Source organism: Gossypium raimondii, chromosome 12 (assembly GCF_025698545.1).
Source record: "Gossypium raimondii isolate GPD5lz chromosome 12, ASM2569854v1, whole genome shotgun sequence".
NCBI classification, from domain to species: domain Eukaryota; kingdom Viridiplantae; phylum Streptophyta; class Magnoliopsida; order Malvales; family Malvaceae; genus Gossypium; species Gossypium raimondii.
In genome coordinates, this window is record NC_068576.1 from 6,333,775 (window position 1) to 6,405,863 (window position 72,089).

At 33.6% G+C, this 72,089-nt stretch overlaps 4 protein-coding genes and 1 pseudogene across 8 annotated transcripts in view; 2 read left to right on the forward strand and 3 right to left on the reverse strand.

The window, feature by feature from the left end:
- Positions 1-12,265: 12,265 nt before the first annotated feature.
- Positions 12,266-14,464, forward strand: LOC105763041 (ras-related protein RABA2a). The gene is made up of 2 exons (XM_012581077.2): positions 12,266-12,536; positions 13,832-14,464. The coding sequence occupies exons 1-2, from the start codon at positions 12,372-12,374 to the stop codon at positions 14,312-14,314; spliced, it is 648 nt and encodes a 215-aa protein (XP_012436531.1). The 5' UTR covers positions 12,266-12,371; the 3' UTR covers positions 14,315-14,464.
- Positions 14,465-14,674: 210 nt separating this feature from the next.
- On the reverse strand, positions 14,675-18,316 carry LOC105763042 (ras-related protein RABD1). The gene is made up of 8 exons (XM_012581078.2): positions 18,151-18,316; positions 17,969-18,041; positions 17,709-17,756; positions 17,556-17,603; positions 16,436-16,507; positions 15,690-15,845; positions 15,328-15,431; positions 14,675-14,976 (listed from the first exon to the last, which is right to left on the reverse strand). Exons 1-8 carry the CDS (start codon positions 18,162-18,164, stop codon positions 14,886-14,888), a joined length of 606 nt encoding a protein of 201 aa, XP_012436532.1. The 5' UTR covers positions 18,165-18,316; the 3' UTR covers positions 14,675-14,885.
- A 9,366-nt stretch (positions 18,317-27,682) lies between these two features.
- Positions 27,683-32,989, reverse strand: LOC105763043 (probable serine/threonine-protein kinase At1g09600; annotated as a pseudogene).
- Positions 32,990-51,088: 18,099 nt separating this feature from the next.
- Positions 51,089-59,935, forward strand: LOC105763044 (uncharacterized). Of its 4 annotated transcripts, none has more exons than XM_052625440.1 (20): positions 51,089-51,319; positions 52,071-52,150; positions 52,738-52,842; positions 54,009-54,065; positions 54,157-54,230; positions 54,603-54,702; positions 55,115-55,185; positions 55,326-55,426; positions 55,532-55,635; positions 55,722-55,775; positions 55,867-55,922; positions 56,149-56,187; positions 56,307-56,451; positions 56,596-56,777; positions 56,856-56,923; positions 57,103-57,175; positions 57,247-57,308; positions 57,393-58,197; positions 58,683-58,973; positions 59,579-59,935. In XM_052625440.1, exons 2-20 carry the CDS (start codon positions 52,076-52,078, stop codon positions 59,853-59,855), a joined length of 2,739 nt encoding a protein of 912 aa, XP_052481400.1. In that variant the 5' UTR covers positions 51,089-51,319; positions 52,071-52,075; the 3' UTR covers positions 59,856-59,935. The 4 variants fall into 4 exon arrangements, with proteins under 4 accessions (XP_052481400.1, XP_012436533.1, XP_052481402.1 ...); XM_012581079.2 differs by having other exon boundaries at positions 51,109-51,319; positions 57,393-58,320; XM_052625442.1 differs by lacking the exons at positions 51,089-51,319; positions 52,071-52,150 and adding an exon at positions 52,264-52,282 and having other exon boundaries at positions 57,393-58,320.
- Positions 59,936-67,233: 7,298 nt separating this feature from the next.
- LOC105763045 (30-kDa cleavage and polyadenylation specificity factor 30) overlaps positions 67,234-72,089 on the reverse strand; it is a 5,749-nt gene continuing 893 nt past the window's right edge. The window contains exons 2-7 of one of the 2 annotated variants that reach the window (XM_012581080.2): positions 71,660-72,058; positions 70,286-70,448; positions 69,915-70,025; positions 69,588-69,656; positions 69,259-69,345; positions 67,234-68,545 (exon numbers count right to left, since the gene is read on the reverse strand). In XM_012581080.2, coding sequence (XP_012436534.1) covers positions 67,661-68,545; positions 69,259-69,345; positions 69,588-69,656; positions 69,915-70,025; positions 70,286-70,448; positions 71,660-72,058 — 1,714 coding nt within the window. In that variant the 3' untranslated portion in view covers positions 67,234-67,660. Of the gene's footprint in view, positions 68,546-68,638; positions 68,723-69,258; positions 69,346-69,587; positions 69,657-69,914; positions 70,026-70,285; positions 70,449-71,659; positions 72,059-72,089 lie in introns of those variants that run through there. The other variant, XM_052625368.1, reaches the window with a different exon arrangement.

Consider the following 72,089-nt stretch of genomic DNA (forward strand, 5'->3'; position numbering starts at 1 on the left):
CAAATTAATTCTACACGGTCGTGTCGTAGGCCATGTGCTAGCCCATGTACCATTCGAAATACCCTCACACGACTGTGTCGTAGACCATGTGTTAGACCATGTACTTTGATGTTAGGTCACATGGCCGTGTCTCAAACCGTGTGAATACTGCACTTAAACACATTTAAGGCACACGCCCGTGTGTGACACACGGCCGTGTGATAGCTCGTGTCCCAGGCCGTGTGTGCCCAAAATTGACCCAAATCATACTCTTTTCTTTACCCATATGCATAGGTTCCTAGACATATTAAAACATACCATTTACAATCCCATCAAACACCTTCAATAACATTTAAAACATGTATATACAATCAACCTAGGTGCCTAACTCATGTGCCATCATTGACACTACAATGTAATTCACTTCCATAGTTACTTATGCAAGATACAATTTACACATTAAAATTCTACATCCATTTCATTTCATATCATAATTCAACATAGTGTCATTGTAGTTCATTCTTGATCAACCAATTCAACTTAAGTAAAAACATGCATACTTCCATAAGTTATTTAAACACAATAAGACAAGTTAAAGGTATAACTTGCACAAACCAAGTACTTATACATCCTATCCAAAATGAGTCCTATTACATGCTATATATGCTAAACCAAAATCAAAGTCCACCAAAGATTCCTGGATAGTGTGATTTCTCTTGTTGACTCGATCTTCCGAGCCCACAAAAACATAATCTACAAAAAAATGAACCAAATACAAGTAAAATTACATAAAGCTCAGTAAGTTCGTTTGAATAATCAATAAAATTTACTAACTTAAACATGATAAATCAAACTTTGCATTTAGGCAATGAAATTCCTAGCAATCACAACTTCCATCAAATGAATAATATTCAGAGCATTATTTCAGGGTTCGTTTCTCAACCATCGATAGAGAAAGATATTATTCAGTATAATCAGTGGATATCGCTCGTTTTGAGCAAACATTCAGTATAATCAATGGATATATGTAACACCCCTAACCCATATCCATCGCAGGAACCGGGTTATGGAGCATTACCAAAGTTTATAGATCAAACAGATAGAAATTTCAAACATTTCATATCATCAAAATATATCATCAAAGCATCATTCAAATCCAAATTATAAACATACCAAATTCAATTCATTTTTCCATGTACATAAGCACTTAAACATCAACTTAATTTCACATGCACATATCTAGATTTGGTTTAATTTACCATGCCATAATATGGCTTCAAATACAAATACATGTTTATATATATACCAAACCAATATTAAAATTATAATCTTATTTACAATCAATCTACAAAATAACTATTATTTAGACACCCTAGGTACATTCTAACACAAAAGACAGATATCGCCACATTTGAGTTCGGGATCGTTGTTGAATTCTGAATCGGCGATCAAAAAGTTAAGTACCTAACCTGCGCATGGAAAACAAAATCGTACGCTAAGTAAAACTCAGTGGTATTTCTATAATTCGAATATTTAAAGACAAGAGATTACAAATGTATAATTGAAATATAGACACATATTAATATTTAAAAAAAAAATCACAACTACCATATGTCAACTCTTTGAATTCATACATAATAGCATATCATATTTCATTTGTTTCACAAATATCTCAATTCTCATACTTGCTACATAAATAGCTTCTCACATTTGATTCACATTTCATTCAAACAATGGCATTATCAATTCCATATTCAATTCATCAGTATATAACTCATATATTCCATGTATTTAAAACATATTTCACATTTTATTTTCAATTCACTATATCACTTCCATTTCTCATACCATGTCATTTCAATATCAATTATAGAACTTTATTATTTATTTACCCCTATTAACACGACTCGGACTCGGACGAATACACGGATCCAACCAACATACCAGTTTGGCACCCAGTGCCTCATCGGATAAATCTGAAGTAATAACTGCGCCCGACACTATATAAATTTGACACCCAATGTCTCATTAGTTAAACTAAAGTAAATTGGCACCTAGTGCCTCATCGACTCGAAGTCGAAGAAATCCCTGAACTCTTCCTATCCTATGGCATGCCATTTATATCCGACTCAGCCCGATACAGTTAATAGGGTTCCAATTCACTTTCCAAATACAACCAATAAACAATTATCATATTTGCACATTATCACATTTACATATATATATTCATAATATATATATCAATTCAATCCAATTCAATTCAATCCAATTCAATTCAATTCAATTCAATTCAATAATCAATACATTCAATATGTATCTACCATTTCAATCAATTATCAAATGTCAATTACTCACCTCAATACTTACCATATGCATTAAATTGAATTATAACAATTAACAACTAGGTTTATAGAAATACAAATCAGGAATTCCGAGCTATTCGTCTTCGACTTTATATTTCCCATTTTTAGTCGAGGATTCCGATACGACGTTAGCTACGGATTTAAAACAATTAAAATTCATCAATATAACACAATTCAATTTCATATTGAATATTTCAAATTTTTACTCAATATTTGTTTATTTTTCAAATTAGTCCCTAAAGCGAGACTAATTTTTATTCTTCACATTTAATTCTATATTTTCATACAAATTCCATTTTAAACTAAATTTAACTCCTTATTTTACTTAAATCCATAAATTTTGAATTTTCACAATTTAATCCCTATTACTCAAAATTTACAATTTATTCTTTGAACTTTGAACAATTTAAAACCCTAGCATTCGTCTTTCTCCTTTCTTCTTTCTTTTTTTTCTTTTTCTTTCGGTTTGTATGGCTTTCTTTCTTTTTATTCAATTCTTTTAATACTTTTGTTTTATTATACATTAAATTATTATATAATACAATATATATACTTAACAATAAGATTTCAGATTATAATATAATATATAAATTAAATTTACATATCATATATATCACTAACCGTCCCACTCAAAAAACAATGGTAAAATTTCTTCTTTTGTCCCTTTAATTATTCTTTAATCTAAGATTTAACTTTCACCCTATATGCAATTTAGTCCTTACACCTAATTATTCTTAATTCAAGTAAATTCACTTAATCGAAACCTAATTAACTACACAAATAGCTTCGTAAGTATTTATTAAAAATTTTTATGAGTCTGATTTACGGGAACGGAATCCCGAGAATGCTCTTTTTTTTCAAATTGGCCCTTTTTAATTAATTAACTATCAAAACATTAAAATTTCTTAACGAAACTTTAATACCACCTTAATGACACTCCGTAAATATTATAAATATTTACTGCTCGGTTTATAAAAAAAAGGTCCCGATACCTCATTTTCTAAAACCACTTGAACTTAATAAATCACTTATATAACATAAATTATCAAATCAAAAACCTTTTTAAAAATCACACTTGTCTCGTAAATATTAAATAATAATATTTATGAACTTACTCGTTGGATTTGGTGGCCCCGAAACCGTTGTTTCTGACACCACTAAAAAATGGGCTGTTACAATATCGTTCGTTTGAACAACTTTCAGTATATTTAGTAGACATTGCTCTTTTGAGCATGTTCAGTATAATTAGTAGATATTGCTTGTTTGAGCAACTTTCAATATAATCAGTAGACATTGCTCTTTTAAGCACGTTTAGTATAATCAGTAGATATTGCTTATTTGAGCAACTTTCAGTATAATCAATAGACATTATTCTTTTGAGCACGTTCAATATAATCAGTAGATATTGCTCGTTTGAGCAACTTTCAGTATAATCAGTAGACATTGCTCTTTTGAGCACGTCCAGTATAATTAGAAGATATTGCTCGTTTGAGCACATTCAGTATAATAAGTAGATACTGCTCATTTGAGCATATTCAGTATTTAATCGATTCACGATGCTGCTCATACAAGCTTCAAAGTGTCGGCAACACATGCAGGACCTCAAGCCATCGTTACAGTCCATATCACCGACTCAAAGCCTGATTGTAAATCACCTACCCAAGGCCTGATAGATAATTCGTATTCCATTTTCGTTTTCAACATCATACCATTGTACAATATAACATTTTATAAAATTATATTAACATAGAATATATAAGAATCAACAAAAATATAATAAACGTACGAACTTACAAAATTGATTTGTAGTAAGGGTTCACCGTATCTCAATCAATGATTGACGTAATATCAATTCATTATTTCCATTTTCAATTACACACATCAATATAATCTAACATTATGAAATTAGATTAATATATTACATTTAAAAATTGTACTAAAATTAAACCGAACGAACTTACCAGACTAACTGCAGCAATAATGGAAGTTTAGAGACTATTTAGTAATTTTCTCTTTTCCTCGATTATTAGCTTGTCCTTGATCAAAATAATAATTTCATTCAATTATAAATTTCCAGCAACATAATTAACTATTTTATGCAACTAAATCCTTTTTGACATTTTTACAAAATTACCCCTAACATTTTACTTTTATGCAATTTAGTCCCTAAGCTCAAAACTTGCAATTTAACTAATTTTAATCTAATTTAAATTCAGCTGAATTTTATAGGGCCCCATGCAACCCATAATTTATGTTATTTCACAAAAATTCCTGTAATTTTATCACTTTCACAATTTAGTCCTTAAACATTAAAAATATCAAAAATTACTTTACAAAATAGTCCTATTTAACATTCAAGCTTTATAATCTACAATAAAACTTCAAGAATATCCAGAACTCATCAATAGCATAATCCATAATTTTTAAGCATTTTGAAAACGGAGAAACAGTTTAGCTGGACCTAGTTGCAACGATCTTAAAAACATAAAAATTACAAGAAACCAATTAAAATTGGCTTACCAAATTGAAGGACAAGCTTGGTCGAAGCTTCCTTCACCTCCAACAATTGTGTTTTGGCATTTTTGGGAGGAGAATCAAAGAAATTACATTGTAATTTAGCTTTTATTTTAATTATAATTCATTTATTTACAAAATTATTATTATAACCTTTTAATTATAACGTATATAATTTATAAAACATATCCATAAATGTTCGATATACAAGTATATGGTATAAATACCATCCAAGAAAGGTTTAATTGCACAATTAGTCCTTTAATTGTTTCAAATTATTGATTAATTAAGTTTTATTTCAATTTAACCCTAAACTAATTAAAACTAAATGAGAAATAGCCCAAAATTAGTGGATTTAATAATGTCACCACCGCTTGGACTTTTTGACCATGGTTTAATCACCATTTTGGTCTATTTAGTAGTTTAAATCTATAGCAATTAACTTTTACCTCTTTTACAATTTAATTCTTTTACCTTAATTAAGCAATTAATCATAAAAATTACCGGACCAAACTTCAATTCACCTATAATAAGACTCTATAAATATTTAATAAAATTATTTTTGCTCTTAAATTATAGAAACGAGGTCCTAATACCTCGTTTTCAATAACCACTTGACTTTTGAATCGAACCACCTATACTAACTTTTAATTCTGTTAGTTAAAATTCCTCAAATTAAAATTCAATATAAAAATTATTGTTGACTCATATAATTTAAATACTAATTATACGAACTCACTCATCAAATTTGTGGTTTCGAAACTATTGTTTTCAATTCCATTGAAAAACGGGTTGTTACAATTGCAATCACTAAAACATAATTGTATATGTCCGATTGGTCCCTCCGATATCACAACAAAAGCTCGACTAGAATGCATTTGAATCAGAAGAAAATTTTAGGACTTTAGGAATACTTTAATTGAGTTGATTTATTCGATGTGTAATTAAATTAGGTGGTCGTCAGAATTGTTCAACTAGAGATGATGAGTCATGAAACTAACTAAAAATACGACAAAGGCAAGTGCACCTATTGATAAATAGTATAGCAACGGTGAGTAGAGATATCGTATCCACGAAGACTAAAAGTACTAGTAATTACTGTTTTCCTATTATTTAACTGACAAATTGGAGTGATTGGTTTAAGCTAAAATCTACTAAATTAATTAATTAAAGAACTCAACAAAGAATAAAACAGGAAAATAATTAAATAATAACTAAGAAGCTAAACAATACGCAGGAAAAAATCTACCTAAACTTCATCTATCATTATAAATCTGAATTAAACGATTTATTCACTTGGTATCTTGATATGTAGAAATCCCTAAACTATGCTAATATCTCTTTCGAGAGTAAAAGCAATTGGCTCCAGGTTGATTAATTGAAATTTTTTTCTAATTAAAACCCTTATTGTCACATTAACTTTATTTATGAATCCTCCTATTAGATTTGACTCTAATCCGGTAGATTTATATCGTCCTATTTCTAGGATTGCATGCAACTCCACTCAATTATGCTAGATCTACTCTTAAACAGGGACTTTTCCTCCTCTGATTTAAGCACATTAAACATGTATTAATATTTAGGAAATATTAAAAATAAGAGATAAGCACACATAACTGAGAACAAAAATCAAGTATTTATTGTGTAAAATAGAAATCAATAATAGAATTCATCATAGGATTCATCTTCCCTAGGTATCTAGAGATTTAGTTCATAATTGTAAATAAAAATATTTCAAAGTCAATATAACCACTAGAAATAAAGAAACTCATAAAAACTTCAAAGAAATTAAAAGGAGGTTTTCAATCTTTGATGGAAATCTACTTTAGAGTTGGCTTTAATGGTGTTTTGCGAGTTGTTTTCTTCAATACACTCTAATGGCTCCTTATTTCTTTTCTTCTATTTGGTATTTATAGACTTTAGAATGCCCGAAAAGCCTAAAAATTATGTTTTTCCGAGTGTTTGGGATGCGAATCGCGAAATCGACACAGTCTGGCACATGGCTGTGTGTCCAGCCCGTGTGGCTCCTTAAATATGCTCTATTTGTCCGATTTTAGCTCATTTTTTGCTCTTTTTGCTCTCAAATTTTCTCATAAGTATAGAAACATGAATTTAAAGGATTAGGAGCATAAAATTAACTAATTTGCATAAATAATCATCCAAAAAAGCTTTAAGAATAGGATTAAAATATGTTACTTTTATCACTTGTCAAGAGAATTTGATTAAAGAATTTTTCTTGAAAATTTAATTTGGAAAATCTAAGTGATTTTTGGAAAAATTAAATTTGATAAAGTAAAATTAAATTAATCAAATCAATTAAAATTAATATGATATTTTTGGAAATTAATTTTCAAGTCAAACAATTGGCCCAATGGGTAATTGAACTTGAAAATTGGATCTGAGATCGTAAATTTAGTCCGGGAGCTCAAAATCGAAACCAATATCCAAAAACTGGTCGAACCAGACCTGATATGTGAAACTGGACCAACGGTCTAACCGGTGGTTAGACCAAACTGGTCAAATCGTCATTGACTCGAACCGAACCAACAGCAGCCGAATCGGCTCAGGGTGCCGTAAGAGTGCTGCACCTGCATCACCAGACACAACGGTGTTAGTGGCTGCGATGGCAACGTCCTGGTGGTTGGCAACGGTTGGTCGTCAGTGGTTGAGCAGTGAAAGAGTTACACTCCTATTGGGACTCTACTAGAGCATTTGATTTCAAAATAATTATTTCAAAAATAATATTATTTTAATAGTTTAATATTAAATTTAATTTAATACTTATCTAAATAGTATTCTATTAATTTAATATTAAAGTGATTATCTTAATATTTAATTTAATTTAATGTTTATCTTGTAGATAAATATTCTATTATTTTAATAAGATTTAATATTAAATTTAATCTAATATTTATCTTAATAAACATTATATTAATTTAATATTAAAGTCATTAAGTTTAATCATAGTTGAACTCTCTAAACTCTCCCTATATAAAGAGAGCCTTGAGTCATTACTTACACACAGTTGAATTCAAGAGAAAGTTGTAGAGAGAAAATTCTTTGAAGAGATTATTCTAGAAAATTTATAGAGATATTTTTCTAATTTACAACTTGACCCAAAAGTTTAGAGAAATTGCAAAATTACCTCACTGGTAAGTTTTGTGAAAATTTTTCTAATTTGAAGCGAGCCTACACTCGGCTGACGTGAGCTTGAGGATAGCGTAAAAGACTACTTGGTCAAAGCGCTCATCCTAGACGAACCGAAAAGGTACAATTTTGATTAAGTGTTTATTATTTTCGATATCACAACCAAGATCTTGTTTTGGAAAAAAAATTAAAACTTTGGTTTTTCCCTAAATTTATTTTCCGCTGCATTTTTCAAACTCGTTTTTTCCAACATGAGCATGTAATCTTTTGTTCTCTGAAGATATCTCATAACCCGATTGGTCATTATCTAATGGTTCATACCAAGATTGCTTAAATATCTGCCTAACAATGTACACAATGTCCGAATGCGTACATACTTAAGCATACATTAGACTCCCCACTCTTGAGACATAATGAACCTTGCGCATTTCTTTAATCTCAAAATAATTATTAGGGTATTGGTCGAGACTTAACTTATTATTGACAAGCAATATGTTATTAACATATAAAACCAAATATAGAATCTTACTCCTGCTAAACTTTTGGTATATAAAATTATCGACCAAATTCATCTCTAAACTAGATGAGATAATCATTTGGTAAAATTTGTAGTACTATTGACGGGAAATCTGCTTAAACCTATAGATGAAGTTCTTTAATTTGCAAATCATTAACTTTGCATCATCAGACACAAAATTTTTTAGTTGCTCCATATAAATGTATGACCAATGTTACCATTGAAAAACCATTAACTTAACATTCATCTGATGCAGTTTAAGGTCAAAATATTTCACTAAAGCCATTATAACATTTTCTTTAGTGGACCTTCTTAATGACATTTGTTTTTGAGGCTGTTGAGTTTGTTCTTCTAGAACAATTACCTCATCTTGAATAGGGAGTTATTCAATATTGTCTTATTGAGGTTCTAGATTCACTTCTTGATCAATGATAGGTATGAGAACCTGAACATTGTCAAAAGTGATAACAGTAACTAAGTTAAAATCCAATTCATCCTCAAAAGCAACATCTCTAACCTTATTTCTCCTTCCAAACTCAACATCCCCAAAAATGGTGCAGTTATCATATAAAAAATATTCCTAATTATGGTTGTCTTTAGAGGCACTGTCCAAATGAACACTTTCAGCCTTATCATATTTCAACCTTTCTTCCTCTTGCACACAATGAGAAATTGGCTCATTTAGAGTCCATTGCTCCTTTTGACAGTTGTAACTAATTTTAAAATGGTTAAACTATGCAAGAAGCAATACCAAAACCATAAGAACAAACAATTCCTCAGAAAGCTTAATTTTAAGTACCTTCAGTCTTAAAGCAACATGGAACATCTCCATAATGTACTCCCTTATGTTTCATTGACTCATATACTTCATAAACATCAAAGAAGTCAGAATTGGTGTCATCTCAACCTTATCGTTTTTAACAATTTCTCAATTTCATCAAGGAAACCCTTGGCTAAGTAATCTCTTCAGATTTTGTGCCCCTAAAGGCTTCTGGAATGTTGTGCTTCATGATCATTAGACTCATGCGATTTGAATGATCCTACATCTCAAAATACCTTTTAGTATCAGGGGTGCTTTCCGTATTGAGAGGTACGGGTTGTTCTTCCCTTAGTGCAATACCTATGTCCATATAACCAAGCACTATAAGTTCCTTTTCAATTCCTTGAAATTAGTCCCATTAAGCATGGGTATAGAATTTATATTAGCAGATATTATGGCAGCATAAGATGAACTAGTTAAATATGGAACAAAATAGATAAAAACAAGCTCACATGAATATTCATATTCATAAGTAAACAATAAATTCAAAATAGTGGCTTCAATCCCAAGATGCTGAACACTACATTAATATCAAGTCTTTGGACAATAATATTAAAAGCAAGCGATACTCTTTTGTAGCAATCAAACATTAACAATAAATTATGTCAAACAATGAATCAATTTTTGACTAACTTATTGCTCACATAAAATACCTAATAATTGTCACACATTTATCACCACAGATGTGTTGAAATTCTACCAAATATTAACTTACCTTTGGTTCAATTAATAAACTCATGAATCACAAAAACATATAATCATCTTGATATTTTAAATAAACTAATCTACGTAAAAGATGTCACTTTGGTGGCATTTTGTTTCAACTAATCTATTTAAAATATTAGACATCATCAATTAAATCCTAAAGCCAAAATCTAAATTTATTTGTTTCAAAATATTTCAAATTTAAACCAAAATAATTTGAATAAAGATAAATCTCATCTCAAGATATCGACACTTCATTAATATTTCATCTTTGGATAAAATATTAACTTGTAAGTGATATCTCGAGTATAGTAGTCAAACACCGACAATTAGAAATTATTTTTATTTTAATTACTTGTATTTTTAGCTTGTAAATAGGCTTAGCTACCCACTTATATCATCATGGGGTGAAATATATTTTTCATGTGAAATTGTGTTAATTTTTTGTGAGATGTAAAGAGTATTTTGAGATTAACGTGATTTGACTCATAGGTTTTTTAAGTTTATTACTTTCTAAGTGTTTCGAAACTTCTAGGTTTTCAACATGAAAGAACTGAGTAATATTTGCTAGAAAGTTGAGCAATGCCAAAAATAGTGATACAAGCAATACCAATTGCTTTAGGCGCTGATGAAGAACAAAGATGAACACAATAATATGTTTACGCAGTTTGATTTTCCTCGTACAAGTGATTACAAGTTCTGACCCTTATCATATTAGCAATCTCATTATTGCACTTAAGATTTGTATCACTCTCCTCTAAGTTTTTAGGAACTTAGACTGAAAATAAAGTAATTAACTTATTTTTAAACTCAATGCACTTACGATTACAAGTTCTTTATTTAACAAATAAGTGCTAAAATTCTTTGTACAAAACCTATACAAATCTCAAGTGTATAAACTACTTTCGATTTGCTAACATATTAGATCAATTACAATCAATCTCCCCCATTAAACTAGCAGGATAATAAGCTCAGCGAATATCTTCAATAAGTCTAAGATAAGTTTTCAATATTCAAAATCTAATCAAATCTCTACAAAATAGGGAAGTCAATTTGCTTGATCTAATCCAAACCAATCTTTAAGATGTGTTCGTATAACAGGTTTGGATATCGTAAATGAGCTTACACACGTCCAACCTATAACAGATCTGGATATCATAAATGGGCTTGCACATGTCCAACCTATAACAGATCACTCTTATTTCTTTGCATTTAATGCTCACACTTGACAACACACACCTATTAGAAGTTCACCAATTATTTGTTATTTCTCCTTGCATTTTAAAGAGTGTAGTTAAGGTTTTTTAGATATAAAACCATAAGGAATTAGATAAGTTCCAATTGAGCCTTTACAAAAGCTAAAGGGTTTTTGCTAAGATATAAAAATTAGCGGAAAAGTTCTATATTAGCCTTATTAAAAAATATAGGGATTGTAAACAATAATACATTTTTCTTAGAGTACCAAGGTAGTGGAGGTAGACAATTAAGGATGAACCACTATAAATTGATTGTCCAATATTTTCTTTCTTTTTAACTCTTTTATTTTAGAAAACTTTATTGAAATTTTAAAATAATAATTCATCTTTCTTAGTATTTTTAGGCCTATCAAAATATATGAAGAAACTAATTAATTTTTAATAATTTTGCAAGGGTTTAATTAATTTTTATATATTTTCCAATGAGTTTTTTAACATTTAAGCCTAAAATTTTTAAAATGATTAAACATTATGAAAATGATTTTAAAATTTAAAATTTATTGCAAATTTTTAAGAATTACAAAAGTTATAAAATTAAAATTATAAAATTTATCAAAAATAAAAATGTTTATAAAAATTAATATTTAAAAATAAAATAAATATAAATAAGTATAGATACTTGTTTTATTTTACAAGAGTTTTTGGTTTCAATAATAAAAAAATGAAAAGAATGAAATGGGATATCGATCAGTCTTACGTGGAGAATTGAGTGAGAGGTTTGAATGATGGTGTGCTTAGTGCTTGGAACAATTGTTATGGTTGAGGAATTGTGATTCAATTGAGGTCTATGAATCATGATTTGTATCAAATTAAGTACAATTTTTGAAGGATGGACTTAATTGATTTTTTAATTATTTTCAGAAAGGCTTACTTGAATTTTAACCAATAATAATAATAATAATAATAATTAAAGTTGAAACATTTTATTGACAAATTATAAAAATCTGTCCATTGTTTTTTATTTTCTCTCACAGATCCATCCTTCCGTCCCTTGGAAATACAAAGGACTTCTCTGCTATTCTCAATTTTTATCCTAAAACGCTTAAAAAAAAAAAAAACCAACTAAAAAGATGGCGAGGAGACCGGACGAGGAATACGATTACTTGTTTAAGGTAGTACTAATCGGCGATTCTGGCGTTGGAAAATCTAATTTGCTTTCTCGATTTACTCGGAACGAGTTTTGCTTAGAATCTAAATCTACCATCGGCGTCGAATTCGCCACCCGCACTCTCCAAGTAATAAATCTCCCCTTTTTCTGCTCTTTTTTTTCGTTAATTTATTTGTATATCTGTAATGAAGTGTAATTTTGGTTTACTTTGGATGCTTGGATTTAGATCAATTATTTCCCGTTCTTAACGTGCGGTAGATCTGATTCGTTCGTTGTTTAATCGTTCTTTTTAATTTGAATTTCAACTGCTTTACTTTCAAAAAAAAAAATTCTCCAGTTTTTTCTTGAACGTATGATATTTTAGATTGAGCCAATCAGTGATATAGTATTTGAAAGAAAATGGAGTTCACTCCTGATTTTGATAATCTTTAGTATTGAATTGTGTTGAAGCTATGTGAGACATGAATAAATATGTAAAATTTTTCTTTGATTGTGAAGGATTTGATAGACGCCTATTTGGCGGTGGATTTGAAATAACTATATATCATTAAATATTTGTTAGTTAACTGAAATGAAATTAGGTGGTTATCTATTAAAATATATGTAGTTCATTTTCACGATCTCATCAGTTCGGACATTTGAATCAAGTTTGAATTTTAGAGTCTATTTGAATCCGCTCCCCGGCCCGAACAGAACTAATCCTAGACTACAAAACGAATGATGATACTTGTGGTTATACCTAAAAAAAAAAAAGTGTGGCTGCTATCGGATTATGTGGCCGCTGGTGAGTTTAGTCATGAGTTATCAGCCCTTATAGGGGATGATTAAAGGGCAACAGGTTCCTGGCTATGCTAATCCATATTTCTTGATGGAAAATGTGCGAGTTTTCTTGGTTAACTGATATTTATGACTAAAGGGTATCTTTTTAATACCAAAAATGTTGAATGGTGGAATAAGATATTAGCTAAATTTAATTATTATAAATAGACATTTTAGTTCTCGTATGAAAATAACTGTAAATGCTGAAAAATAATACATTGTTATTTGTACTAACTTGGCTGTTATGATCAAACAAGGTTGGAAATGTTCATCTAAATCCAAAGTCGCAACCTTTTAAGAGCTGAGTTGCACACATGTCATGTTATTTCGCTCAGTCTACTTGATGGCCTACCTTGTTACAACTAATCTAACATAAAGAAGTTTAGATTTTAGTCTTTTTGCTTCTCTCTTGTCGGAAATGACTGAAAATGTGGAGTTGGTCTTTTTTACAGAGAGAATATAGCTAATGTCCATTTCTTGGAGAAAGCCTCGAATGCGTTTCTGGTCTCTCTGTTTGCCTTTTCCCCTGCGTGTCAGGCATGAGAAATACGGTTACGGGTCTGGTTGTTATAAGTTAAATGTTCTTAATACAGCTTCTTTCAGGTTGAAGGGAGGACTGTGAAAGCTCAGATATGGGACACTGCTGGTCAGGAACGGTACAGAGCAATAACCAGTGCTTACTATAGAGGTGCTCTTGGAGCTCTTCTGGTGTACGATGTTACCAAGCCAACGACTTTTGAAAATGTGAGCCGATGGCTGAAAGAACTCAGGGACCATGCAGATTCTAACATTGTAATTATGATGATTGGGAACAAGACTGATCTGAAGCATCTCCGGGCAGTTGCCACAGAGGATGGTCAAAGCTATGCCGAGAAAGAAGGCCTTTCATTTATTGAGACATCTGCACTAGAAGCAATAAATGTTGAGAAGGCTTTCCAGACCATTCTGTCTGAAATATACCGCAAAATTAGTAAGAAGTCACTTTCTTCAGATGAGCCAGCACCAGCAAGTGTTAGAGAAGGGAAGACCATTGATGTTGGAGCACCCGAAGCCAACACCAAAAAGGCTTGCTGCTCATCATCTTGAACATGTTACAATTTTCATTCCTTTCTTTTGTGTAATCAATGTGTTGTATTGTCAAGACATTCTTGTTGTTGCTATTACGTTATTTTGTATCATTACAAACATTTGAACTATTCATGTTCTTGTGTTGTTGCAAGTTTTTGATTATTTTGACATGGCTGTAATTACCATCTCCTCTGTTAATGATCTTAAGGGGGGTAATAATTTTCGACTGTTTCAGATACCGGGATTTTATCATCATTTTTGTGAAGGCTTACAGGTTAAACATTGAAGGTTTTGCACCCACTAATCCTCAGTTTTGTCACTCATGCATTTCCTGTGGTTTGAATCTTTTTGTCCTCGTGAATACCAGAATATTAGGAATTACTAATAATGGTTCCTGCACTCAAGTTCAGTACTTCCAACATTTTGTTTTTCAGCAAATACGGTATATAATCTAACGAAAATATAAGATACAGAGGAACATGCATTGGTACTTCAACTTACACAGAAAAAGTTCAAGTAGGCAGCATTTTAGTTTCTGAAACATTCATATGATATGCAACATGTTTACGATCTAAAAGAGTTCCGGCTACTAGCCACAGCAATTGTTCTTCTGTTCGATCGGTTGTCCCTTCATTTGAACAGTTCCGGCTGACTTGTTCCCAGTTGGCTGGTTACCCATTCTACATAAAATTGGATAGAAAACCAGATAGGTAAACTTCGTAATTAAAGATATGACATATAAAAGAACTAGAAATAAATAGAAAGTGGAGATTTTAGACAATAAATAATGTAAACATCTTATGAACGTCTGGTGAACTCCAGACTAAGCTAGCAATGTGAAATCAATTATTAGAAGCATGATCATTACATTAAATACTCTGTGGTGCATTACGAACCTATTGGTGGGTGACCATGACAATTGTGACATCTTACCATAAACAACATTCATTTAATAGCAAATAGGTAAAAAGATTATGGATTTTGAAAGGAAAAAAAAAAGGAAAAGTACGACAGAGTGGAACTCATTGTACTTTTTCTTAATCTCGCCAGCCATGGTTAAGAAAGCCTGCTCCACATTGATTGAATCTTTAGCACTTGTCTCCAGGAAAGGAATCCCAATTTCATCTGCAAATGCCTGTAGTTCAATGAAGAACAGAATTGCAAATTAATCAAATTATGATTTCCTGCAGTAAATTATATCTAATCACCAGCTGTAGATGACAGTAGTGTAACCAAACTGTTATCTTATCCATTCATAACCATCGAGAAATTTCAAGAGGACCAAAAGCATCTAGAAATCTCAAAGAGATTAAAAACCTTCAAGGAACACCCCGGGTAAACAAGACAATTAACTGATGATAACTGTCCCAACATAAAAAATAACAAAACAAACCTTCGCTGTCTGCGTGTCGACAACCTTGTTCTCAACTAAATCACATTTGTTCCCAACCAGAAGCTTACATACACTGTCATTAGCATATCTGTCAATCTCGTTCAACCACTGCTTGACATTGTTGAAGCTCTCCATCTCGGTAACATCATAGACGACCTGTTGTAATACCAACAAAAGGATTCTGAGACACTTAACAGGGTCAGATATGAAATAAGAAAGTAAAATGTTTAACAATAAAAATATATGTTCTATGTTCTTTAACATGCTAGGATTTGATTTTGACAATTTTTTTTTTATAAATTTCAGGGTGTTCAAACAGCAGTATGGACTTATATTCACCTAGCTGACCAATGGAATCAGTAAATGGGAGGCAATTAGCAAGAGCTACAGTGAACATTTCTGTCACACATTCCTGATTGGAAATAAATTTACACACCCAAAATAGAAAATTCAAAACAGCAGTAAAAAGCCAATAATATGTATGTTTAGTAAAGCAGGCTCCTCCTCTTTCACCAAGTTGAGAATTTATAAATAAGGTAGTTTTGGGCTCACATTACAATTAGCATGACGCAAGAACATCCAGAATATTGACTGCAAGTTAATTATATTTGCAAGAAAGAAAATGGATATCAATTAGCAGATAACCTGATCGTCATATTTTCTTGAAACACATCCCAATACCCACCCTGAAGGTCTAGTTGGGATAAAATTTTATGATCTGAGATCAATCAGGTTCAGTTTCTTACTATTATCCCATGAGCTCCTCGGTAGTAGCTGCTAGTAATAGTCCGAAAACGCTCCTGTCCAGCAGTATCCCACTAAAAGAAACAAGAGCAAAATGTTACACATTAATTGAGAGCCAGTGAGAAAGGGGGAAAAACTTTTAGAGGAAAGTGATGCATGGCTCTTCCGTCACTAATTTCTCCCAACATTAGACAGCCATGGTCAAACGTAAGAAAAGTAATTAAATTGGATTAACTAAACAAACTTGTCCTACAAACACCTTCCTAATGGCCACAACTAACAACTCCTGCATCAGTTATACAACTAAAGTCTCCATTTCTGGGGTGAAAGTACTTGTGAAATCCCTCTATTATAGGGACTAGACCAAATTAATCCCTATACTATTAAATGGATCAATTTAATCCATGTACTGTTAAAAAGAATCAAATAAGGCCAATTGCAATAAAGTTAACATTTACTGTTAAAAACATAACATGAAAATTATTTTTTATCATTTGCAATTCAACTCCGGACAAAATATTTCATTTGCAGAACCATAAAAAGCTTTCATAATAGTAACTTTGTTAACAGTAAATAACAATTTCTAACAATAAATGTTAACTCTATTGAAATTTGGACTTATTTGATTTTTTTTAATAGTACAAGGACTATATTGATCAATTTAACAATAGAGAGACTAATTTGATCCAATCCCTATAATAGAGGAACCCGCTAGGTACATTCACCCCAATTCCGGTGTATCAAAATTAAGTCATTAGATTATGCAAGCCCTTCTTGGTAGGAAATTGATATATGGCACTATCTTCTCTCAATCATTTACAACTAAACCATCTATATATAAAGCCAAACACTAGTAGCAGCCTTTATTGACAGTTGGGTCATATACTCGTATTCTTCTACCAAGACAATAATTTGACACGGGACTCTCGCAAGCCCATATGGCTTTCCTACATGACAACAAAATTATATAGGGTTGTAAATTTAGCGACATTCAAAATTTTTTTGACCATAAATAACTTTGAAAGAATGAAAATATCAGCTTAAATTAAAGAAGATTGGAAATGCAATGTAATTGGCTTTGAAAAGTAAATTACATTTAGTAAAGAAACATATTATACTCACAATTTGCAGCTTGATTGTCTTGCCGTCCAACTCCACTGTTCTGATTTTCTGAATATAAACAATTATGTAAATTAATTTTCACATTTTTAGCAGATGAAAGTATGAAACAACTTCCATTAAAAATATTTTTCCAGCAACGAAAAAAAAACTCACGAAATCAACACCGATGGTACTGATGTAGCTATCCACGTAAGAATCATCCTGGGAAAAAAACAAAGTAAAAAACACTTAATATTCATAACCCTAATTACTCTAACATTAACCTTAAAATCAAGTTCATTACTCATTCTTCTTCTTAATTTACAACAAGAAAGAGGGGAAAACCCAAAAGGCCAAAACCAAACCGACAATGTAAAAAATCGAAAATAACAACTGAAAAGCAATCTAAAGAATAGAAAGAAATTAAAATTTACAGCAAATCTGAGAAGCAAGCAGGATTTTCCGACGGAGGAATCGCCGATAAGTAGAAGCTTGAACAGATAATCACTGAAAACCAACAAGAAAGAAAAGTTTTGAAATGAAATGTGAGTAGTAATATATGGAAAAATTACTGATAAATGGAAAGAGAAAAGGGAAGAGGAAATGGTGGACTCACTATTCGTTACTCATGATTGAATCGAAAAGGGGAAATTTTTTGAAACAATTTCAGAGAAAGAGGAAGGGAAAGCTTTGGCCGTCACTCTATCCCCTTCTTATTGTAGACAAATTAAATATTAAATATTCTTATTTTTATTATATAAGGGTAATAAAACGTTCCAAAGGCTTTGAAAGCCTTCCAACAAATTATTATATACGGACACCCATAATCTGTATGGTAAAAATTACCTATACTAGTATCTATAATTTTTCCTAAATTGGCATCATCCTCCCATGCAATTCATACTCGAATCAGGTAAGTCATTCATTCGTGAATTTTATCAGTTTCACGGGTCTAACTCATTTATAAGATTCGATTTAATAAATTATTACAAAATTTATAAAAATAAAATAATATTTCAAAAATAAAAAAAAAGTTTTCAGTTTATGAGTTAATCGATCTAATACCTCTCTTAAACTGGTTTCTCAACTAGTTTAACCAGTATGATAGACCGATTCGATCTTGTTCAAACAACCATACCTTCAATTGAATTCTAACCCAGCAGAGAATTTATAAAAAATCTCTCATTTTTACAAAGTAATAAATAATATTTTGAGAGCAATTTTATTTTTCATATAAACAAAAAAAATTATTTACGCATAATGAAATTTAAACCTAAAACATTAAAATTTTTAACAACTCAATTTTGGCTAATTTACCAAAAAAAGCCAATTTTTTTAAAAATTTGCCGAAATGGGCCGGTTTTTTAATTATTTACCGGATTGGGCCATTTTTCCCGAAATCGCGTTCACGTCGGTAGCGATGTTAGGTACGTGATGAGACATCAGCGTCACGTCGGTAGCGACTGGCGGCGTGGAGGAAATCGCGTCCTTGAGGAAGCGATTTCCTCCATGTCGGCAGTCGCTACCGACGTGACGCTGATGTGATCGCCACAATGAAACAGTGCTCAACGGTCAAAAATTGACTGCTGCCCCCCAACGGTAAATTTTTTACTATATAAACCCCACCCTTTTATTTTCACAAACAAATTCAATATCAATTTCATTAAAAATTCTCTCAATTCCTTAAAAATTCTCTCAATTTCCTTCCAAAATTCTCTCAAACTCTCAAATTCCTTCCAAAATCCTTTCAAATTCCTTCAAAAATCTCCAAATCCATATTAAATTTTTTTCCCATTAAATTTCATTTTTAAGAAAATTTTAAAATTTTTATTTTTTAAATGATTTTAAAATTTTAATATTTTCAACAATGGCGGATCATTGATTCGTCTTGATAGGAATCACATATCGGTGGAGCAAATGAACATGGTAAGTATTAAATTTAAATTTTAAATTTTATTTAAGATATTTTTATTTATGTATTTTTAGATATTTATTAATTTATTTTTTGTTATAAAAGGTGAAGATCGTATTGGCATGCAATATTCGAATATGCATGCTCCTCCATCACCGTTAGTAGAGAACTACTATGGAAGCGGATTTTGGCACGCGTGGCGATGGTAGGCCGGGATGCAAGTTGGAGCCAAACCGATCGGTCGTTGATCGAGAGGTGGAGACGAGACGCACAAATTTCATCTTCCATGTGGAGAGTGCACTATCACTCTAGAAGATGTCCATCTGCATTTGGGATTGCCGGTGGGCGGGCACCTAATGTAGGCCTGCCCAATCTAGCAATTGGGAGGCGGTGTGCTACTGAGCTTTTGGCGCCGTTAGGATAAAATGAATGGAGGTAAGGTGGAGATGGGTTTGTTACGTGCCACCTTCCCGGTCGAATGAAAATTCAACCGAAATTGAAAGAATCCGATATGCTCGAGCATACATTCTTCAAATAATTGGAGGCTATCTCATGGCGACACGTCACTTGAGCCGTGTACATCTAAGGTGGTGCTAAAACTCGTTGATTTTAGAGCAAAGGTGAATTTAGTTGGGGTCTGCCGTCTTGGCAACATTATATCGGAAGATGTGCGGGGCGACCAAACCGAGGAGAGCAAAAATCGGAGGTTGCCTGTCACTACTGCAATCATGGGCACGGTTTCGCTTTCCATTTCTACGTCCTCGAGTGAACCACCCATATACATTCCCACTCGTAACGAGGTAAATTTTATATTACATTTTTAAATTGTTATGTAGATTTTGTAAGAATAAAAGTATGCTAAAAATTTATTTAATTAGGTGGAACCATCCGGGAAGTTATCGTGGATTACCGATGAACTTGAAGATATACGGCTTCTATTGGAGCAACGGTCGGAAGCGTAGTAAGTATTATTACAAATAGATATTTCCATCCATTCGCTAGTGGATTGATATTTAGTATTTAGTATTATGTATATATGTAATATTTCTATCATGTTCATGTAGTTTCAATGGACACCATACGAGGATCCGTGATCCGGCAAGTAATCCCGGAAGAGTTTTTACAAAATCTGAACGCTTGGCACGTGAAAGTGGTGTTGATCAACTATGCAACCGTGGAGCCCACCGCATGCATGAGTCCTCTGACGGTTTGGATGTAGATAACCGATCCCTGCGGACCCTGAGGAGTTTGACGAGCACCACAAAATCGACATTTGGTTGTTAGGTACGGATTGGCCTAGATACTGGCCAGTGTACATGGAAATGTGGGAAAATCGTAATGAATATCTACCTACTCGGGAACCAATCATCGTTCCCGAGTTAGCGTCGTGCTCCGAATACATGTCATGGTTTAGGGCCCATGGAAGCCGATTTACTTTACCGAGGAGAGCGGCGGCAATTACGTGTCGGAAGGGAAAGGCGCGGGCCTCTAAATCCAAGGGGACAAGACTACGAGGCCAGCCCCCCAACGAGGCCCAGACATTCACTCGGTTCATCATCAGCGGCCATGCAATCACTGTCCCCAACAAGAGCACCGACGCAGTCACCTGACGCAGCAATTCAACAGATGATACCCACGCATTCACCTTTCCCTATGATGCCAGGTATGTTTCCTAGCCCTTATATGTACCCTAACCCGTACATGTATCCTTTTCCGAATCCTATGGTAGGTTGGAGCCACATGCCCGAATCAGCTCCATTTCCTGTAATGCCGAGCGGACCACCGATAATTAGGCCATCGGCGCAGGAGGGGTCCCAATGGGGGCCGTCGGGGAACTCTCCTTTTTACCAATCGCCAGCAACACATGGCTTTCAAACTCCGTCGCCGTTCATGATGCAAACACCTCCACATACACTATTCTTTGAAGGTGGATCATCGTCCTAAGTCCGACAAGCAGATGCCGAATCGGAAGAACAACAATCACCACCCGAGGAAGAACAACCGCCGCCGGAAGCTAGAGGAAGGAGGAATTCAGCGCGTAACCGTCGACGGCCGCCATGTAGAACCGAATCCCCCAGTCATAGACATTGATTACCGTATTAAAATTTATCCTTTGATGTAATGAAATAGAAGTTTATGACGATGTAATACACATAGAAATTTTTCCGAGTTATTTTGACATTATTTGATTAAAAACCCTAACTCTAACCTAATTTAATTAAAAACCCTAACCTAATTTAATTTAATTAAAAACCCTAACCTAACTTAATTTAATTAAAAACCCTAACCTAATTTAATTAAAAACCCTAACCTAACTTAATTAAAAACCCTAACCTAATTTAATTTAATTAAAAACCCTAACCCTAACCTAATTGACTGGCTGTTTCTCGGATATCCATATTGTTCCGTATTCTAGTGGAGAAAGGTCGACCCTTCGGCTTGCGACACAATTCTCTATCCGGTAACAACTTAAAAGGAGCAACAGATATGGGTAGCCACTTACGTTCATCTGGGACCGGTGGGAAAACGTGTCTCCATACGTTGTACATGTTTTCTAATTTGTACACTTCGTCCACATAACTCAACGGATCCAGACGGAGTTTCTGACAGGCTGCAATAACATGAGCGCATGGATAACGAAGTGCATCGAACTTCCCACAGTCACAAGTCCTGTTTCGCAAGTGTACACGATATTGCCAGCCAACAACGCCTTGGTGCGGTATGTCGAACTCCGTCATGCGAAACCATAAATTGTCTCGATCGTGACACACAGCGTGCATGATATTTGCCCTCGCCTTCGCCTTGTTAATTTCTTGAACTATCTTACTGCACCATATATGCCCACCCTGCATCGCTCGCATAAGTTGTCGCCGCTTTGGAAATAAGCGCTAAACGGAAATATGTCTCTCGCACAATCGTTGTTATCGGTAGATGGCGCGTTCCTTTAAGAACAAAATTTATACATTCTGCCAGGTTCGACGTCATATGGCCATATCGTAGGCCTCCGTCGTATGCTTGTGCCCACTGTTCGAAACGTATATTGCAGAGGTAGTCCGCCCCTTCTCCGTTTTGGGATCGCAAGATTGCCAACATCTCGTGAAAACGATCTTTATTCATTTCATACCCTACCAATATAAGAACATAGCGAATATTTTATACCCCTTTTACCAATAAAACTAATTCAATTTGACAAACGAAATAATACAGTTATACAGTAAATACCCATGTTGGTCACTTGTCGTCGTTCCGTCTTAGATGGATATTGCCTGTAGTAGTTCAAGCAACGTGTCTCGTGCAATATCTATGGTGTGTACGCCGCCACAAGCTTCCTCTCGATCAAATGCAGCTAGTATACTGCGCCCGATCCGAAATAACACAGATATCAGGTTGGAGGCACACATTTCTCCTTAACCTAGAGAGAAAGAAATCCACCATCGACGACTCCCGGTGTTATTGCATATGCAATTGGAAGAATTCTCCCACCGCCGTCCGTACATCGCAACCAATAGCCGATGAGTATACCTACCGAACATGAAGGTACCGTCAATTTGTACCAACGGCTTGCAGTACGGAAATGCGTCTCGACATTACTTAAAGGTCCAAAATAGGCGTTTGAACACTTGGCATTCACGTAGCAATCGGCCGTTGTAGTACGCATGTTCCGTTTCAAGGTCTGTAATGGCACCTGGGACGTATCTCTCTAGCACCTGACACCATTGCCATATTTTATTATATGAGGCGTCCCACCCACTATGCATATTCTCCAATGCCTTTTGCTTAGCTATCCAAGCCTTGCGGTAAGAGGGCGTGTACCCCATTTGGCTACGGATATTGGCAATTATCACCCAAGATCAAGTCCGAGGATCCGCTTATCGTAGGCGATATCAAGCTAGCCAACATAGTGAATCCATTTTTGGATGATCTTCAAACACCTACAGAGGAGGAGTACATTAAGTAATGCAACATTGGAAAATAAAATATTATTCGACACATTCAATCATGCACTGCAGCACATGTATGTGGACCTTTGTACTTTTTGATCTCCCACAACCCTGTCCTCTTCCTTAACGAGGCGACGATTTTCCATGAACATGTGCCGTCTTGCACCGCACACTTCGCCTCAAACTTATCAGATTTTGATTTAACGACGTGGTAATTAACGCCGTTTTTGATGCTATGCTGTTTCAAAGCACCAATAAAACTATCCTTATTGGTAAACTAATTACCAACTTCAACTTCACTGAGATCTACCCCCGAACTTGTACGATTACGCACCCGGTGTGGTAGATCTGAAAACTCTAACGCATCATCTGCTGACAGATCGACATTGTGCATGTGGGCTGGAGGTGAGTATGCTCTGAATCGTGGATTTTCTTCATCATCTGCACTCATATCACCATCTTCACCTTCTGTTGGAATAGGCTCTGGTTCAGAAAATAATCCCACCTCAGCACCATCCGGCCTGGGCTCTCGAGGTGGATCCACATCGGAGTCACCTTCTAACCTACAATCATCTGCAGCGTACGACATCCCCTCACCGGTTGATGTCGTAGGTAGTACGTCATCCCTTCTTCTGGGCATTTGATAACGTCCCAAATTGGATGTAGATTGCCATCCAGTAGAACTTGATGCAGTTCCCCAGCTCGTATTTCCAGCGTCAAACGTCGAGCCACCGACGTAAATGTCCCATCCATCAACAGAGTGTCTTGGGGGGATGTGCATTCGACACTGCTACCGAACATGGGATGTTTCGTATTTTGTAACACGCTAACCGAGTGTCAGCCAGGGGTCGTGTATACATCTCGAACACCAGACGGAAGTACATCAGTTGGCGACGTAAATTGTACATATAACTCAATATAAGTTGCTCCGCTAGCAAGATGAGTCTGCACCATTGCCTCCAAGCTACGAGCACCTTTTATGTCGAACGAGTCATATGTCACCGGATCAACAGAAGAACAAAATCGATACGTCATTGACAGAACTTTCATTGGCGTGGTTCCGAAGATTTTACGCCTAATTCTTTTACGGAGTTCTGTCAAATCTATGTTTTGGCTAAATGACAGTCGCACCGTATTCTCCGACAAAAAAGCAACACCATTCTCGGTGTGGCAAACCTCACTATCGTAGTAAATAACAGCACTAATACGTTCACTCATTTTGAAACTCTAACTTTCTTAGCCTCTCTAAAATGTTTCTGCTGTGAGTTATGCATTCTAAGAACATTTTCATCTAATTTATAGCCTCATTAAACTTGTTATGTAGCAAAATCGCGTCCTCGAGGGCACGATTTGACACTATTTGCTCAGAAACGTCAAAAAAAATTATTTCCTACATGACCAACTGTAGCGATATCGCGTCCACGAGGGCGCGATTTCACAATTTCTTCTCATATAGCATCCTGGTATCAGCGATTTTATACTATTTGCTCAGTAAAAGTAAAAAAAAAATTATTTCTTACATGACCACTGTAGCGAAATCGCGTCCACGAGGCCACTATTTCACAATTTTTTCTCAAATAGCATCCTGGTAGAAGCGGTTTCCCACTATTTGACCAGATACGTCAACTCGAAAAAAAAATTTCCGACACCCCTAACCCCTAAAAAGTCTGCACCCTAAACCCTAAAAGCCATAAAACCCAAACGTAAAATCAGCGTCAAAATCGCGTCCCCGGTATGCAGCGCCAAGTGGCGGACATCGCGTCCACGTCGGTAGCGACCTGGCGGCGAGGGAAATCGCCTCAAGGACGCGATTCCCTCTACGTCGGCAGGTCGCTACCGACGTGGACGCGATGTCCTCATCACGCACTCGACATCGCTACCGACGTGGACGCGATTTTGGGAAAATGGCCCATTCCGTAAATAATTAAAAACCGCCCATTTCGATAATTTTTAAAAAATTGGCTTTTTTGGTAAATTAGCCCTCAATTTTACCATTTAAATAAAACCATATTTTGTTATTACATAAAAATTTTTAAATTTGTTACATAAATTCTATAATCTAGTACTTAAAAAGATTATATAAGAATTAAGTTTTGCTTAAAAGATAAAATTAACATTTTAAAAATCATAATTTTTTTTCAAATACGATGGTTCTTTTATTGATTTTAAATTTTATTTTTACTCAAACAATCATCATTTCCTAAAATACTTTTTTTAAACATACTGTTGTCGATTTTAGTGAGAATGTTTACACAATCAAAATTTTCATGCTCCGTTGAAATCAGAATAATTATTATGAAATGATTACAGCATATTAACACTTGTTGGTGTCAAGCTCCTTTTAAAATATTTAATATTTAAATGGTAACAATATAATTTAATTTTTAACGAATGAATATAAAATTTAACCTTAAATTAAACATATATTTGTGTCGAGTTTTAAATAATGATTTGTTAAAGTAATTTAACTAATCTGAATAAATTTTAATAAAAATTTAAATGGACCTGAACACTCATTTAAAATCCTAATAAAATTCTAATTTTTTGGATAAAATAATCATACATTAAATATTAATAGCATCCAGCATCATAAATTCATGGATAAAGATTATCAAAATATAAAAAGCAAAATATCCATACTAAGTGCGAAACTGAATTACCAATACAATTAACATATGGAAGGAAATAGAGGTAAGACAACTAATGATGTTATAAGCCTCTAAAATGTGCACACCATGGATTCACCCTCCATCACAACCTCATAACAAAATACATTAGTTAAAAATAATAATTAAAAATATCATCAAAATATTAATTAAAAATAAAAAATTAAAACAATATGAAATAAAAATACATTAATATGCTTATAAAAATAATGGATCCTCATACTCAATGATGTAATTGCAATTATCTAACTATCTAACCAAAGAATTAATTTGTTAAAAAAATTAATTAAAATTTTTAAAAAGCTTAAAGCACCTTGAAATAAAAAAAAATACAAATGTGTATAAGAGAAAAATCAAAGCCAAGACTTAAGGATAATAGCATTAACATCTAACCATTTAGCCAAAGCCAAAAGCACATTCAATTAGAAGCGTTTTTTGCCATATCCATTGAATCGACTAATCTGGGAATTATGATTAAAAATCAACATTTTAAGGTAATTCACCCCAATTCCATTATTCTCATTTAATATTAAATGCACATGATTGGGTACTGAAAATTACACTTTCACCTTTTTCTCGACATAATTAATTTATTTACAATATAATCCTTATGCTATCAAATTTTTTCAATTTGGTCTCAAAAGTGATTTTATTACGCTAATATATAATCTAATTTATTCTCATACCAATTAGTGACTAATAATTCACATTTTCCCATTTTGATCAAATTTACACTTTATTCCTCAAACTTTTAAAATGTACAATTTAATCCTTTTTACCACATGCTCCCTTTTAAAATTCTTTTTATTATTTCCCATTCTCCCCTCCTTAAAAATTTTCATTCTCAAAATTTCATCCAGAAAGTCACCGAGTAACTCTCTTGATGCACTGATTCTTTTTCCATAATTTCTTATTACTTGCTTAAGGCATCAATTCTAATTTCTTCTTATTTCCTTGTCAATACATACGATCTTAATCCCAATAGTTATTGGATTGTGCTAATAGTTAATCCATTAAAACAAATAAAGACTTGCAGTGAATCCAAAACATACAGGAATGAGTTTTAGATTTCGTATCACAAGTTCCGAGTTCGTATCCATACATAAAGCTTATCAAGTTTCAGACTCAATTTCTTTCTTACATATCTTTAGACTCATGACACATCATCTCTTCGGAGGATTCCTACTATCCGAGGTGTTCATCTGTTCAGATTGCACTTAATACTCTCCAGGTCTCCCGAACGGATTAAATCCACATGACTATCTTATGTCGGAAGAAATCACAACACCCATTTAGTACTATATAACCTTGTAGGGTCTTTACTAACACTTATGGCATGAGCCGTATAGCACCAAAACCACTCACTCTCCCTAGTCATGCTCAGCTTTTCTTAACGTCTATTTTTATCAACCACCTCATTTTTGGAACAAGCCTTTCATGACTCATTGTCACAACAGGGTAGTCACGGTGGATTTATGTTTGGTGACGACTTTCTCTAGAATTTTTGCCCTAACTGAGAATTCTTTTAGTTTGCTAATGTCTCTAAAATACAACATAATAATAACAATGATTTAACTAAGTAAGCCCTTTCATATAAATAAATAATGAATGAATGAATGAGTTCATCTTTACATGTAAGAATTCTATCGACAACTAACCATGAACAAATAGAATTTGAAAGAATGACACAACAATACTTTTTCGGAATTTTATACATTTCTTAGAACATTTTGGACTGCTAACATATACCACACACCATTCTCTATTCTCCCATCTTTTTATTTTGTTACAGCTTCAGATTGAAATGGGATGGAATAGTTATTATCCAGCAGTCAACTTGAAATCCATGGCAATTTCATGATTACTGAATATCTTGTGGCAGCAAGACTAGTCAGACCTCCAAATGTAGTTATTCTTTTCCCTAATACTTCAATTGGCACTCTGCTCACCACCTTCTGTATCAAAATAAAGCCCGTAAAAGCTTCTTTTCCACCTTTCGCCAACCAATTCAGTTTGTCCAATATCATCCAAATTGCCTTTTACCTGTCTTGTCTAAACGAGCTTTGCGGACAGCATCTTGGATCTGTCTCTCGTGCTCTTTGAGCATTTCGTCAAGGTTTTCTCCAGGAGGCATCAATGGTCCAGAATAATGGATTCGGTTGTTCGGGGGAACATAAGCCTGGATTAACACACAAAAGTAAGTATTAGTGACTCACTCCAGACAGATGAGATATTAGGAAACGTTATAAACTATGTTCTTTGCCAAGTAAAAGCTTCTAGCTTCAAATTTTTGCCAATTTTTTAAGATATGGCAATCAGATAAAAGTTTTGCATCCAACGATCAGTTGTCAGAAGAATGGATATAGAATCTGCCACTAAAGGAAAGATATATGATGTCTAGGACAAAACACGTGATTGATAAAACTGTCCATAATTCTCTTACCACAGATGATTCCTTGGAAGACAATAGTTCATCCATTACAAGTGAAACTTTTGGCCTACCACGTAATTGATGTGACCATTCCCACTCTTTGGAGGAGCCAGAATTATCCAGATGGTTACATCTGTTGCCAAGACACTCCTCTGGCCAATGTGGATTTATGGTATTTTCTTTGGTCATATCAAACCGTGAACTGCCACTAGCTGCAACCGAGTTAGAAAATCTAGACAATTCCGCTGCTCCACGATGAGCATTTGCCGTCTGAGCTCTCGGCTCTTCAGTATTCCTTGAAGAGCCAAATGCTTGAGCAGAAGCCTTCACAGACTCAATCTCATTTGCCTTCATACTCGGTGAAGACCCAAAGTTGGCAGGGGGCAATGATCGGCCAGAACGAGAGTATACAGCTCTTGCCGTTCCTTTTGGAGGTTCAATAAGGAAGCCGGCACTCCCATCCTTTTGAGGATAGCTTACTCCACTCACACTTTTAGCATTGAAATGTCCTTGCCGCTTCTGTCTCAAGCAATACAATAAATATAAGTCCCGATCAAGGGGCTGACTTCCATTGAGAAAAGTTCAAACACCATAGTTACATACTATCATAATATATGTATTATGCATAAGCAAATAAATCTCACAAGTTAGAAAGTACCTTTATGGATGCTCGTAATTCAGCATTTAGCTCTGGGACTGGAACAGCTCTAGAAACCTTTCTAACTGAACCATGCCTACGCAGTTTCCCACCAACTGCTTGCCTGGTTTTCCAATTACCAAACAGGCAGGACAATTGTTTTTGTACTTTATCAGAAAATTTTAAAGAACGCCCAAATGACAAATTCACAAAACTTCGATGAAGAATAACAAATTTTCAATACAAATAGCAGAAAAATACCTTCTGGATTCATCATCTCGAAGCTTGACATCAAACTCCTTACTAGGTGGGTACTTAGGCAAATTAGATGGACCGCAGGGAAGAGGATTTGTTGTAAAGAACTGGATGAAAAATTCCAGAGTTAAAACAAACTTACCAAAATGAAATACTGTAAACAAAAAGAATGTTAAGATACAATGATGAACTACCCAGCAGGGCACAAACACATGTTGTGCAATACTATTCCCTAGATAACTTTAGCAAAAATGTCATTTCTCAAGTAAAATGAAAACCTGATGTGTACCAATATACCAACAAGCTGGATATCTGAAACACCCAACCATATGTGGAAGATTACACTATTAAAGATCATAAATAATGGCATCCCAATTGAAGGTAAAATGCTAAGGAATACCAAAAAAGAGTTAAAATGCTAAGAAAGGCTTCTTGCTTATTATACAGATATTTCAAATTCCCAACTAAAACATGAAGAGTTCTCTTATGAAGATTGTGAATGGTAGATGTCAGAATGCAGTCAAGCCAATAAGCTAGGAGCCTTTTCTCATCTTGCTTGTATAAGAAGGAGGTGCCACCTTTACTTGTTCTCAAGGAAAAGTACACAAAGAAGCAGTTGGACTAACAAAAAGATTGATCCCAAAAAGAAGTACATGTAAATAATAAGGTGATAACTAAAAGAGCTGTCATAACCTAGATAAAAATGTATGACTTGGAGGGAATATAGCTTTACCTCACTCTCAAGTGCTGAAGAAGCAGTTCCACGACACTCAGGTTCTATTGAAGAAGAACCTCTAAAAGGGCCAACACATTGGTAGGGAAGTCCTTGAATGTCTCAGAAACACAACGTTTATAAGGATGCTGAGGTTTGAAAGTAGTTGCATGAGGCAATTTTGATCTCTTCCAATACTCTTCGGAAGGTGATCCACAAAGTTTGAAGATTTTATGCATCTGCTCAACCTACAAAAGATAAATGTTGAGATCACCACACTCCAGAAATGTTCAACTGTAGGACTAAGTGTACTGCACTTGGATAGTTCTATCGGTAAATTCTGAACATTTAGACAATTCTAGTGTAGACAATACATTCATTGTATGTTCATAATTATGTCATGCCAGTGAAAAGTACGACAGAAATAACAGTTCATCAGATAATGCATGCTCCAGTAAATTTTCAACTAAAAGTAAACCACATCAGCTCTGTGGGTACGCACTACACCAACAGCAATGCCTCCCTCTCCCCTGCAGACTACATTAAAAGCAAACACTGACACAAAACAAACACAAACTCATACCTCTCTCCTGAAAGAGCAAATAATTTGACACCTACAAGAGAAATGAGGTGACAAGTAAATTCACAAAGCCTAATCCCTAAATAAGATCATAGTTTTGGTCTAAGCAATTCTATACCTTGATCATAGAACAGTGCCACTATGCCTGCAGAATTTGAAGCAAAATAGTCAATTTGCTGTATGGTATGACTTGAAAGTCTAGCTTTTAGCATCCTGGTCTGCCAGTTTCATAATGTGAAAAGAAATGCAGAAGTCTCTTTGCATGTATATTTTTCCATTCTTCATGCATGTTCACCAACATCCACACCCACAAACACATACAACTATATATATAGCCATGGATGCATACAAACAGTAATAATTCTACTAGAGGATTTATTTCTTCTAACATAAGAGACACTAAACTTCATCAGAAACTTGATGTACAAAAGAATTTCCAAAATACGGGTCAATACCCCCAAAACTTAAATAAGTACCTCAGTTCTTCCAGGCATGATAGGCTTTCCAGCAAATAATTCAGCAAGAATGCAACCAGAACTCCACAGGTCAACAGCAACTCCATAGTCTGTAGAACCGAGCAAAAGCTCAGGAGGGCAGTACCATAAAGTTACTACACGACTTGTTAAAGTCTGCTTCTGGTTGGGACGGAATAGTGTTGCCAGTCCAAAATCACCAATCTTGAGGTTGCCATTATAATCTATCAAGAGATTTGCACCCTTGATGTCACGGTGCAAAACACCTCGACTATGGCAATGGTCAAGACCACGAAGCAGCTGTTGCATATAACACTTGATCTGCAGAGATAACACATAAAATTTATCATTTGAGCACAAACAACTAAGTTTAATGCTTTCATTTGAGTTAAAAAAATGAAAAGGGGTATATAATTCTTCAGAAATCAAATAATGGCACACTATAATGGAAGTTAGACAAACAGCTACCAAGTGTAAGTAGCTAATATCTGAAGATTGGTGTTTACACCAACTGTTTTGTATTTAAGCAGTGAATGCTAACAAGTTTATGCATCATGCCCAATATGTACAATCAAAAACCAAAGAAAAGCCACAGTTCAAGATGTAGTAGAGTTCTTTTAAAATAGTGTTCTTTACCATCCATATATTGTTTAGAAGCCCAGAAGATCTTTATGGTTATTTGAACAACATTAATGAAATAGTCAAATAAACATCGAAGATGAATATACCTGAGCCTCAGTGAACTTGATCCCAGGTGTTGCCACAAGCCCTGCAAGATCATGCTCCATGTATTCAAATATAAGATATAAACTTCCAGACACCCTAGAACTAATTAGACCTTCAAGCTTCATGACATTAGGGTGATCAAGCCTACGTAAAACAATAATTTCTCTCGACATGAAGCAAACACTTTCAGGGTCCATATTAGCAAATCGCACTTTCTTCAAGGCAACTATCTTGTTTGATTCAAGGTCGCGAGCTTTGTACACACTGCTGTAAGTACCTTGACCGATCTACATTATTAGCAGGAAGTCAAGTTGTGGAAAAGGAAAAAAGAGTCAGTAGGCATAAAAGATTGCGACAATAATTCTAAGAGCTACATTAACAAAACATACGCTCAGTTTAACCACATACACTAGCTAGTATATAGAATATAAATTTCAAAGCAAGCATATATAAGAAAAACACTAATTTCTGAACCATTTAATACAATTAGCACTAGAATCAAAACTATAAATGAATTAAGAAAAGGTAAAACCAATTTGTAGACCTTTTCCAACTTTTCAAACGACTCAGCCGTTCGAGGTATCCACCCATTGATGGCTTCTCCAGCTACAGCTGCAAGCCAAGAAGGCCAGCCAGCAACCACCTGTGCACCTTTCTCACCACCAGTGACATCAATGATCCTGGAAATCCTCATCTGGTTATGTCCACTCCTGTCCCCGGCCTCCATTGACAGGCTTTGCGAGTGGGATGGGGTCTTTTTAGGCCTCTCAACAACAGACAATACAGTCTTCTTTTCGTCATCATCAGAAGAGGATGCAGCCTGAGAAACTGCATTGTCCTTCTTAGAGAAAACAGGAAACCTTTTTGCGGTTTTTGTTGAGTCTTTGTGGGCCTTGCCTTTTTTGTGACGGTTATTTTCGAAATATTTAGTTGATCGATTTCCTTTCCAGCAAATGCAACCCATGATTTGAATGCTTCATACAACAGGGTTTTCTTCTTGTGTTGTAGGATTCAATTCAATGGCCCCAGAAATAATAAGGTCCCCGGTATTAGAACCCAAGTTTGTCCACAAATGCAGGTTTCGAATTGAATAAGGAAGATCCCAAAAGGCTTATAGTACAATCAACAAGAACTCAGATCCCGAAATCAATGAAAACAGCTAGGGAAAATTGTGCTGTCGAAATTTGTAAAAAGAAAAATAGAATATGAAGTTAAAGTTTCATTAAATTACAACTCTCACCTAGGGAAAATTTACTAAAAATATTTTTGGGGAGGTATTTGAGAATTTGAAACACTTGGTTTTTACTTGGAACAGTCTTTTTTTAGAACATTCAAAATTTCAGTTCTTACCAAAAAGAGAGATTGAAATACGGGTCAAAGCATCAAAAATAGCCCTTAATATGATAATTTTGGTTATTCAGGCAGAGCAGCCATAATTTGATCCTCTCTTTTTTAAAGCAAAACCAGGTTGTTTATTTTTATTATTTTCTACAATACCCAAATAAAGAAACTATTATGATAAACCAGAGGAAGAGCAAATAAGGAAAGTTGCGCTCTGTTTTGAGCCAAGAAAAAGGAAAGCATTGTTGTGTTTTCTGTTTCGGACATGGGAAAACAGAACCAACAGATCTCTGCTTCACGACAGTGGAGGTTTGACTTTGACTTTGACTTTGACTTTGGTCTCCGCGGAGAAATATCCTGAGTGATAGAGACGTGACGGAAAGGAATGAGCTGCGCTAACCTAAGTTGGTATATACTTTTGGCCCAATCCAAACCAGGGTAATAATACAATGTCAGTTATCTTCTCTGGTATCACGCCATTGAATTCTCCTCGTTAGATTAAAATGGGGTGTGATTTTTGAAAATATTAATTAAAATCTTGAGGGTTCACTATTTTATTAAGAATTATAATAAATTTCCAAAATTCTCTCATAAAATAAAATAAAATATAAATTTAACATTTTTCAATGATTGCTTTATTATTAATTTTAAAAGTATATATTTTATTATTAATAAACAAGCAATTTAATATTTCATTTTAAATAAAAATAAATTAATATATTTATCTCATTAATATATGATTAAATTGAATATAAATTTTAAACATTTCAAATTTATTAAATTAGAGTATAATTTAAAATTTAATTCATTAGTATCTAAAAATTGTGAATAGGGAAAAGTAAGGCATAAAAAGAATGGAAATAATAAATAAGAGAAAGAAAACATAAATTTTAACTTTTCAAGTATACGTATTTTCCCGCCAATATTCAAAAGAATCACATTCTCATATTTAACAAAAGATAATGGATTTAGCATCCTAAACGCAAGTGCCACTCTTATATCAATTGAATTTTTAAAATAATTATTTTCATCATGCTAAGTGTATTTTTAAGGACAATCGTAGGTGATGTGATGATATAACTATTAAAGACATAAAAATTAATATATAATATGTAAGTTTTAAATTATTTGATACATATAAATTAATAAAAATTAAAATTATATTTAAAACAATAAACTTATTAATGAAATGATGAAAATATCTCATTATTTATATAAACGTTTATGGTTTATTTAATTATTATTTACATTAGTTTCGTAGAGCAGTAATTATTTTAATGGCATTCGACATTTAAATTTCTCTAATGCTATTTTATAAGTTTATTTAAATAATTGATTGTTTTTACTTATTTATTATATTGAATTATAAATATAATTTAAATGAATTAAGTAATTAACTTATTTTTAGTAATGAGATGTGAACGAAAAGAAACATGCAAGGGCTAGGACCGAAAATATATATACACATTTTATCATGGTAAATTATATAAGTAGTTACTCAATTATGAATTTTTTGTCACCTCACTATGAAAAGTTACAAAATGATCACTTAAATATTTTTTTCCTTTTTGGTCACCCAATTAGGGATGAATAAAACTCAATTCGACTAAAAAAATTAAAATTTTTTGAATTTTGAGTTCGAATCAAGTTGAGTTTTCGATTTTTAATAATTCGAATAAACCGAATACTAAACTATAATATTTTATATTTTTAACCCAAACCCCTAAATCTTTTTATTTTTCCCCTAAACTGAATACTTGGATCTTTTTAATTTTTCCCAAAACTTTTACCTCAAACCCCTAAATCGAGTTGAGTTTTTGAATCGAGAAAATTTCAAATCGAGTTAGGATGATAAAATATGATTCGTTAACTCGATTAACTTAAAAAATTTTCATTCGATTGAACGCTTACCTCTACACCCAACTATGAAAAGTTACAAATTGGTTATCTAACTATTTAATTTTGTTTTTTTATTGTCACAAATTGACTAATGTAAAAATGAAAATACCCAAAAATTAAAGATAATTAGGTGACCAAAAAAGATAAAATTAAATAATTAAGTGACCATTCTATAACTTTTCGACAAAAAAGAAAAGAATTATAGTTAGATGATTACTAATATAGTTTAGAGAGAGATAGTGGGCATAAATGTGAAAAGGAGGCATTAGTGGGTTGACTGAAACTTTTACCCGCGCTCCAACCAAATTCCGGAATTTGGCGTCAGTACTCAGTTGCCAAATATCACTGTAATGATGTTACCCAAAAGGTTTGAAAGCTGAAAAGCTTCTAAGTTTAAAGCAATGTACCCATAAATAGATAACTTTTTGGAGTGTTGTTGAGATATGTTTGTATTAAGAAATTGATTTCTAGTTATTAAAAATGAAATATTACTGTTTGAATACTAAAACTCATGTTTTCCTGTTAGTCTATACATCGAGGATCCATCCTTGCATAAAGGATAATATAAATGGTATTTTGGCTAGCGGGCTAATATAAATTTCGATTTATAAAAGATTAAAATTGATAGAATTTGTTACATTTGAGATTAAATCGATAAAATGTGTAAATATTAAAGATTAAAAATATGTTAATATATTAATTAAAAAAGTCACTTTATCATTTCTGTTGATGATTTAAAAAGAGGATTAAAATAAAACCGATAAAAATGTTAGTGAAAAATTGAAATTTTTATAATTTGGTGACCAAAACAAAAATATGCTAATAGTTTAGTGATTAATGGTATAATTTATTTTTTATATAAGGAAAACAAAACTATTTTGAAGAAAAGGTTTACCTTAGTGTTAATAAGTCCTTGTATTCTTTGTAAATTTAAAATTTAGTTCTTCTATTTTTATTTCATGGGATTTAGTCCGTATATTTTTAAATTTTAAAATTTAGGTCCATTGTTAATGTCTCCTTAAAATTCATCTGTCAAATTCAATGGTGTGACATTTATAAATTAAAAAATACTCACTTTGTAGCCATGTAATAAAAAAGAACATTTTAATAACTTTAATATAACTGAAAAACTTTAACAATATTAACAACTGGCTTGCATTTTAAATTTGAAAATTAGAGGACTAAATTCCTTAGAATAAAAGTATGAAAAAATAAAAAATATAGATATTTAGAACACATTTTGATCAATTTAGAAACATGGTGACTATTTTAATAAGAAATTAAAATTTTAATAAATTTAAATGATAAAAAATCATAAAGAAATCATCATGATAAAAATTATGATTCTTAATATTAAGGAAAACCTAAGTTATAGGCTCAACTTATTAAATTAATTCACATCAGAATTTTTTCCCATGTCATACTTACACATAAGCCCTCCAAATCTCCTATTTTTTCTCCCTTAAAAAAAAAGTGAACAAATGACCGGCAGCCAATAAATGTAGTGTTGTTGATTTTCCGACAAATCTAAATGCAGCACTGCCTACACATTCATTGCTGCAAAACCTGATGAAGACATGGCTGCCGCTATTAGGCTGTTTTGGTACATTGAATCAAGCAGTAATATATGGCAGCCACATCCAAGAATGAAGGGATGCGTTGATGACCAACTCCTTTAGCATTTGTAACACTTACTGTAACCCTAGTGCTGATATGTTGCTCCAAGAAAACCAACTTGATTACCTCTACAACTACACTAAAAACACAGTGAGAAGATATAAGCGGTTGGTGAGTGAGGATGAAAATTAACTTATGAGAAATTAATAAAGGTTTTAAGGTGTGTATTAATGCCACTTTTTTTAAAGTTCTATTCGCCTCACCTATATTATGGCGTGTAAAGGAGTTACTGGCAAATGAACTTCGGGGATACAATGAAAGTTCAATGACTATTTACGTTTTGCATTAACAGAAATAATTCACTAAGCACTTAGCGGAGCATAGCAATGATACCAATTTCTATAAAGATGGTTGGAGATTAATCTAGTAACATAAAAGATGGTTGGAGATCAGAAAGAAAATTTTTTCTATATTGTTTGGTATATCCTACAAATGAAATTCCTCTCCTATTTATAGGAGGTCTCATGTCTCTTCATAAAGACATAACTTCCCAAATGAATAGTCATATATTTAACCACAAATATAATTATTCAATACGTATCAACTTGAATAATGATGAGTGCCCTCTGTTATTAATTAGGTGATATAATTTTTCGTGACAAGAGATATGACCGATCATTATAGAGAGTGACAACCCTAACTTAATTATCAAATGACATTATTTTTGGATTACATGTAACTTTTTAGCTATAACTATAGAACATTATAACTATTTTGAAAATATTACAACATAAGCAAACAAATAGTATCTAAGACATTCTAAATATAATAGTTAATAGACTCAGTTTTTGCTTCTATCATTCTATATGGAGTTCTGTAGTTCAAGTAAACAGAAGTTTAAAAGACAAGTTTGAACCTTTTATTATGATACTTCATCAGTCAAAATGTTTTATATGAAATATGCTTTCATTTCTAAAGAGTACTCTAGGTGTCAAATGCCCTTTTGCGGCAATGGTGAGGTTATATATTTTAGATTTCTTCATGTGTCGAGGTTGGAAATTTTAAAAAATTAGGTCCAATATATTTCTGTTTAAAAATAATAAAATATTAAAAATATATTATTTTATATTAATATTTATATATTTGATATTTAAATTTAAAATAAAAATATTAAAAAAGCTCAATGTGCTAAGTCGGGTTGAGGTTGAAATTTAAAAAATTTTAGTTTTAGTATATAATTTTTGTATATACAATATATAAATATAAAATGATATTATATCAGTAATTTTGTTAATAATTTGTGAGAATTAAATCAAATCAAAATTTCAAGTATAAATTTATACATAATCAAAGTTCATGTATAAAATTACACATTAGATCAAATTTCATGTATATTTTTGAAATTCGTCCCAAACACCTTAATGTATGTTTTAATATTTACATTGTAATACTATATATTTAATTTTTATACAATATAAAATACATAATATATAAAAAATAAAAGAAAACAACATTTCATAAATTAGATTTGGAGCTTGAATATAGACCTGATCATGGGTTGGGCCGCTCGCCCGAAAAGTGAGAGGGTTTGGAGAAAATATAGGTGAAAAAAATGGGTTTGAATAAAAAATAAAGTTAATTTTCTAAACGGATTGGGCCTTGGGTAGGATTTTTTGGCTCGAATTCGGCCCACCCCAATTGGTTGTTTCGTTTTTGTTTTGCTATCATTTCACTATTATATTGCTACTATTTTAGAGGCATTGTTTGGTAAGTTGCAACTATCTTAGTGTTATTTAAGTATAAAAACTTTTTAAATGTATTTTTAATTTGTTATTTTAATGTTTTTAGTATATTTGATGTATTATATTTTTTAAATTTATTTTTATCTAAAAAAATTTAATACGGCCTGACCAGATCGAGCTCAGGTTTAGCATTTTTAATCTGGGTCTAGCTTGATTAGAATTTTAGGCCCATTTTTGAGCTAGGTCGAGCCTAGAAAATGGGCTTACAATTTTGCATCAGCTCGACCCGAACTTGGCCTAGCCTGACCCATGATCAGGTCTACTTGAATATTAGAACACAAATCCAACTAATATATATATATATATATATATATATATATATATATATATTGTAAAAACTCAATTTTTGAACATGATATTTTTATTTTTATCTAAAACATCCATAGTAGATATTATACAAAAGAAAAAAAAACGTGGAAGAAAAAGTTGAAACCTATAAGGATAGACTTGTAGCAAATGCTTATATGCAAAAAGAAGGTATTGATTATGAGGAAAGTTTCTAACTAGTAGCAATGCTCTAGTCTATTCGCATTCTATTATCCATTGTGGTAGGTCTCGACTACAAGTTTGGCAAATAGATGTCAAGACTTCATTCTAGAATGACTATCTTGAAGAAAGTATATATATATGGTGAAATCCATTGGTTATATAGCTATATGAAAAGAGCATAAAGTTTGCAAGTTGCTAAGATTCATTTGTAGACTTAAGCAAGCATCCCACTCATGGAACCAAAGGTTTGATCAAGTAATAAAAACCTTTGAATTTGAATAAAAAAATGATGAACCTTGTGTTTATAAGTGTATAAATCATAGAAATGTAGTCTTTCTCATTCTATATGTGGATGATATTCTACTCAATGAGAATTATGTAGGGACATTATCATTGGTTAAATTTTGGTTAACTAAAAATTTTAGAATAAAAGAATTCGGTGAGGTTGGTTACATTCGAGGGATTCAAGTCTATAGAGATTGGAAGAACAACATGAAATCCTTTTCGATAGTTTCATATATATAAGATTCTAGAGGGTTTTGCAATGATCGATGCAAATAGAGGTGCACAACCTTCTGCATCAAGTTTCCATCTTTCTTTGGATGATTATCCTAAGACAAAAAAAGAAAGAGAGTATATGAGAAAGGTTCCATACACTTTGACAATAGGAAGCCTTATATATGTCATAGTTTACACACGCCCAAATATCTACTTTGCAATAGGAATGGTGAATTGATATCAGACAAATCCTGAACCTAAACATTGGCAAACAATTAAGCATATACTCAAGTATTTACAAAGAATAAAGGATAGTATGCTTGTATATTCTAGAAGGGACCTAACACCCCTTAAAAATAAAGATTCTAACTTCCAAACATGAAAAGCTTCGAGGAAATCGACATTGACTTGTGCTTTTTTCCTCAACGGTAGAGTCATAGTGTGGAGAAGTGTCAAGTAGACTTGTACTATTGACTTCATTATGAAGGTTGAATATGTGACTGCTTTTGAAGCAACTAAAAGAAGCAGTCTAGCTTCGAAAGTTTTTTAATAGATCTTTAGGTCATTCCTAGTTTGGAAAAACTATCACACTGTATTACAATAATAGTGCGACAATAGCTAATATTAATGAAACAATAAATCATAAGAGGACAAGATACATTGATCGCAAATATCATACTATATAAAAGGTGGTAGTTGATGGAATAATAGATGTAGTCAAAGTGTCACCATGGTTAGACATATTGAGGATGTTAATCAACTCAATATTTTTAGAGAACAACAACTAGCGAGACAACTAAAGTATATTGCTTGGGCAAAGTCACCAGCGGGTTGGATAAAGGTTGGATAAAGGTAAACACTAGTAAATCTATTAAACATAAATTTGTTATGGTCGTTGTAGATGGTTTGATGTGAGATATAAGTGGTGTCACACCCGAATATCTTTAAGGACTCGAATCTAGAGGAATTTTGGGACTTAATTGAACAAGGTAGAGAGTTGGTAGACTCTACCATGAATTTTGGATAAAAATTATCTACGATTGAGTAATTAGTTGAGTTCTAATATTTGTTTGGTTAGGATGAAACCAGCTAGTTCCACAGTGAGAGACATAATGATTGCCAATGATTGGCTTAGAGGGTTGGGGAACCATGTATATGAGTTATATGTATAAGTAAAGTGGCCATTCTAGCAAAGAAGAAAAATTCTCTTTAATTCAGTCTGTTAGTTTCTTTTTACTTGTTTTGTCTTCTTTGGTTGCTCTGAAGAATAAGAGAACTTAGGAAAGCTCTGCATGGAGTAGAAGTTATGAGAATTGGAGTCTGAAAGTGGAGAAATTGAGTAACCGATAAGCTATTTTATCCTTCTGTACTCGAGGATTCAAGGAAGGAGAAAGTAAGAGCGCCTAATAGATTTCTATAAACTGGGTTCTGAGTTGTAAGGTTTAAATGTCTTGAAATTAACCGAGATAAAATTGTTACACTACTTCATAAAAACTCACTAACTTTATCCAAATTTGTGACCGTATTATTTTGGTTGCAAGATCAAATTAACATAGTCGTTAAGGGAGAAGACCAAGCCAGACACCCCATCATTGTACGAAGGGCGTGGTAGTCGTATAATGCATATAGAAGGGCATTCATAAAAGCTACACCTCAGGGACTAAATTAGATGCATCACTTTCATAAACTTAAGTTAGAATTGTAAATACTGGCAGATTTGATAATGTAGACAACTTGTAAGAATTGTAAAGTCGAATAATGAGGATTATAACTGAAAGTAAATATTGTAATTTGATGGAGCCAAAATATTTAAGCCAGTCAGTCTAGAAGTCTTGATAAGTTATTTGGTTTGTTTGTGACATTCGGTATTCGGACCTATCGGTCAGGTTGGGTATAGGGTGTTACAAGTGGATTGTGGATCAAAGGATTTATGTGTATCACAGGTTGCTTGTTTGTTATTTAAGCTAAACTATAGGGGTTTATGAATGTTTATGATTGGCCTAGGCTTGTGGATTTCGCAAGGTTATATTGGAATTGGATAACTTGGCTATGGTGCAATTGTTACAACATACTAAGAATGTGGGCACTGTAATTGTCTAAATTCAAGGTTATCGGAATAGTGGTTTTGTAACCACAAATCCGATTTAAAGAGAAATTTATTTTAATATTTTTGCATGAATATTGATATGATAGGAAAATTGTATGAAAAAATCGATAGAAAAATTTTATCGATTTAATGGTTAGTTAGAAAAAGAAATTATTGAAGAAATTGGGTAAAAACAAAGTATCGAGACCTCGATCTCGTAAAACCGAGTCAAAAATATTTTTATAAATATTTATGAAATGTTAGTGATGTGGTATTAAAATTTCATTAGAAAATTTTAATGTTTGGGTAGTCAATTAAATAAAAATGACTAAATTGGAAAAGGTGTAAAAGTGGCTGGGATGATTAAATAGCTTAAGTGTCTAATGAGAAAGGATTTAAAATGCAATTAGACCCAAAATTTATTTGGCTGGACGGCAAGGGCATGAAATCAGCAAGAAAATGGATGATTTAAGGGTAAAATTGGAATATTGCATAATTAACTAAATAAAATTAGGATTAATGTGGAAATATCTAGATTTCTTGTGATTTCTCTTCATTCTCATCAGCCAAAACGCCATAGGAGGGGTTCTTTAAGCTGGTATTTCATAATTTTTGCACCAAGTGAGTTAATCTTTGCCTTTTTCTTGTAATTTTTGTGTTTTTAAGACTTTTTACAACTAGGTTCTACTATTAAATTCATTAGTTTTTGATTTCATGGATGAAATTGAAAGTCACCATGGTTGAGTGCTATAAGTTTATGATGAAATAGCATGAAATTGAAGCTTTAATTTGTTTACGAGATGATTTTATTAGGTAATTTCAATAGAAATTGATTTTTAGGACCTAATTTTAAAAAAGTTGGAATTAAAGTCTAGTGCTGAAATTCTGATTCCCAAAGGTTATAAAGTAGTTTAAAGTGATAGAATAAAATGTTAATTGTGAAAAATCAGCTCAATTGAGAGGTTAATTGAGCAAGGACGAAATTATCATTTATTAAAAGCTTAGGGGAAAAATGGTAATAAACATCTTGCACTAAAACAGTTTTGGACAGCAGCAGTAGGCTAACTTTGAAAAATCACCAAATATTGTGGAAATCGAATTAGAGGATGAAAAAAATATGAATTAAAACTTATTGAGTCTAGTTTCTCATAGAAGAAGCAGTGTAAGTAATATAACTGTAAATCATGAGATATAATAAATTTTGTGAGACAAGGTCAGAATGAATTCGGATTCCCTTGTTTTAACTTTGGAAAATCATCAAAAATTGGAGAAAAATAATTAGGGGTTAAAATTTACATGTTTAAATTATTAATGACTATTTTCAATAGAAACAAATGGAAACATCATCCAAATTTTGTACTAAGAGATAATTAATTTTAGTAAGCAAAGGTCAAAGTCGTCAAAATGAGAATAGGAATAAATTTAAAGATTTTACTGTACTTATTGGCTAGACCAAAAATCCTGAAAATTTTACGGTAAAAAGGTATTTGAGTCTAGTTTCAGAAACACCAAGTGGTTTTTCATTTGGAATTCTGTAGCTTGAGATATAAATAATTTAGTGACTACGACTCAAGTAGACAGCTTTGAACGAACTATAAATAATAGTGGAATTATAGAAAATGTTACATATGAACATGAAATGTATTAAATTGATGATTAAATTTATTTATTTAGATCCAGAAAATTTTAATACGCTGCTAGATCGAGGAAAGGAAAAAGTTCGGGATTAGTAGATTTTTGTATACAAACAAGTATCGAGGTAAGTTCGTGTAAACTGAATTATATTCTTAAATGCTTGAAATGTATGTTATTGATGTGAATATGATTTAAATGTTCATTGTATGAAAATTGATGAAACATTGATATACTTGATAAAAGGGGAAGAAATCCCGGTTGAATGAAAGGAAAATTCGATGGATTTTTAAAAAAGAATTGACGGTAAAAAAGATCTAGCCCGGATGGGTGATCCTATCCTGATATATCCCTCCCGAAGAATATATGTAAAATGGATTTAGCCCGGACGGGTGATTCGAATTAGAGTCTGAATTTAGTCTGGACTGGTAATTTAGATCCAAGCTCATTAGAGTAAATTGTCGTTGTAGGGGATTTAGCCTAGACTGGAAATCCCGACAATACTCTATGAGTTTATATTACAGGGGATTTAGCTTAGACTGGTAATCCCGTTGTAAGGATGAGGTTTGTGAGAGTGTGCTCTCTGAAATGCAAATGTGTGCCAATGAATATGAATTGACGGACCCGGAATTGTACGCTAAAAATGTACATCTGAAAATCCATTGAAATTCTGAGAAATTCAACGGGATAAATATGGAAATAATAAGGGTAATAGAAAACATGGAATTGATGAGCTCATCAATTATTAATCTTTTATTAAACTCATATGATGCTATTTGATTAATGTTTTGGTTGAGTTTGTGTGTGATAGGTAAATGGTAATTTAAATGGATGTATGAACATTTACTGTATTGTATTGAAAATATTAGGTAAGTATAATTCTTGTTACATGAGCTTACTAAGCACAACGTGCTTACCCTGTTTCCTTTTTTCCTGATTTGTAGTATTAAGAGCTCGGAGGTCAGATTCGGTTGGAGACACATTACACTATCAACTTCAATATTTTGGTATATTAAGAAACTTTATTTTGGAAATCAATGGCATGTATAAGTTGATAAAGTAAATGCTAATGTGAAATGAATGTAAAGTTAGCCATTGGTATGGTTAACAAATCCTGGTTTTGGTATGTGATGAGGTTATCTTATGGATATGTGTAAATCTATCTTGAAAATATGTTGAATTGGATTGGTTGATTTGGTTTGATCTCGATGTATGTTTTGGACTTCAGAGGTCCATCTAAGGGACGTCATAATATGTTTCAATAAAAGAATAGTATTTAATTTGTAATAACGAAAAAAAATTAATTTGGAGCCAAGTAAGCATCATACCCGTTTTTGACATACCTCTGTGCTGCCATTACTGAAATCACATCAGATAACCCTTCTGTTTGATCAGATTTAACCTGGAGCAACTCGCCATTCTGACATTTTAGTACAATATATTTATGTCTACAATTTACTACTGCATCATGTTGGGTTAGCCAATACATTCCCAATATCACGTCAAATTCATTAAATGACAGTAACATCAAATCAGCCAGGAAACAATAACCTCTTACCATTAGTGGACAATTTTTACAAATTTTATCCACCAAAACAGATTGGCCCTGAGGGTTCGAGACTTTCACCACAAATTCAATAGGTTCAATAGATAAATCTTTAACACATGCAAGCTTTATACATGTATATGAATGCGTAGAACCGAGATCAATTTATGCAGTAATATCAGTGTTAAGTAAAGAAAATGTACCAGTAATAACATCGGGTGCTGAGGCATCTTCTCTGGCTCGAATGACATATGTCCTAGCAGGTGCTCGTGCCTCAGGCCTACCTGCAGTATCTTTCGTAGCTCCTCGGCTACCACTGACATTACTGGATGGTCGAGGTGGTCTACCCCTTGAAACTGGATTACTCGGCTTCGATGTCTATTCAGGTTTTTTTTCACCCATTTCTGGACAATCTCTGAGGAAATGATCAAATGAACTGCGTCAGTAACAAGCCCCACTTTTCAACTGACATTCTCTAAAATGAGCTTTATTACAGTACTGGCATCTCGGCTTAGGATTGCTGACACTACCCATACTAGTCACAGACGAAATGGGAGATCTTGGGTTAGTGCGTTGGAAGCCCCGTTCTTTTCCAAAATAGCCCGCCATAGAAGTAGATTGATCAGAGTACTTTTTTAATTTATTTGTAACAGAAGATGACTGAAATTTTCCCATCGGTCTTTTGCTGAAAACCAGAGTTTCCCTTTTAGGTTTTTTCTTCTCTTTACTCAATTCCTCTACTTTATAAGCTCGCTCAGCCAGTGTAGCAAACTCCCGGATTTCAAGTATTCCAATTAGTAACTTGATATCTTCATTCAGTCCCTCTTCAAACTGCTTGTACATCTCGGCTTCTGATTGTACCCATTCCCGAGTATATTTACTCAACCGAACAAATTCTTTTTCATACTCAGATACCCATCTGTTGCCCTATTTCAGCTCAAGAAATTCTTTTCTTTTCTGATCAAGAAACCTCTAGCTTATATTTTTTTTTTAAAATTCGTTCTGAAAGAACTCCCAGGTAATCTCTTCTTTTGGAACTACCGAAGCTTTAGTGTTCCACCAATGATAAGCTGTGTCTTTAAGCAGTGAGACGGCACATTTTAGACATTCTTCTGGTGTGCATGATAAGTCCTCCAAAACCCGAGTAGTATTTTCTAACCAAAACTCAGCCCGTTCGGGATCATCATCAGCTGCAGCTCTGAATTCTTCTGCCCCATATTTTTTGATTTTATCAACCGAAGCTTTCCCTTTTCTAATAGATTCAGTACCTGTACCCTGTGGAATCTCGGAAACCGGTGGAGAAGGAGGAGCTTGAGCTTGCTACATTACAGGGTTAGTTCTCACATATTGATTAAACCATTCATTCATCATTTGAAAGAAAGTCATTTTAGTCTCTTCCCTGTCCCTTGTCTCAGACCTTCTACTACTAGTAGCTTCAACTTCTCTTTTTCCCTTTCCAGGGTCGGAGCATGACTCTCGACTTCCTCGAATTGAGCTCGACCGACAGACATTTACTATAAAAAACATAATTAAATGGTCAGGAGATATCACACTATCAATAATAATTTCAATGACGTGTATAGCTAATCCCATATTTACTACGTCGGTCTGAGAACCGACTAAATCCTAGCTCTGATACCAACAAATGTAACACCCCTACTTATATTCATCGCCGAAATAGGGTATGAGGCATTACCGGAGTTTTTCAAATTAATTTTTTTCGTTATTACGAATTAAATACTATTCTTTTATTGAGACATATTATGACATCCCTTAAATGGGCCTCCGAAATCCAAAACATACATTGAGATCAAACCAAATCAACCAATCCAATTCAACACATTTTCAAGATAGATTTACGCATATCCATAAGATAACCTCATCACATACCAAAACCAGGCTTTGTTAACCATACCAATGGCTAACTTTACATTCATTTCACATTAACATTTACTTTATCAACTTATACACGCCATTGATTTCCAAAATAAAGTTTCTTAATATACCAAAATATTGAAGTTGATAGTGTGATGTGTCTCTGACCGAATCTGACCTCCGAGCTCTTAATACTACAAATCAGGAAAAAAGGAAACAGAGTAAGCACGTTGTGCTTAGAAGCTCATGTAACAAGAATTATACTTACCTAATATTTTTAATACAATACAGTAAATATTCATACATCCATTCAAATTACCATTTACCTATCACACACAAACTCAACCAAAACATTAATCAAATAGCATCATATGAGTTCAATACAAAGATTAATAATTGATGAGCTCATCAATTCCATGTTTTCTATTACCCTTATCATTTCTTATATTTATCTCGTTGAATTTCTCAGAATTTCGATGGATTTTCAGAGGTACACTTTTAGCGTACAATTTTGGGTCCGTCAATTCATATTCATTGGCGCACATTTGCATTTCAGAGAGCACACTCTCACAAACCTCATCCTTACAACATGATTACCAGTCTAGGCTAAATCCCCTGTAATATAAACTTATAGAGTATTATCGGGATTTCCAGTCCAGGCTAAATCCCCTACAACGACAATTTACTCTAATGAGCTTGGATCTAAATTACCAGTCCAGGTTAAATTCAGACCCTAATTCGAATCACCCGTCCGGGCTAAATCCATTTTACACATATTCTTCGGGAGGGATATATCAGGATAGGATCACCCATCCGGACTAGATCTTTTTTATCGTCTATTCCTTTTTAAAAATCCATCGAATTTTCCTTTCATTCAACCGGGATTTCTTCCCCTTTTATCAAGTATATCAATGTTTCATCAATTTTCATACAATGAACATTTAAATCATATTGACATCAATAACATACATTTCAAGCATTTAAGAATATAATTCAGTTTACACGAACTTACCTCGATACTTGTTTGTATACAAAAATCTGCTAATCCCGAACTTTTTCCTTTCCTCGATCTAGCTTCGTATTAGAATTTTCTGGATCTAAATAAATAAATTTAATCATCAATTTAATACATTTCATGTTCATATGTAACATTCTCTATAATTCCACTATTATTTATAGTTCGTTCAAAGATGTCTACTTGAGTCATAGTCACTAAATTATTTATATCTCAAGCTACAGAATTCCAAATGAAAAACCACTTCGTGTTTCTGAAACTAGACTCAAATACCTTTTTACCATAAAATTTTCAGGATTTTTGGTTTAGCCAATAAGTACAGTAAAATCTTTAAATTTATTCCTATTCTGCTGTTTGACAGCTTTGACCTTTGCTTACTAAAAATTAATTATCTCTTAGTACAAAATTTGGATGATGTTTCCATTTGTTTCTATTGAAAATAGCCATTAATAATTTAAACATGTAAATTTTAACCCGCTAATTATTTTTCTCCAATTTTTGATGATTTTCCAAAGTTAAAACAAGGCAACTCGAATTCATTCTGACATTATCTTACAAAATTTATTATATCTCATGATTTACAATTCCATTACTTACACCGTTTCTTCTATGAGAAACTAGACTCAATAAGCTTTAATTCCATATTTTTTTCATCCTCTAATTCGATTTCCACAATATATGGTGATTTTTCAAAGTTAGCCTACTGCTGCTGTCCAAAACTATTTTGGTGCAAGATGTTTATTACAATTTTTCCCCTAAGCTTTTAATAAATGATAATTTCGTCCCTGCTCAATTAACCTCTCAATTAGACCTGTCCATGGGCCGGGCCCGAAAAAATTTTCGGCCAGCCTCCTAGGCCCGGGCCCAGCCCGACCCGAAATATGGGCCTGAAATTTTGCCCAGGCCCGGCCCGGGAAAAATATCATACGCCCGAGCCCAGCCCGGCTCGGCTCATTTTTAAAATAAATATTAAAAAATTATTTTAAAAATAAAAATAAATTATTTTAAAAGTATTTTAAAATTAAAAAATAAAAATAAAAAATATATATTTATTATATTGAGTTGATTTTTCTCAATTAACACTTTACTCTATCACTTTAAACTACTTTATAACCTTTGGGAATCAGAATTTCAGCACTAGACTTTAATTCCAGCTTTTTCACAATTAGGTCCTAAAATCAATTTCTATTGAAATTACCTAATAAAATTATCTCATAAAAATTTAAACCTTCAATTTCATGCTATTTCATCATAAACTTATAGCACTCAACCATGGTGACTTTCAATTTCATCCATGAAATCAAAAACTAATGAATTTAATAGTAGAACCTAGTTGTAAAAAGTCTTAAAAACACAAAAATTACAAGAAAAAGGCAAGGATTAACTCACTTGGTGAAAAAATTATGAAATACCAGCTTAAAAAACCCCTCCTATGGCGTTTTGGCTGATGAGAATGAAGAGAAATCACAAGAAATCTAGATATTTCCACATTAATCCTAATTTTATTTAGTTAATTATGCAATATTCCAATTTTACCCTTAAATCATCCATTTTATTGATGATTTCACACCCTTGCCGTCCAGCCAAATAAATTTTGGGTCTAATTGCCTTTTAAATCATTTCTGATTAGACACTTAAGCTATTTAATCATCCCAGCCACTTTTACATCTTTTGTAATTTAATCGTTTTCATTTAATTGACTACTCAAACATTAAAATTTTCTAACGAAATTTTATACCACATTACTAACGTTTGATAAATATCTATAAAAATATTTCTGACTCGGTTTTATGATATCGAGGTCTCGATACCTTATTTTTACCCAATTTCTTCAATAAATTTTTTTCTAACTAACCACTAAATCGGTAAAATTTTTCTATTGATATTTTCATACGATTTTCCTATCATATCAATATTCATGCAAAAATATTAAAATAAATTTCTCTTTAAATCGAATTTGTAGTTAAGAAACCACTGTTTCGATAACTTTGAATTTAGACCATTACAACTCTCCCTTGCCTCGGTCAAATTGATGTGGCAACAAAGGTACAAGGATTGAGAGGTAGTGATTAAGCATGTGTTTCAAGAAGGAAATCAATGTACAAATCATTTAGCAAGTTCGATGACTAATATGCCTTTTGGGTTCCTTGTCGTCGACAAAGTTCAACAAAGCTTAAATCATTACTTATTTGTTGATAGGATGAGGGTCTTAGTACTAAGAATGTGTCTAACTAGTGTTTAAGCTTGTGCCTACATTTTTGTGTAAAAAATATATATTTCGAATAATTATAATTAGAATTAATCATTAGAATGCATGATATTTGCAATTTTATGCACAAGTGGCATGCCTGTAGAATAATCCCAAAAGAGAAAAAAAAAAAACAAATTGAGAGTAACTGAAACAAATCATAGATGCATCACATTAATCATATCGTTGAAAATTGTATCATAACCTCGTTATAATTTGGCCAACTTGACGATGAACTTTAGTTAATAAAAAAAACCACTACCAAAAGCTCTAAAAGACCACCGCATCAGTGATACATAAAAAACCAACTCTCAAATGGCCTATCCTCCTGCTCATAGTCTTGAATTTCAATTTTACTGTCAATATAATTCAAATAGTTAGAATTAGAATTACCCATTAAAATGTATTATCATATTTAATTTATAATAATTACTATATCTAGATTTAGTTCACTCTAAAACATGAAAATTCAAAGTTTCATTTATCTCAATTTTACTATTAAGCTAATTCTTTTTGGCAAAATAATAGATATTATTAATTTCAAATGTAAGATACAATAATTATGAAAATTATATTTTAAAGTAATTATTAAGAAAGTATTAAAGTTTGTTAAAAATAGTATTTGAAAAATTAAACTAAAATTTTATGTTTGGCAAAAAGAAAAAAAAAACCCTAAAATCTTATGAAATGGACTCGAAACCGATTATAGTCGACTAGTAAGCAAAAAGACAATGGCAAGAATCGAATATTGAGATACCTCCCGCGTAAAAAACAAGCATAACAACTGGATTATATAATCTGGATTATATAATTTTCTTTGAAATTTTCATCTCATTTTTAACTTGTTTTCTTTTGATTCAAGTCTTGTTCAATAATACCCGCAGCCTCTTATTCGAAGTTACTCTTTGAGAAAACAGAGCTTGCGTGCTAAATTTCGCTTCGAGATTAGTTGATAGAGAAAGGGACTTGATTAACTACCTCAGAAATCTTTCCACCTACATTATTTGCTTAATGGAATAAAAAATAATTTCAAAACGATTTTAGAAAAGTAAATTGTAGTAGCACTTTATAACAAAATTAAGGTTGAATATTTTCTATGAGTCACATTGATTATAATTGTAACTTAAAAAAAGAAGAAGAAAGATATAGGATCATAGAATAAAAACCTAAAAGTCAAGGGGCTTAAATTGAAATAGCATAAATTATAAGACAACAAGATCAGCTTAGAATGTGTGAGGGGCAGGATACAAAAACGTCTTTTGATTAATCTTACCATGTTTTCTCTAAATCTCATAAGCCCATTCCTATAAATTTGAGGATTCAAGCATTTGATCTTTGTTTCAACATTGTACCAATCCTTTCTTTTCCTATAACCCATTTCAGGTTCTGGTCAAAGCTTCTCAGGTTAGAGACTTCACTTTTTTTTCTCATGTATTGTTTCTTGATCTTTTATTCGTATAATGTATATTATAAGCTTAGTCGTAGTTTTATCAGTATATCTATCTATTGTCAATGTTTTTGAAGTTCTATTGGCCAGGCGGATGATCAGTGATTGCAGGGAAATAGGTTATTAATCGATATGGAATTTTAGCCGTTCACTACTTTTATGTATGCATGTATGTATGTAGGCATGAAGGTATTGGATATTGATTTGCCTACAGTTAATTTTAAGCATGTTATGTGTTTGAACAGAATCAATTCCAATGAACTTGGAAATATTGGTTTTACTGTATACCATTTTAGAGTCTATGGATCTTAAATCTAATTTCTTAATCTGATGAATCTAGGATAAAATTTAGAAATAAAGCTAAAAGAGGGGATTTGAAATTCAGTAGAAACCAAATTTCAACAAAAAAAAATGTAAAAGGTATCTTGAAGCCTTATCATGGCATTTCTTGTTGTGGAGAATGATCATTGTAAATGCTGTCTGGAGTTATTAATATGTAAGTTCTAACTTTGTATTTTATTCTTTTGAAAGACTTGTACTTCTTTGTAATTGCTAAGGTGGAGAAAGGAAAAAAGTATGTATGAAAGCTATGCAGAATTAGAACCCTTTTTTCAAATTTTATTGTTTTATTGTTCTGATGTAATTATTGCAAGTTTTTTGAAAGCAATTAAGCTGATTTATTTGCTATTCACTTATATGTATATTCAGGAAAGATGTCTGAGAGAAAGATCCTGGAAAATGGTTTTGATGAAGGAGATAAAGACACATCTAATCATTCAATAAACAAGGTAAGTCACGTTTACATTTTGGGGCGCTAATAATTTGCACTTCTGCTTTATGGAATTCAGGTAAGGCCTCTTTCTACTTGTTTTTGAAGGGTTTGACTTCATTTTGTTCGAGTTAGAAGCCTTCTATAAAAGGTGGATATAAAAAAAAGTTATAATTGTTGTTAAAGTCACATATACAAGACCTAAAGGCTTCTGATCCTTATTAGAAAAAGAAGCTTATGATCCAGCCAAACCAGATCATGAAGTCTGATGAATTAAATTTTTATTCATTTCCTAGTCTTTTGATGTTGAAGCCAACATGCAGCTCTACCCGTTTTCATCTACCATTCGTAACTCACATATGAATGAAGGATGCTGAATTGCTTATGATATTAAAAGTCTAGGAAAGATTCTGTATCCAATAAATCTCTCATTGATGACTGTCAATGTCACTACTGCTTTTATGTTTACTGCTTTTATGTTTAAGTGTTGTATTCAGTGTCTGATAATGATTTCTATAGTCATAGGCTTCCAACTTGCATTTTGCTACTTAGAAGGCTTTTTTGTACATATTTATATTTCTGATGCTTTTGCCTGTTTTGCTTCAGGTTGACACTGGGAAACCGCCATCACTGACTTGGAGGCGAAAACTAAATGGTGAGGGACGAGTTCCTTCAATGTTCACTCTAACTTTTCAAGAGAAGCTTCAGATGGTATGTTTAGACAGCAAAAATTTTCATGGTTTTTGCAAATCCTAAGCCTCGTGACATGTATATTGTGTAATTTACTTTTGTTGTTTCAAATGTAAATGCATAACATTCTTAAAGAGATATTTTCAAAAGGATAAACAGAAAATAGCTTAAGCTGATTTGGAGATAGGCAATATGATTGTGATTGAGCACCTGTTACAGTTATAGGCTGTTAAGCATGGAATTCCAACTCTCTGCACCAGAATTTGTTTACAAAATTGCACAGCATTTCTTTTTACTGTAATCAAATATATAACACCATGATTGAGAGAATGAGCTTATATGAGATGAATCATGCAAGTAGGGTTAATATATGAGGAGGTACCAGAACTTGACAATCTATACCTACTTGGTACCTAAACTTTTTTTGGACCTAATTGGTACCTAAACTTGGAAACTATAAGCTAACTTGATACCTTTTAAGGTACTTGACTAATGCTCTTAAAGTACGCTGATGTGACATTGATGACCAATAGCATGGTGACATATGGCAGCCTAACATTTTAACAATTGGAGAAAATAAAAAATTATAATTTTTTTTATAAATTATAAATTATTGTTGTTTGCCACATGTCAAAATGTGAAGCTGCCACATGTCACCATGCTATTGGTCGTCAATGCCATGTCAATGTATTTTAATGGTGTTATATCAAGTTGGCTTATGGTTACATAGTATCAAGTTGGCTTATGGTTACAGTTTCTAAGTTTAGGTACCAAATAGGTCAAAAAAAATTCAAGTAGTGCCAAGTTCAGGTAGCTCGGTATATATTAACCCTAATATAAAATTATCTAAACAAAATGTACAAGATTTCCAATACATTTTATTGTAAATGAATTTTAGCTCTTGAACAGCCAATACTTTCTAGAATCGCCAATAAATAATAACACCCTGGTATGAGATACTAGAACATAAAGTAGGTTTGAAGTGGTATAAAAAGAACACGGAGAAGATAGAGTTTGACAAACATTTATCAATGCATTTTCTGGTGGCAATTATTACAATGTTTTGACCTTGTTTTAACCAGATATAGACAAGTTCTTTACAGTATAATGCACATTTGGTAGAAGCATTTGGAAAATGCATACCTTTTCTTATTATTTGATCCACAACCATTGTTTTGCTTCGATAGGCTCCCATAGGTATTCGGCTGTGGCAGCTGATTCGAGAAAGCTCAGCCAAAGGAAGGGTGATCTACTTAATTACGTCGTAAATATTACCATTTGACCTATTTTTTCTGTTCTGTTTTCTGACACGATATCTTTACGTTTGTTTTGAAGCGGGGTATTATTATCGACCCATTTGCTAAGCGCCATATCACATCTTCTCATGGTATTCCTCTAGGTGGTGTTGGGTATGTCTTCATTTATTTGCTGAAAATTCTTATTTCAGTTTACTTCTATACGTAACATTAAAGAATGAATGCTTATTAATTTATTGGTCATATGTTTCTTTGGGATGTAAAGTCACCTTAAACCATTCCTATGCTTATTACTTTACAAATCAAATAAAAACTTTTTAACCTTTGAATTATTTATGCATTTAAGCAGCACATATCCATATTAGTTTTCTGGATTTTCAAATATGACAATTTGTCTGAAAAATGTTAGCAGCAACATAGTGTTCTTTGAGATTTACCCACTTTATGTGCCTTGTTGTTTTCCTGATTACTAACTCTTTTAATATTCTTATCCCTCTTGTTCCACTTCTCAATAACGACTTTCAGTGCCGGAAGCATTGGAAGAAGTTACAAAGGTGAATTTCAGCGCTGGCAACTATTTCCTAGAATATGTGAAGAGAAACCCGTTTTAGCCAATCAGTTTTCTGTAAGTCGGTTATCCCTAGCCAGCCTAGAGAAAGGAATATACTGGTGTTGCATCATTTCTATTGCCTGCAGCTATAGTTTAAACTAGACGCATGTTCTATCAAAAGTTGGCTTGTCAAAAACCTGGTCATTTCTAACAAGCATTTTATGCTATGCTTCTTTAAATCTGTGAGTCTGTGACATTGTTAGTTGTTGATGAACATGACTTTCTGACAGAAGTATCTGCAAGATAACCGAAGTTGTGATTAAGAAGTTGCCCCCTTTTCCACTTTTTTTTTCAACTGTCATTACCATTACCCTTTTAATTGTAGGGGATGATGTGTAAGATTCATGGCATTGATATCTTATGCTTGTTTATTTGCAAAAAGTAATAATATTAATCTGTCTTAATGGACTTTAAATGTTTCTTGCAGGTTTTTGTTTCACGCTCAAGCGGCGAAAAGTATTCCAGTGTACTGTGCCCGGCAAGTTCTGAGCTACTCAAGTAAGCAGATGTTCTTTTATCTCTATGTTTAATAAATGAATGCCGTTGATTATTGCTTGAGAGCAATACGCTTTGTTTGGTACATTGGAAGAACAAGAAAAGGTTATCTTACCAATTACGAATATCATGTGCATTAACAGAGAAGATGCAGTTTCTGGAATTGGTTCCTGGGACTGGAATCTGAGGGGTAATAATTCTACATATCATGCTTTATACCCAAGGGCTTGGACAGTATATGAAGGTATCCACATCACCAAGTGGTGAACCTTTTGCCTTTATTCTTTTATGACCACATTCTTGGATGTATCATCTTATAGGCTGGTCACAATCTTGTCTTAAAATGCAGGTGAACCTGACCCAGAACTTAAAATTGTTTGTCGGCAAATTTCACCTGTTATTCCTGATAATTACAAAGAAAGCAGCTTTCCCGTTTCAGCTTTTACTTTCACCGTGAGAATGGATCTTCTAAAAATTTTCTTTAATATGGTGAAGACAACTTGCTTTGGAATTAATCAGTTTGATTTTTGATAGTTCAGCTATATAATACTGGAAACATCAATGCAGATGTTACGTTGCTTTTCACTTGGGCTGTGAGTAACTATTTTCCTTTTTATGTGTTTATCCCTCAATTGACCATTAGCAGCTAGTATTCATGCCATATTTTTGTGTATATCTTGTCAGAATTCTGTGGGAGGAGTATCAGAATTTTCTGGTCGTCACTCCAATTCAAAACTAATGTAAGCATGTCATGCTTATATATTATTCACACACCTGCACATGCACACATTCGCATACACACACAGACTTGTATAGATGTGTGTGCGGATGTGTCTGTATGCTGATTTTCAGTTTCATTCATTTTACATACTACTTGTTTATTTATTTGTTTCCTTTTATCGGAATGTTCTTATCTTTGTAGCATATTTTGGTTTATACTACTAACGTATCAACTGATTTTGCTAGAATGAAGGATGGTGTGCACGGTGTCCTTTTACATCACATGTAAGGTCATCAGTGAAGCTGGGGGATAAAAAATGTTGCAACTTGGTTTGATCTGTTTATTAGCTTTTGCATTGCTCCTTTTTGGTTTCTATAATTAACACCTTGTATTACTGCTACAGGACTGCAGATGAACAACCTCCTGTGACTTTTGCAATCGCTGCCCAGGAAACCGATGGCATTCGTATTTCAGAGTGCCCCTGCTTTTTGATATCTGGAAACTCACAAGGCATAACTGCAAAAGAAATGTGGCAAGAAATAAAAGAGGTATGTTGATTTTTTCCCCTTCAGATTCCTTGTGTACTATTCACAAAGATTGCCTCTGAGCTACATAAGCGTGGGGGCAAAATTACTGGGTCAACATTGATCATCATTTCACTGAATTTGAGACATCTCAAAATGTTTTTGTAGCATGGCTCCTTTGAGCATTTAAAATCCACTGAAGCATCAGTGCCTTCAGAACAAGGGTCGTCTATCGGGGCAGCCATTGCAGCTTCTGTGACAATTCCATCTGATGCTGTACGTACCGTTAATTTTTCATTGGCATGGGACTGTCCTGAAGTAAACTTTATGGGTGGAAAGACTTATTACAGGTTTGTGATTACATACTTGTAGAAGAAATACCCCTATTTGAAAGCTTATTTGCTTGCTGAATAGCGTATTATTTACAGGCGCTATACGAAGTTCTATGGATCTAATGGGGATGCTGCAGCAAATATTGCACATGATGCTATTCTTGGTAATATTTCTCTGTTTTCATTATGTTAATCATGGTTTCTAAAATTATAAAAATAAATTTTTCTAAACTTTATAAGATTTGTTAATGGAAAAAGCCCTCAAATTTCAAGTTTACCAGTTTCTCAAATCAGTTGCTTATAGTCCTTATTGCATTTGCATGTTCATTTCCTTGAAACATAGAGCACAACAGTTGGGAATCACAAATAGAAACATGGCAAAGGCCTGTACTCGAAGACAAGAGGCTTCCTGAATGGTTAGTTCTTGTCTTATTATTTGTAATTACCCATGCTATCAGGCTCTAATTTTCCTGAACTCGTTCAACAGGTACCCGTTCACTTTATTCAATGAGCTCTATTATCTTAATTCAGGGGGAACGATTTGGACAGGTACCTAGATATTAACTCAATTGTTAGAATTGGATTTCTTGTAGATGACTTGTGCCAATCTTTCCCTTTTTGTTTGTACTGCAGATGGGTCATCTCCGGTCCATAGTTTAGTAAGCATTGGAGGAAAGAAGTTTTCCCTTGATAAATCGCAGTTGGGATTGAAAAGCATAATTGGTGTTCCCCATAAAAATGATACTGCCATTGACATTTTGGGAAGGATGACTTCTATACTTGAGCAAATACACACTCCAATTACATCAAATTCGGCTTTAGGAACAAATTTGCTTCAAGAAGGAGAGGAAAACATTGGTCAATTCCTTTATCTTGAAGGAATTGAGTATCACATGTGGAACACCTATGATGTCCATTTTTATGCATCTTTTGCACTAATCATGTTATTTCCAAAACTACAACTCAGCATCCAAAGAGACTTTGCAGCTGCAGTAATGATGCATGATCCTAGTAAGATGAAACTTTTACATGATGGACAACTGGTTGCAAGAAAGGTTCTTGGAGCTGTTCCACATGATATTGGAATGGATGACCCATGGTTTGAAGTAAATGCATACTGCCTTTATGACACTGATCGATGGAAAGACTTGAATCCAAAATTTGTTCTCCAAGTTTACAGGGATGTCATTGCCACAGGTGACAAAAAGTTTGCGCAAACTGTTTGGCCCTCTGTTTATGTTGCAATGGCTTATATGGATCAATTTGACAAGGATGGTGATGGGATGATTGAGAATGACGGCTTCCCTGATCAGACATATGATACGTGGTCTGTATCTGGTGTAAGTGCCTATAGTGGTGGGCTATGGGTGGCAGCCTTACAGGCTGCATCTGCCTTGGCACATGAAGTAGGAGACAAGGGTTCTGAAGATTATTTTTGGTACAAGTTTCTGAAAGCAAAAGACGTCTATCAGAAATTGTGGAATGGCTCTTACTTTAATTATGACAACAGTGGCAGTCGCACAAGTTCATCTATTCAGGCAGATCAATTGGCTGGCCAATGGTCTGTAATGATGGATGTAACTTAAATTCTAGTCCAGCATTTTCGTTAGAATTTTATGTTTCTTAATTCTCATTTCAAAAGCATTTTCTTTATTCTGAACCTAGGATTTTCTCTCATTTATATTTCTGATTAGAAAATAGAAGCAGTACCTTTAAAAGATGATATTGGCATGCATCTATCACATAATGTTTTTAGGTCTAAGCATGAATATTTTCACAATTTGCTCAAGCTAATTGAAATTTTGACCAATGTAGGCATGAAATTATTATTTTTGTTAATCTTGTTGCATGTTCCTTTTCATCCCAGCAAAATTTCTCTATATTGTTTTATTCACGTGGTAATGAATTACAATGTCTTTGTAGGTATGCAAGGGCATGTGGTCTTTTTCCAGTAGTCGATGAAGACAAAGCAAGAAGTGTGTTAGAGAAGGTATACAACTACAATGTCTTAAAAGTGAAAGGTGGAAAGCGGGGGGCTGTAAATGGGATGCTGCCTGATGGAAGAGTTGATATGTCATCCATGCAAGCAAGGGAAATATGGTCTGGAGTTACATATGCGGTGGCTGCAACAATGATCCATGAAGATTTGGTGGATATGGCATTTCATACTGCAAGTGGCATCTTTGAATCAGTGTGGTCTGAAGAAGGACTTGGGTAAGATGGCTTTTCTTTCTTTTTCTTCTCTTTTTTTTCTTTTTTCTTTTTTCTGTAGTTGACATATGATTTTTTTGGAAAGCCTCCCTACTAATGTTTGAGTGACATAAGAATAGATACTGAAGGATTTAAAACCAAATGGAATTCACAGATTGTACAAAGTTTCCTCTTAATGTTGATTTTTTTTTTCTCCCATGGCTCAGACCTCAGAAGAAAGTAATCCTTCTTGAGATTTGAGATTGGAGTTTTTTATCGATTTCTTCAAATGTCTAGTCTTTTGGGATGCTTCCTTTTACTTTAGGACGGTGGCAAGTACAAACTCTACTCCACTCCAAATATAATCCTTAAATGTAATGTAGGGGAACTCCACCTTGTTATCATTGAAACCATAAAATAAGATTGTAAATGTGTAAGATGATCAATTTCGAGCTCTGCTGAAAAACTAGATAGTAGCAACAATGTCTTGGAAGGGATTTTTTACACTTTGAAATACTTGCACTGGAAAAATTCCATGCTTCTGAATCTACTTCTTGAAACATGACAATGATGATTATTGTTCTAATATTCATCATTTGCTCACTAACATGTTGCTAATATGTTTACAGTTACTCATTTCAAACTCCGGAAGCTTGGAACACAGATGATCAATACAGGTCTCTAACTTACATGCGTCCGTTGGCCATATGGGCAATGCAATGGGCCTTATCAAGACCAAAAGTTCCAAAGCAGGAGCTAAAACCTGAAATGGAGGCAGATTCGCTACGTATACACCATGCCGGCTTCTCCAAAGTTGCTCGCCTTCTAAAATTGCCTGAAGATCAAAGATCCAAAAGTCTTTTACAGATTATGTTCGATTATACTTGCAAGAGAATGTTGACTTAATTGATTGGTGCAATTATTAGTGTGTATGGTGAGTGTGCAATGCATTATTCAATAATTGGAAAACTTGAGTATTATGAGTATTTTTTTTATCCAAATATGAATTTTTTTTTAAATTGGTCACCCAATTAATCGAGTGATAACATGTTAATTTGCACGACTTTTTGGGTTTAATTCGGTTAATTTTTTAATTGATCCCTACTGAATTAGTGATTTCATGTTTCAATTTTGTTAGTGATGCAATTGGGATGTTATGAGTAAAAAACGAGCAAAAAAGGACCAAATTGAAACACAGTCAATAAAGTGAGGCCGAATAAAAAATATGAAAAAAACCAAAGACTCATCATATTCTTTTGACTTTGTAAAAGCTAGAATTAGAAAAAATTTAATTTTTATTTTTATTTAATTTTAATTATATGTTGAAGTGGTTAAAGCCAAATTTAATAAATATCATGTGCATAAATAGGGCTTTTAAGTACCTTGAAAAAACACATTACATTTTACCTTTGATTTCCATTAGGAATTAAATAGAATTATTCTTTTTTTCTTCCAAAGTTGCTGCGTCAATAGCTATGGTTGTTTTATTTCATTTCTTTGCTCTTTGTCAAATTTGTCTAATTGCTTTCCAAGTACCTTTCTTTCCCATTCTTCTCCATTATCATCAAATCACCTTTCAAAACCTACAAAGCATGATTAATTTCATGTTTAACTAAATTCTATTTTAGCTTTAGGCCGGTGTTCTTTTCAGTTGGGAATCGTGAGATACTTATCCGTGCTAAAAATCATTCCAATCGGTATTCACATTTTTCCTAAGTATTGGAATTGACAACTCATCCCTTAAAGTTAACTCGATTTCAAGTCAAAAAGTACACGTTGGATTGGAATCGTGTTTTCAAACAGTTGGAGAAACGAGTCAACCGTGCTGTATTCGGATCTCCGAGAACAAATCAATGGAGAAGTGATCGGGTTTAAATGACCAACGCGGTTAAGGCTGTTAATCTGAGTTGGGTTCTTCAGAGCACAAGGCTGCCGAAATCTTGAATCGGGAACATGTGTATCTCGGTTAGATAATCAGTAAGGGTTGGTTTGCAGGTCGTACCGGGATCAGTTACAAGAGGAAGAATTGGTGGTTAGAATGTTCTTAACTGTTATAACCAGCTTATTGTTTGGAGGAGAAAATTAATTTTTGAGGATCAATTCTTAATCCGGAATCTACCGAGTCTAGGGCTAAGGCTAATTATCTTTTATTACAAAATTCGAATTTAATTTCCAATTTAATTTCTAATTTATTTATGCTATTTCAATTATTTAGTTTCTAAACATTTCAAAACTCTCCTAATTTATTTGTTTATTTTTCAGCAGGTCCGTTTGGAGTCGTGGGCATGGCTATAGTCACGACAGAAATTCTGATCACAAGTTAAACGCGAAAGTTGATTATAACACCAATCCCTGTGGACTCGACCCTACTACCACTCTTTACTACTATTTAGAGTTGTTTTGTAAGAATTATTTTTGGTGGTTTCGACGCCCATCAAAATTTTGGTGCTATTGCCGGGGAGTGGAGATATTTTTCTAATTTTTGTTTGTTTACCTTATGACCAGATCAGAATCAGGAACTCTAGAGTTTGAACCAGAAATTGAGAAATTGCCCGACAATTGCGAAAAAAGCCATTCGACGCGGTAAACGAATAAATCCTGGATTTGAAACCATATCTTACACCGAGGAAAGTTTCTAGTTTGACGAACCAAACGAGATGGTCGAACAAACTATATGCCAACTCGCAACGGCACCGAATGAACAACCCTTATGTATAACCTATCCGGTAGGAGGAACGTCGTTCATGTTAAAGTTGGGTTTGATTCATTTACTACCCAGTTTTCGTGGATTACAGAACAAAAATCCGCACACCCACCTTAAAAAGTTCCATATGGTGTACACAAGCATGAAGCCTTAGGGAGTAACTGAAAACCAAATCAAACTTCATGCTTTTCCTTTCTCATTAGTCGACTTTGCTAGAGAGTGGCTATTTTATTTACCCTCGGGATCTGTCAACACATGGTCTGACATGTCACGTTTGTTTCTTGACAGGTTCTTCCCTGTAGTTCAAGCGGCTGAACTAAGGAGAGACATTGTGGGAATCCATCAAAAGGACGTTGAATCGCTCTATGATTACTGGGAGCGGTACAAAAAGTTGTGTACAAGTTGCCTACAACATGGACTGACTGAACAATCACTCTTGCAATATTTCTATGAGAGGTTGCCCCCGATGGAAATGAAAATTGATAGATGATGCAAGTGGAGGGGCACTTGTTAAACATGACTCCTCAAAGAGCATGAGAGTTGATATCGACAATGGTTGCTAACTCTCAACAATTCGACCAATTACAGAACCCACGAGACAGGTTCATGGGTTACATTCTCTATCTCTAGAAGATAAAATTGATAAGTTGACTAACGTTGTTCAAATTTTACTTACAGATAAAACGGGCCCAACATGGTTGTGTAAAATTTGCACTAAGCCAGACCACCCGACGGACTCATGTCCAATTTTACATGAGAATTTGACAAAACAAACAAATGTTGTCGGGAACTTTCTAGGACCGTCCCCAAGGTGATATTACCCCTACTCAAACTCGTATAATGTGGGGTGGAAAGATCACTCGAATTTAAGTTGTAGGTCGAATACTCGATTCAATCAACCATACCAACAAAGGCCGCCTCCGAATCAACAGTTACCACCCCTAAAGTCATCTTTGGAAGCCATAGTTGAAAGGCTTGTCAATAGTACTGAGAAATTTCAACAAAAAACTAAAATGCATTTGCAAGAGTTAGATAAGCAAATGAGTAAGCTTGCGCTCACGGTTAGCTGTTTGGAGTCCCAAGGTAAGTTGTTGTCCCAAACTAAGTCTAATCCTCGACACAATGTAAGTGTTATAACGTTGAGGAGTGGGAAGGTTTTCGAGCCTGTACCTGGCATGAGTCGTGCCCACAACGCTGGTCGAGATGAGAAGAAACTTGACACAGAGGCTCCAGTAGAGTCAGCATCACAAGAATCATTTGCAGTACCACATCTATTTCCTGGAAGACTTATCCAATGCAAGAAAGAGCGAAAAGAGAATGAGATCTTCGACACCTTTTGAAAAGTAGAAATCAACATACCTCTTCTTGATGCGATTAAGCAAATTCCACGGTATGCAAAATTCTTAAAAGAATTATGCACGAGTAAAAGGAAGCTCTTAAGCAATGAAAAGGTGAGTGTCAGAGAAAATGTCTCCGCCGTTTTACAAAGGAAAATACCACCTAAATGTAAGGACCAATGTATGTTTTCCATATCTTGCAAAATAGGTAGTCTCTGTATTAAAAAATCCATGTGTGACTTAGGCACATCAATTAATGTTATGCCTTTGTCAATTTATAAACTACTTAATGAAGGTTCTTTGAAGGAAACAGGTGTAATTATTCAACTCTGTAGTGTATTCAGAAGGAGTGCTGGAGGATGTTCTTGTTAAGGTAAATGAATTGATATTTCTTATAGACTTTTACATTATCAACATGAAGGATGACAACTCAGCCAATTCGTTTGACATACTTCTTGGGAGACCATTCTTGAGTACCACACGAACAAAAATTGATGTTTGGAGTGGAACACTCACCATGAAATTTGACAGTGGAGTGGTTAGGTTTAATGTTTATGAGGATATGGGACATCCCAATAATAAGTTACAAATCATGCCTTGCAGGAATATAGATCTCAATGTTAAGCAAGAGGAATTATCGATGATCCAAAAACCAATACGTGAAGCTGTCATGAAAGCCTCAAAACTAGAACTCAAACCGTTTCTAAAACGTACAAGGATTCCAACAAAGAAAAATGTAAAGATGAACGGAGAAGCTCAAAGACACCTCAATCCACTAATGATAGGGGAATCCGGGAAAGGCTTCAATGACAATGGGCAAAGGTCGAAATCTTTCTACAAGAACATCCAAGTGCACGAAATGGAAAAATTAATTCTCAATGAGCCAAACAGATAACATTTAAGGTCGTCGAGCTAACAACGTTAAACAAAAGCGTTTTTTGAGAGGCAACCCAAATTTATTTTTATTTTTATTTTTTTGAATTTTTGAATTTCAATTTACTTTAGATTGAAAATAAAATGAATAATAACCAGATTATTATTTAATCAGGTTAATGTGTTATTTTTAGGGACGTGATGAATGTTGTCGATTTTCTAAAAATCGGATATTGATGGTGGCGTGGCCACACCGTGCCAAGTGCTAACATTTATTTCCCTACAAACAAAACCTAACATCCCTAACCCAAATAAAAACCCCAACACCGACAACATTGTTAGAAACACATGGGGAGTATTCTTAACCTTTCTCTTTGCTTGTTGTTTGAGTTACTATATTTTATTGCATATAAAACATGCTTGAGGGCAAGCATAGATTAAGTGGGGGGGGTTGTAATGGTAAGTAAAATGGTAAATATGCATGATTTTTGCTGCATGTTTCTCTTTTGCATATGTTCAATCTTATGCTAGATTTATTCGATAGTTTATTTGACATTAAGCCTCTAATCTCGTTACTTAGCCAATTTGGACAATTGGGTCATTTTTGAATTAAAGTGTTCAAGTATCTAGATTAATCGACATTTGTGTTTTAAAGTTGATATATGTAATTAGATTTTTCACAAATTGATTGTTTGGAAAAAAAATATTTGCTTGTACATAAATAAATAAATAAAGATTCAAGTTATGAGTGAAAGTTTCAAAAACATGACTGAATTTAGTAACCGAGGTGAGGTGCTTGGGTTGTCATCTTATCTCGCGTAAAAAATGTTCGAGTAACAAATCGAAAACTTACAAACATTCCGCTAATCGAGTCTAAAAAAATGTTTGAACTGAGTAACTGGGATAGGGTACTTGGGTTGTCATCCTAGTTCGCGTAAAAAGGTTTGACCATGTCTAAAATTTTTATTACTGCGTGATTAATTAATAATACCTTACAAATTTTGGATTCAAACTCAATTTAGTGAAATAATTTAGTTCACATATTTCAATTTTATGACACTTGTTGATCAAACTATATTCTGAGCATTTATTTATTTTGGCCTATGTTGTTTGCATTGGTTATAAATGCAAAAAAGAGGCTCGATTTTTAATAAATTATTGAATAATTTCTAAAGTTTGAAAGTACAATATGTTTGAGGACAAGCATGAGCTAAGTAGGGGGATTTGATAACATGTTAATTTGCTTGACCTTTTGTGTTTAATTCAGTTAATTTTTAAATTGATCCCTGCTGATTTAGTGTTTTTATGTTTTAATTTTGTCAGGGATGCAATTGGGATGCTATGAGTCAAAAACGAGCAGAAAATGACCAAATTGAAACACAGTCAGTAAAGTGAGGCCGAATAAAAAATGTGAAAAAAGCCAATGGCTCATCAGATTCTTTTGACTTTGTAAAAACTAAAATTAGAAAAAATCTAATTTTAATTATATATTGAAGTGGTTAAAGCTAAATTTAATAAATATCATGTATATAAATATGGCTTTTAAGGTACGTTGGAAAAACACGTTACATTTTACATTTGATTTCCATTTGGAATTAAATAGAATTATTCTTGTTTCTTCCAAAGTTGCTACGTCAATAGCTACTGTTGTTTTATTTTCATTTCTTTGTTCTTTGCCAAATTTGTCTAATTGCTTTCCAAGTATCTTTTTTTCCCATTCTTTTCCATTATCATCAAATCACCTTTCAAAATCTACAAAGCATGATTAATTTCATGTTTACCTAAATTCCATCTTAGCTTTAGGTCGGTGTTCTTTCCAGTCGAGAATCGTGAGATACGTATCTGTGCTAAAAATCCTTCCAATCGGTATTCACATTTTTCCTAAGTATCAGAATTGACAACTCAACCCTTAAAGTTGACTCGATTTCAAGTTAAAAAGTGCACGTTGGATTGGAATCGTGTTTTCGAACAGTTGGAGAAACGAGTCGGTCGTGCTGTATTTGAATCTCCGAGAACAAATCAAGAGAGAAGTGATCGGGTTTAAACGACCCACACAGTTGATGCCGTTAATCCAAGTTGGGTTCTTCAGAGTGCAAGACTACCAAAATCTTGAATTGGGAACACGTGTATCTCGGTTAGATAATCGGTAAGGGTTGGTTTGCAGGTTGTACCGGGACCAGCTACGAGAAGAAGAATTGGTGGTTAGGACGTTCTTTACTGTTATAACCAGCTTATTGTTTGGAGGAGAAAATTAATTTTCGAGGACCAATTCTTAATTCGGAATCTATCGAGTCTAGGGCTAAGGCTTATTATCTTTGATTACAAAATCCGAATTTAATTTCCAATTTAATTTCTAATTTAATTATTTATTTATTTATGTTGTTTCAATTATTTAGTTTCTAAACATTTCAATACTCCCCTAATTTATTTGTTTATTTTCAGTAGGTCCGTTTGGAGTCGTGGGCACGACTATAACCACAACAGAAATTTTGATCACAAGTTAAACTCGGAAGTTGATTATAATACCAATCCCTGTGGACTCGACCCTACTACCACTCTTTGCTACATTTAGAGTTGTTTTGTAGCAATTGTTTTTGGTGGTTTCGACGCCCATCATCGAGATTGCTTTTTATTCCCCATTTTTGTTAATTGCACTAACAGGAGGGTGACATGGTAGTTGAAAAATCGGTATAATAATAAATTTAGCCCTCAAATTTTATATATTATATTGATTTAGTGATTGAACGCCGGGGCAGGTGGGGAAGGCTTTTTTATTTAATATTAATATTAATATTAATATAAAATTTAAATTTAAATTTATTATTATATTTTTTGAAAATATTTATGTCTTTTTATATGTTTCTTTGAAGTTTTTAGAATTAGGACCAAATTGTGATTATTTGTAAATTTTGAGGGTTAATTTTTTAAAATTATGATTAAATTGATATAATATGTAAAAGTTGAGAACTAAATTTGTTATTATATCAATTTTTCAACTGCCATGTTACCTTATTCTTAGTGCAATTAACGGAGATGGAACTAATCTTGTTTAGTTGGATGACCAATTTAAAAAAATTCATAGTTGGGTGACAAATTTGAGACAAATCCATAGTTAGGTAATCAAATTTTTTTTCTAAAATCATAATTGGGTGACAAAGCAAAAGACCCGGAGACCCATGATGTAGTTTACCCTTTTTTATTTGAGAGGCATGCTCAAAAAAAGAAGTTTCCATGCATCTTTGGTCGTGTTTTCGATGTATTATGTGATCCAATAATTGAGAAACATTCTGCATTGCTTCAAAATTTTGCATTATTAACAATGCCAATAGGAATACCAAGAAAGAAAGAAAAAAGAAAAGAACAATGGCAATAAGAACAAAAGGAAGCTGAAATGGGTATAAATCATGAAACATTAAATATCATGCATCCAACTCCAATGAAAAGCCTTTTCTTTTTCCTTTACTTCGACGTCCTAACCCTTCCAACATGAAATCTTACATAAGATATAGCATGTAGGCTAAATACCTTTCTTGACAATATATATTCACCCTTCTCGTGATCTGGTGCATGATCATACACAATAAACAATATAGTTCCACAGTTTGGAGCAAAACTAATGCACCAAAACATAATCTAAACCTAGGTTTTTCTGCAGCTCTCCGATATGTCAATTGTGAGATGAAACCATCTACATATGCAAAGTCAGTTGCTTAAAAATGTTCAACAATGGCATGCAAGACAACGTGGTTGAGAGCAAGGCAGCGATTCTAACATCCTCCGAACTGTAAGCATTGCATCTAGTGATCAGAAGCAGTGGCAACATCTCCTTCCAAGCCTCTCCGTTTCTTCTTCCCTTCCCCATGCCTTGACCTCCTGGGTGCCTCATCCTCACTTTCACTGTCATCATTTCTGAAGCTGTTTCCTGCAGCAAACTGATCTTCATGGTGAGCCTTTTGTCCTTCTTGCTGATACTGTGTCCCATCTTCCAACCCACCCCCTGGACCACCCATTTCCTGACCTCTACCCTGCTCTGATCCTGCACTAGATCTGTCATTGGTTGGTGTCCTCTGATCTCTTTTAATAGCCCGGCCAGAGTTCTGAGAGGCAGGTGCTGGAGGTAGGGGAAACATCGGAGGCATGCCAACAGGCCGGCCACCTCGAGCAGGATTAGCACCTGTGGGCCCCATACCCCCCATAAATGGTGCACGCCCTGGACCCATCATCATCCCGATTCCACCAGATGGAAACATTCCCCCAGGCTGTGGAGGTCGCCCTGGAAACATCATGCCAGATGCAGGACCCGTAAAATCTCCAGAAAACCTGGGTCCATACGGTGCAAAAGGACGAGGAGCACCAAAAAGATCTGGCATCCCAAAACCATCAGGTGTAACTGGTCCGTAAGAAAAGCCATCACCACCCATCATCATCGGTGGAAAACCTCGCATTCCAGGCATGGGTCTGGCACCACGGGCTAGTGGCATGTGAGGGGGCCACATGATTCCTCTGCCTCTTCCTCTGCCCTGAGCTGCAGCACCAAAGCTTTCATCCTCCTCCTCACTTTCTTCCTCTTCCTCTTCTTCATTGTCCTCAAATGGAACAATGTCAGGGTTCTCTGCATTATCTGAATTGACTCCCTTTGCTTTCTCTTCTTCTCTTTTTGATTCTGCTGCCAGTGAAATTGCCTGTATCCCAAGGGATTAAACAATTGAATACATGGTACAAATTCATTCATTGTGGTATCCAATAACATGAAGGGCAAGTCAAAATGTAAGCCTTATACAGCATCCCATTTATCTCAACCAAAAACATGGCAAAATGAAAGCAATGCCATAACCCAAACAAAATGCCAGTGAAATTGCCTGTATACCATGGGGATTAAACAATTGAATAAAACATACAAATTCATGATGTTTCTACAGCGTTACCTTCTTTAAGTAGTTCAAAACAATACTAGTATTTAACTTCAACAGACTACTATCAAACTGCAATGTGTCTCAAACAGTTAGTTTCTAACCAATTTCCCACGGAATATCAAGTACAAAAATACATTGCTCTAGTAAGCACAACATGATAACTCCCCAAAACACTCTGGAGTCCACAAAACCTTATCACTACTGCCACCAGCTTAATATGATTTATTAGGACACTATTAGCCTGCACGAGTCTTTAACCAATACTCATATACCATACAAGGACCTCATATTAGGGTATGTAAATAAGATCATACTAATTAGCGTCTAATCAAGTAAACACAAGATTAGGTTCCTTCTCTTTTTGTTCCTAATTTTCAACTTTCCCACACTTTTCTAATTATTATATTTAGATTGTTTTCAAACTCAGGTATCCAAAAATAAAATAGCTCAGAATTCAGAAAAATAAAATAGAATAAGCATACCATAAGCTCACTATCTGGCTCAAGATAAAGCAAGGAGGCCAACTGCTCACCAACAGAAGGCTCTAACTCCTGGCAATCTCTACTTATCTGCAAGTGCACAAAGTACAGCAGTAAGGTTAAACTATAATCACACCGAAAACAACAGCATCACATGGTAAAATATTGTGATATTGTCTATTGCAAACAGTATATTAAAGCTAAATTATACACGGTAAAAGCAGATAAATAATTCATATAAACCAGAGTATTAACCTAATTAGATGAAAAAATTATTGCCAAGTTATACTCAATCAATGTTAAGGCTTAACCTTCAAAGGCTGGAATTATACCTTTACTGGTAAGTTCTCATTGTAGGGGTTCCTCAAATGCCGAGTTTTGTGGAAAGACAGCTCACATAACTACATATCAAGCACAGTTAGTCATCAGAATCTCAGAAATTTTGTGGATGCACGCCCAAAAAGATTCAAATTATTGCATCTAACAGAGGGCACAAAACCAATCAGCCAGTGCAGCAATATTATATCTAATAAACACAAATTGTCAAAACTACCTCCATGCTTAGAATATCTTTAATGTTTTTAGTTCCTTAAAACTTAGCTTCATAGAAAATTTTATTTTAAAAGGAGAGGAGGGGGGAGGGGGATAGAGAAACACACCTTTAACCATTTTACCGAGAAATTACGTCCATAATGTGCAGTTCCATGAGCGTATTTCCAGTTGCCTCCAGCAACAGATCCACCAATTTTGGATGTCATTTTGGCACAACCCTAATAAGACAAGACAATGTAATAACTAAGACATCATACAACATAAAAAGGCAACATTTTGGACTATTGATTATATATAAGATCTATTGAAGACTGACTAAACAGTAATGCAAGACCTATGGATGACAAGTTATTTCAGAAAAACACAAGTATGAATTCTCAAATTGAATATAGAGGATACAGAATAAGTTATTTCAGAATAACACAAAGGTATGGGTTCTCAAATTGAATAGATGGAGGATATTAGATTTCTGAACTACCTGGAAATGCCGTGTACGGTTAACGGAGAAGACCAAAATCACATTTTCAGCAGAATCAAAAGCTTCATTCAGTTTAGCCTCATTGCTTCTTTGAGTTGCCCATACTCCTTGTTGAACAGATAGTTCCAGATTTTCACGGTTGCAACTTTTAACAATAAAATACCTAGGGTGCCATTTTTAAGAGTAATCAATTATAATCAAGTTTTTCACAGCAATGAAACATAACACTGCCAATAATGTAAAATTCAGAAAATAATAGAACAGCAAACAGAATCTGTCAGCTTGTTATAAGGTAGCTGACTACCACAGCAACAGTTAAGATGGAATTTCACAACAGTAATCAATCATTAAACAAAGAACAAAGTATTATAATAAGAAGGCAATGGCTTGCTGTCGATTATAAAGCTGAATTTATACTTATGGATTTTTAGACATATTAGTTGAAAACCCGTTGGAAAGATTGACAAATGCAAAACCAATACACTCACTATTTACAGATTTTTACGTAAACGTAAGCATAGATCTATAGTTAGGGTTCTTACTACAGAGCATTTTAATTCATTCTACAACAGGGTTACAACAATAACCTTCTTCCTCTATTGTTCATGTAAATCACTTTCTTGTTCACATAATCTCAAATCTGTCATTTCTCTCACTGGATCACACCATAGCATATAAAGTAGAAAAGATAAGAAGCTGTAAACTTAATAATCAAATCCAGCAAAATAAGCATGCCACTGGAATAGAAGGGAAAAAAAAAGTGATTGATTTTCTTTCAGATCTAAACCAACAAAACTAGGAAATAAACACACTGATACCCAAGTACATAACGCCTTTGTAAACAAGATGGCCTAGTTGTATAAAAATATTTTGAAATTCTAAATAAAGAAAATGATAACACGTTAAATTTCTCAATCCTTTTCACCACAAGAAAGTTGTTCGTTGTATCTAAGGCTTCAAGACATTTAGTTTATAATAACTTCATTTCTCTTTGTAGACAGAAGAGAAAAGGAGAAGAAAAATGATAAATTTATTCAACCCTTAACTGTACTATCTAGTCCAAAAGTTTACATGCATCAACATATTTTTAGATGCCCCTGCAAAATAAAGAATACAAGAGCTTGAAAGAGGAAAACAATGCAGAAAAGAATAGTAAATCATTCAATTGTCAAATTTGAATAATACAGTATAAACGTGTAATAAAAAGAACAACTACCTATTTCAGGTTTTATGATACCAATTACACCTTATAGATAATGACAATTCCTTTGGGCAATTATTATTGAATAAAAGATGTATCTTAACTGTATTCAAAATAAAATACAATTAATGATTTACAGAACTCAATTAAAGACCCCAGGACTCTGAACACACCTAGATATTCCTTGAGGCAAAGGTATAGCAGTTCTGTTTGCCTGGTTAGACTGACCATTGGGGACATTTTGTATCTGGGTCTGGCTGACCTGTTGTTGCGGTTGTTGAATTTGTTGTTGCTGCTGCTGCAGCTGCTGCTGCTGTACGTTAGTAGATTCAGTTGCTGAAGGTTTTCCAGCTGCTCCTTGGTTTACATTGTTTTGTGCTTGTGGAATCTGAGATTTTTCAGTTTGTTGGGGGAAGCCAGCATTCCGCTGTTGATAAAATTTGTTGTTATAATTGTAAGCACTTAATTGCTGAATCTTCTGCAGGACTTCTTCCACAGGAGGAGGAGGTCCTGGGAGCTTTGCATGCCTATATCGGCAGTCAGGACCATTAGGACAAAAACCTAGCTTGTACCTGCAACCGCGGAATTTTGCATATTAATAAA

Bases quoted from the DNA above. Each gene is read 5' to 3' on its own strand.
- LOC105763041 (XM_012581077.2), top strand. From the start codon at position 12,372: ATGGCGAGGAGACCGGACGAGGAATACGATTACTTGTTTAAGGTAGTA. The intron at 12,537-13,831 runs GTAATAAATCTC...AGCTTCTTTCAG, and splicing joins TCGCCACCCGCACTCTCCAA to GTTGAAGGGAGGACTGTGAA.
- LOC105763042 (XM_012581078.2), bottom strand. The intron at 17,604-17,708 runs GTGAGTTTTTTT...GTTTATATTCAG, and splicing joins GTACCATCGGTGTTGATTTC to AAAATCAGAACAGTGGAGTT. The intron at 15,846-16,435 runs GTAAGAAACTGA...GTATTACAACAG, and splicing joins GAGGAGCTCATGGGATAATA to GTCGTCTATGATGTTACCGA.
- LOC105763044 (XM_012581079.2), top strand. From the start codon at position 52,076: ATGTCTGAGAGAAAGATCCTGGAAAATGGTTTTGATGAAGGAGATAAA. The intron at 55,776-55,866 runs GTGAGTAACTAT...ATATCTTGTCAG, and splicing joins CGTTGCTTTTCACTTGGGCT to AATTCTGTGGGAGGAGTATC. The intron at 58,321-58,682 runs GTCTGTAATGAT...ATGTCTTTGTAG, and splicing joins GATCAATTGGCTGGCCAATG to GTATGCAAGGGCATGTGGTC.